Here is a 69,619-nt window from a genome sequence, read left to right on the forward strand (position 1 = left end):
TGGGGCAGTGGGATGGAGTCAATCTGCCAGGCCTCCCCATACTTGTTCTTGGACCCCCGCCCACCATACCATAGGGGCTTCACTCACTTGGCCTGCTTGATGGCAGCACACATCTCACAGTCATGGATAACCTGTGAAATACTGTCCATGGTTAAATTCACCCCTCAGTCTCGTGCCCACTTATTGGTGGCATCTCTGCCCTGATGGCCTGAGGCATCATGGGCCCATCGAGCTAGGAACAACTCCCCCTTCTGTTGCCAATCTAAGTCTATCTTCGACACCTCTACTTTTGCTACCTGATCTACCTGTTTGTTGTTTTGGTGTTCCTCATTAGCCCAACTCTTGGGGACATGAGCATCTACATGGTGGACCTTCACAGGTAGCCTCCCTACCCTGGTAGCAATGTCTTTCCACTCTTCAGCAGCCCAAATTGGTTTTCCTCTATGCTGCCAGTTGGACTCATTCCACCTCTCCAGCCATCCCCACAGAGCATTGGCTACCATCCATGAATCAGTGTAGAGGTAGAGCTTTGGCCATTTCTCTCTTTCTGCAATGTCCAGGGCCAGCTGAATGGCTTTGAGTTCTGCAAGTTGGCTTGATCCACCTTCACCTTCAGTGGCCTCAGCGACCTGTCGTGTGGGGCTCCATACGGCTGCTTTCCACTTCCGGTTCATCCCTACGATGCGACAGGAACCGTCAGTGAAAAGAGCATAGCGCGTTTCCTCTGGGGGCAGTTGGTTATATGGAGGAGCTTCTTCAGCCCGTGTCACTGGTTCTTGTTCTTCATCTGTGACACCAAAATTCTCACCTTCGGGCCAATTTGTAATTACCTCCAAAATCCCAGGGCGATTCAGTTTACCTATATGGGTGCTGTCTCTGTCCCTCTGGGAGCCTCTCAGGAACCCTGGGCCAGTCCCGAGTCGGCAGACACCGGGGCAGCCCCGACACGGCCGACAGCGGGGAGACACTCTCTGTGCCCCGAGGGTACTGAGGGCACCTGGGCTGGTCGCCTGTGCAGCACAAGAGACACCAGAGACATCGGTAGAAGAGAAAGGGCCGGCTCTTAGCAGGGGTTAATCCAAGGTTTTATTCTAGGAGTCCCAAAGGAGCCCCTACACCTCAGGGGCCTCCTGCCAAGAGCCCCGGGAGATGTGCCAAGGTTACATTTTAAGGGAGGTGGAAACCCAAAGTAGATAACATTTGACTAACCAAGAAGTGACCCTAAGGGATGGGTACTGGGGGATGGACATTTAGGACAGCGTATGGGGCAAGGCTTGGGGGGCTGACCCCTGGCCTCTGGCTAATCATTCGACTTCCTGGACTGAAGCTTCTGGATGGAGGGGATGGGATGCTGAGTGATTGACAGAGAGCCAGGGTGGGGGTTTGGGGATGATCTCAGCAAGGGAAAGGGAGTACACAGGTAAAGGGAAGGGGGTACCATCTGGGATGAACCATTTGGGAAAAATACGGGGATTCAAACCCAAAACTCTTACAAAACTATTACAAAGTATAAAAACACACTACAATGCACCACCCAGATCTGGTGTTTGCTGAGCAAGTGCCCAGATACGGAAATTCCCAGGGCTGACACAGCCCAAGTCCAGCAATTTGCTGGCACAGAAAGCCAAAATCCGGCAATTTCCTGATGCCAATACAGGTGCCCAGACCTGGTGTTTGCTGCCACTGCCAGTGCTCAGATCTGGATATTCCCTGTTCTGGCAGAGCCAAGTCCAACAATTTTCTGGCAAAGAAAGCCAAAATCTGGCAATTCCCTGCTATCGTCATTGGCAATGCCAGGAGCCGGTGTTTGCTGGCACCACCAGTGCCCAGATGCGGGAATTGCCCGGTGCCGGCACAGCCCCAGTCGAGTAATTTTCTGGCAAAGAAAGCCAAAACCTTGCAAATACCTGGTGCTGGCCCCATCCAGATCTGGTGTTTGCTGGCACTGCCAGTGGTCAGATCCAGCAGTTTCCCAGTGGCAGCACAGCCCAAGTCCACCAATTTGCTGGCACAGAAAGACAAAACCCAGCAATTTTCTGGTGATAGCACCGGCACCACCCAGATCTGCGGTTAGCCGGCACCGCCAGTGCCCAGATCTGGCAATTTCCCTGTGCCACCACAACCCAAATGCAGCAATTGTCTGGCAAAGAAAGCCAAAACCCAGCACTGCCCAGATCTGGTGTGTTGGGATTGGTTTAAAAGAAGAGGGAGACTGTTGCCTTCTTGTGAAGGCCACGATGACCTGGTTTCAGAGTCCAGCACTTCGATCTCCTTCGTGGGATCCCTTGTGGCCAATAACGGACGCTGACACCAATGTGGTGGACGGTTAAAGGCGTTTATTGGGGGGTCTCAAGGGTATTTATGGACTAAGGGGTCTCTCTACGTCAGACAGGGGTTTGGCTATACTTTCTAGGGTTAGTGTGGAGTGGAAAGTTACTGGCATGCATAGGTTAGGGGGGCTACACGTCTGGCTACATTCCAAGGGTGATCCTTATCTATGGGGAGGGGGGTAGAAGGATTCCTGTAATTTTCCATTACAGCCCGAAATCTTCCGAACGCCTGTCCCTGGCCTACCACAGGAGACCTCAGCTTAAGGCCGTGGGAAAACCCTCTTTAGTCAGGGTCAGCAGGAGCTCCCGCCCATAATTCTCTTGTTCAGTTATGCAGATTGTTACTAGAAAGTTCTGAGTTCTCTTTGCTACCATTGGTTACTTTTTACTGCAAAAATTGTAATATTCTTAATCCTTCCTTCCTCTTGGATCCTTTCCTCAGATCCCACCTTAACCCCTCCCCATAAATAAATGGATAAATATCCCTGCTAGACCCTGGACCCAGGCTTTTTTCTGCTTCACTCTCTGTACGGTGCACGCCGTCCTGTTTGTTGTGTTTGCCTTCATCAAAGTTCTGTTTCCAGAGCACCAGATGAAAGCAGTCTCTGTCAGTAAAGTGGCCAGAGCTGGTTCTCAGGGAAACCACTGGCCAATGGTCCGGACGAGGGCCAGAAGGTTTCACTGGTGTTTGCTGGCACTGCCAGTGCCCAGATCTGGAAATTTCCCTATTCTGACACAGCCCAAGCGCAGCAGCAATTTACTGGCACAGAAATCCAAAACCCAGCAACTTTCTGCTACTGGCTCTGGCACTGCCCACATCTTGTGTTTGCTGTGCCAGTGCCCAGATTTGGAAATTTCCCGGTGCCAGCGGAGCCCAAATCCGGCAGATTTCTGTCACTGGCAACGACACCACCCAGATCTGGTGTTTGCTGGCAGTGCCAGCGCCCAGATCTGAAAACTTCCTGGTGCTGGCAGAGCCCAAGTCCAGTGATTTTCTGGCACAGAAAGCCAAAATTGGGACATTTACCAGGTTCTGGCTCCAGCACCATCCAGATCTGGTGTTTGCTGGGACCGCCAGTGCCCAGATTTGGAAATTTCCCGATGCCTTCACAGCCCAGGTCCAGCAATTTGGTTTTAGCTAGCTTAGGCAGAGAAGTTCCTGGGACTGTGACTTTCCTTTTTCTTGGAACGGTTAAAACTGCTCTGGACTGAAAACCCAGAAAAACACCGGCAGCTCACACCTGTGGCCCACCGAGCTCTGGGACGCTGCATTCCAGCCCCAGAGGGACTTAGAAGAGACCGAGTGAGCCAACTACAACCCACAAAAAGGACTTTCTGAATTTGCCATCTCTTCAGCACTGTCAGAGGTTTTATTTAATATTATTCATTTTTCATGCTTGTGAATACTTTACTTGTTAAATAAACTGGGCTTTTTTCACTTTTCTCGAGGGAAGTCTTTTCCTGAACTAGTAGGGGGAGGGGCTGCTTGAATTTGCTTTCTAGACAGATCCCTTTTGGAGGTTTCCTCCCCAAATTTGCCCTAAGCCAGCACAAACAGTCATCATGAAAATTTCACCAGTGGCATAATTTCCTGCTGGCAAATCTTGTGACAGAAGCTTGACCTTGTTCTCCATGAGACATTCTTGGGAAGAGGGACAGGAGAAGATTCCTGGAAAACTGAAACAGCCTTCCAGAAGTGAAATGAAAATGAAAGAAACAATCCAAGATCTTTTCCTCTATTTATTTCTATGCTCCCCTTTTCCATGTTGCACTACTTCTCCATCCCAGGAATTCCAGATGCACCGCACCTCTAAGATCGGTGACTTAGTGATTTTTAGACACTCGAAAATACCATGAGCCACACACATTTTCCTTCCCCTGGTTTTACTGGAAGGCAAGACTGGAGATGTAAGTGCAGTGCTGGGCTCAGGTAGGAATCCTACAGCAAGGGAAGGTGGCCCGACAGTGTTTGACCCTCAGCCAGGCCAATGCAGAGCAGCAAGCGAGGGGATTGCTGTGCCAGTGTGCAGGAGTCAGGGCTCTGCATCTGGGCTCACCGCTGCAAAGTTCCCGTGTTTGGACAGACTCAGGGGCTGTGCCCGGGGCGCGCGGGGCTCGAACGTGGGGCTCGTGGGGCGAGCGGGGAACGGACACGGGGACGAACGGCCCCGGTGCTTCAGTTGCAGCGGCGGCAGCGGCGGCAGCAGCAGCGGCAGCAAAAGCAGAGACGCTTCAACATTCCTTCTCTTTTTCTTTCTGTTTTTGTTTCTCCTTCTCTCCCTTTCCCTCGGTCGGGCACCCTTCTCTCGGGGTCCCTTGCCCGGCGTCCCTCTCCTCTCCCCGCCTCCCTCTCCCCTGCCGGGCCGGGCCATGCCCCCGGCCCGCCCCCGGCCCCGGGCGGGGCTGCCCCGTGCCCGGCCCCGGCCGTCCCGCCGCGCTCTCGCCTCCGCCCGGCTCTGGCCGTACTGGCGGTGGCGCTGCTGGGCGGGCGTCAGTGCCTGGTGCGGGGGCGGCATCGCCGCCCTTCGGCTCCGCCTGGCCCGAGCCCGGCCCCGGACCCGACGTGAAGTCCCGTCCCGATCCCGGCCTCGGCCCCGGCCCCGGCCCCGTCCCCGTCCCCGGCCCCGGCTCCTCTCGGGGCCCGCGGAGGACACAGGCGGCGCGGCCGCTCCCGCCGCCTCCGCTGCGGCTTCCCCGGTCCGAGCTCCGCCGCTCGGCAGCGCGGCCGCCGGGGCCCGGGGCGGGTGGGGATGCCCGGCCCGGGCCGCTCGGGGGGCGCCCGGGGGCCGTTGCTGGCCACGGGCCGAGCGCTGACAGCCGCGTCTCGCCCGCAGGGAAGGCGCACGAGGCCCTGCAGGAGCGGTACCGCCTGGGTTCGCTGCTGGGGCGCGGCGGCTTCGGCAGCGTCTTCGCGGCCACGCGGCTCTCGGACGGCGCCCCGGTGAGCGGCGGGGCCGGCGGCGGGCGGAGGGGGAGGAGGAGGAGGAGGAGGAGAAGGTGGACAAGGAGGAGAAGGTCGGAGCGCGGCGGGCAGGGCGCCGAGCTCAGCCCGCTGCTCTCCCTCGCTCGCAGGTGGCCATCAAACGCGTGCCGCGGGATCGCATCCGGCACTGGGGCGAGCTGGTGAGTGAGCGGGGCCAGCGGCAGCAGCCGGGCCGGGCCGGGCGGCGAGGAGCCGGGGCCCGGCAGGGTGGGAGCCGCCGGAGCCCTGCGGGGAGAGCGGGCGTGGGCTGAGCGGGGCGTGCAGAGCATCCCGGGCTGGCTGAGGGCTCCCAGAGCCCCGGCACGGCCTCAGCCCCACTGACGGCACCGCGCTCCTCCCGCAGCCCGACGGCAGCAGCGCGTCGCTGGAGATCGTGCTGCTGGCCAAGGTGTCCCGTGGCTGTGCCGCTGTCATTCAGCTCCTGGAGTGGCTCGAGCTCCCCGACAGCTTCCTGCTGGTGCTGGAGCGTCCGGAGCGGTGCCAGGAGCTCTCGAGTTTCCTGGCGGAGCGGGGGTTCCTGCCGGAGGAGGAGGCGCGGGCGCTGTTCCGCCAGGTGCTGGAGGCCGTGCGGCACTGCACCGCCTGCGGGGTCCTGCACAGGGACATCAAGCCCGAGAACATCCTGCTCGACCTGGCCAGCAGGCAGCTGAAACTCATCGACTTTGGCTGTGGCGCCTTCCTCCAAGACACAGCCTACACCCAGTTTGCAGGTGAGCCCTCCAGGGGATGCTCCTGGGCATCTCATGGCCCAGCCTGGGTGCAGCACCGGGGCTTCCCCCTATGGCAGCCGGGATGGGATTGATGCTGGAGCCGAGTTGATTTGGGTGGGGTGTGAGGGGGGCCAGCTGCCGACCCTGCCGACAGCCTTCAGCACCCACTGTGGCCTGGGCTGGGGCTGGAGCTGGGGCAGCCAGCCCGACACAAACCCCCATGGGGGTAGCAGAGAGGGGGGTCTGACCCCGTGCCCTGGATGGTTTGGTGTGCAGGCGAGGAAGGGCTTGGACTGCTCTGCTCCCCTTGTTTGCCTTGGCTTATTAACATTTCTGGGGGCCATGCAGATGGGGAGGAGAGTGGGTTTTCTCCACCACTGGGTGGGTTTCTCCTTTGTGTGTCATGGTTGGGCCTTCCCAGGGTTTCTGCTGCCCTCTTCCAGCACCTGTGGCTTCTTTTCCAGTCCCGAGTTTGTACACAAGTCCCAGGTGCTGGTGAGAGGGCAGCGCTCACCCCGTGTGCCTGTGGGGCAGCCCCCACATGGCCAGGGATGCTGGGGCCGGGCTCTGGGAGCAGCAGCATCCCCCTGCTGAGCTGTGTCTGTGTTCCACAGGAACCCTGTCCTACAGCCCACCAGAGTGGATCCAGCACCAACGCTACCACGGCGAGGCAGCGACGATCTGGTCCCTGGGCCTCCTGCTGTGCCACCTGGTCATGGGCAAGCACCCGTTCAGGAGGGGCCAGGAGATCATCTGGGGGCAGATCTTGTTCCCACGATGGCTCTCTCAAGGTGGATCCTCATCTCTGGGCACAGGGGGAATCCCAGTGCTGGGAGACAGCAGCGGGCTCGTGAGCATCCCGCTCTGGCAGCTGCTGAGGAGGTGGCACAGGTCCTGCTCTCCTGCTCTCCTCCAAACAGAGCATCCATGGGGAAGTTTAGGCCCAGCTCTGGGCACACCCAGCATGGCCTGGGCACGGGAACAGGGGGGCAACTTCTCCAACTGACTGGTGATTTCTGGTTTCTCTCCCCAGAGTGCCAGGATATCATTAAGAGGAGTTTGTCCATGCAACCCTCAGACAGGCCGTCCTTAGAAGAGCTTTTCTCTCATCCTTGGGTGCAGGGTGTTCCTCTGCCCTAGAAGATGGGAGAGATCCACATGCACAGTTGGATCCAGGGGCCTGGCAGGTACCAGCTCCACACATCTCTTGGCACTCAGTGGCAAAGCAAACCAGGCTGGTTTTGTGCTGCGTGTAGCTCTGAGCAGGGGTCAGCAGAAGGGAACACGCAGCTCTTGGGCTGGAGCTGAGCTGGAGACCTGGTGAGGCAAGCACTGGTGGCCACCATCCCCCTGGTTTGGTTTGTCTGGTTCATGGATGGCTGGGGCCCTGGGCAGAGCCCTGATAGCCTGGTCTGGCCCCAGGGAAGGAGCAGGAGCCCCTGGAGAAGTTGTACCAGGTGGGGCTGCTGCTGGAGACACCAAGGACAACCTCAAGGGTGACAATCTCTTCCTCGGCCTGGCCAGCTGAAGATGATGGACTTGGATTCTGGCACCTTCTTCAAAGCCAGGCTCCAGGCCCAATTTGCAGGTGAGTCCACAGGCAGGGGGATGCTCCCAGATCTGGGCCTGGCACGGCCTGGCTGGGCACCAAAGGTTCCCCCTTAGCTGGGGCAGATGCAATGAATTCTTCAGTCGCTGCCCAGCTGCTTTTTGGCTCTGGGCAGCTGCTGAGGGCTGGATGTGCCGTGGCTGGCTGCAGGCTGGGCACATGTCCTGCCCTCCTGCTCTGCTGCCAAAGGCAGCAGGGATGGGCAGCTCTGGGCACAGCTCTGGGCACAGCCAGCGTGGCCTGGGCCCCGCAGGCCTTGGCACAAGGGCACAGGAGCCCTCAGCTGACGGGCGGTTTCTGCTTTCTCTCCTTGCAGCCGGGCTCTGCGGCTGCTGAGGCTGCTCTGGGCTCTGCCAGGGCTCTGCTGGGCTCAGCCCTGGGCCCAGCTGGGCTGGCTCTGCCCTCACATTGCTCTGACAGCTCTGCATCAGACGAGCCCCTTGCGAGCACAGCGCCTGAGCTTTCTGCTTTGACAGGTGAGTGAGACTCTGCTGCAGGCCCAGAGATTGCAGCTGGGGACACACATCCAATTGGCAAGGACCCAAACTCTCCACAGTCCCAGCTGAACGCCTGGATCTGCACAGGGTGTTTGTCTGTCCCATTCTTCCTTCTTGATTGGCTGGAATTGTGCAGTTGCACTTTCTTCCTCCTCTAGCAGTGCCACGAGTGGGCCAAAGCTGGCGAGTGGGCCGTGCTCCTGAGGCAGTGCAGTCTGGAGCTGGTGGATGGAGAATTGCCCTTCTGCCCTGCCAAACCAGAGCAAAAAGCCCTAAGTGGCACTTTGTGTCTTTAAGAAACCCCTGACAGTTTCAAAGGGAATGTGCAGCTCATTCACAGGATGAGAAGGAAGGGCATCTTCTAAAGGATTTGGGCTTTGACAGAGTTTCCATTCCCAGTCCTGCTTGGAGCTGGAAGGGCACAAAGCAATTTCCTCTTGCTTCGACCACAATTTCAAATGGCAATGTTGGAAACAAAGCCCAAAATCTTTTAAAAGGCTGCTGAGGTCAGTAAGATGGATCCATGGCATCAGCACATTTACAATGTAAATAACTGAGTTCTCTTTTTAAAAAGATCATTTACTTCTTAATGCAAAGAATGTAACTTTGCATTTATGATTTGTTTTTTTCACTAACATTATGTTATGTTTTTTCACTAACACTTGGATTTTATTCTTATCTTTTACAATTTACCTATTTTTTCCCTTTTTCCTTTTTTTTCTTTTAAATAGAAAACATGTCCTATCAAAGGAATGTCCTCTGCTCCTGGTTCCCGTGTGGAGCAGCTCCCTTCCTGCTGGCTGAGCTGCTCAGGCAGAGCCCGGCAGCTCCTGGCCCTGCAGGGCTGAGGCTTTTCCCCGTTGCTGGGCACAGACTGATGGAGCAGCACTGCTGAACACGGGCACACAGAGGGACCAGCAGCAGCTGCCTTTGCCCACCTGAGGCTCCAAGGCCCAAACTCTGAGCAGCCAGGGCTGGAAGAGACTGGCAGGATCTGATCCCTGACTCTGGGCCAGGGCTGCCCAAATGACCCCACAGCAGCAGCAGCAGCAGCAGCAGCAGCAGCAGCAGCAGCAGCAGCAGATGGATCTGACTTTCAGCACAGCCCCTGCCCCTGTTCCCTCCCATGTGCAGCGGTGTCACAGCAGCCTGAGGCACCTGGGAGCCCCCAGTGCCAGCAGGGACTTGAGATGGCAGCCCTGGGCTCCTGGAGGCTGTGCAAGGAACGGAGCTGGGCACTCCCTGTCCATGGGGAGCTTGCAGATGGAAAAGGCTGCTGTGCCCAGGCAGCTCCAAGGGCACAGAAAGGAGGGTCTGGAGCACTGGATCTGTGCCACTGCCACAGTCCTGGGCAGCAGCCAGCCAGCCCTGGGGGAACAGAGGGCACAGCACGAGGGTCAGAAGCAGGCAAGGGCAGAGACTGGAGAGAGCCAGAGCCAGGAGCAGGAACAGCTGCTCCATTGCACTCTTGGAGAAAGCTCTTGGCTGGTTCCAAGCGCTGAAAGGCGTGAAGGGCAGAGAGGAGGCCACAGCAAACAATGCTCCTGTTTGCACAGCCTCCCCTCTCCATGTCCCAGAAGGAATTGCATGGACTGTGCTCTTCTCTCCAAGTGGTCTCGTTCAGCATGAGCAGCTCAGCACCAGGAGCTGAAGGAGCTGAAGCCTCAGGCCACAGGAGCTGGGCAAGAGGAGACTTTCTGAGCAAATGAATGCTGCTAACATGGACCCAGCTGAATGCAGTGGATAGAATCATGGAATCACAGAATCCTTTCTGTTGGAAAAGCCCTCTGAGCTCACCCAGTGCAGCCGCTCACCCAGCAGTGCCAAGCCCAGCACTAAAGCACGTCCCTGAAGTGCCAAGGCCTGGACAGCAGCCCTGAGTGAGGCCTGAACAGCAGGCCCTGAGCCAAAGGTGGCCTCTGGATGAACCTTGCAACCAAAGGTTATCTTTGTATCTGCTCCCTGATGAAATGTGCATGGTCATTAGCACTGTGATAGATGTAGCCACTCATTAGTGAAACATGTGTTGACCTTTGTGTATTTAGAAGCCAGACCAGGCCATGAAATCTGACATCTGGCCTTGTTTGGGGCTGAATGGCCAAAGTCACCTCCCTTGGTTCCTCCTGGGGCCCTGGCCAGGCTTTGGGAGGGACCCAAGAGGAGGATGAAACCAGATGTTGGCACACTAGCAGTGCTGTCAGTTTGTCCATTCAGCACTGTCAGAGCTGGGCCCTCTCCCAGCGGGGTTGGAGCCTCGGCTGTGGCTGGAGGCACCTGCAGGAATTGCCAGTGCCCAGGAGTGGCTCTGCAGCCCTTGGCTGTGACAGCTTCCCCAGCTGCTGTGTGGGTCTGGGGGATGGGAAAGGCTGAGGGTAACTGGGGCTGGATCTTTCTCAATCACTGCAGGCAATCTTTGCTGGGGATGGTTGGGTGCATTGCTGAGCTGCTCCTGTTGTGATTCTTTGCTGCTTTGAGCTGCAGGAAATGACACTGATTCCTTCAGTTGGTGTCTGTGTCTTTGGTGCTGACCCTGCCCACTGGCAAAACAAAACTGGCCCAGTCTGGCCAGATCCCAACAAAATGTCACTTGTTCAGTGTAACTGTGAGGAATCAGTGCCATCAGAAATTCCCAGATGGGAAGCCCTTCCCTGGAGTTCCCTGGCTCTGGAGTGGGCTGAGGTCGGAGCCCCGTGGGAGCAGTGGGGCAGTCAGGTAAAAGAGGCTGCACCCCTGGATGGCTTCAAATGCATCCAAAAATTGCACATGGAAAAGGAAAAGAACTTGTGGGTTTGGGAAGATGGAGGTGAACTTTGTTAATGACACTTTGGAAACAGCACCAACAGAAGGAAAAATTGTTGTTGTCACTCCCACATGGAGTGACAGAAGGTTTCATTCTTGAGCTCAGGTTCATTTGCGCTAGTGATATAATTATAATGATAGTATTAATAATAATAATAATAAATTATTCGTAATAGTTATATATAACACAATAATTTATATTTTTATCTATGTAATTAAAAATTGATACTATTAAATAAGGCCGACAGTACTAATATGTCAGCTTTAGCTGCTCACTGTGACACTAAATACTCTACAGAAAAGGACTGCCCAAGACCCAAATGTCAGTGGTAAACTTTGTAAACTCTATACAAGGCATAAAGGAGGAAGGGATGAAATTGGCTATTTCTATAGGATTTGCTGATACTGTGATGCAGAGTGCTTTTTCTATTACTGTGAGAAATGCAGTGATTAAGACTGCTGGGTTTTTCATATCCCAGACAATCCACAAGCTGCAGGATTGGTTGAATGGGTGAAGGGGTTGTTAAAAGAGCAGCTGAAAAAATGAGGAGATGGGAACCTGTCCCCATGGAGAACCCATCTCCCAGATGTGCTCCATGCCCTTAACAATGGCCCACTGGGGAAATGGAAACCCCTGGCTGTGCATGGCTGCACCCAATTTACATTAATGAACTAAATCAATTATTAGAAGAAGTAAGAAGTGATGCTGTTAAAATATCCAACAGCACATCCTGCGAGCTCCAACAAACACAAATGGGGCTCTGCAGAACTGCACGGCCTTGGATTATCTGCTTGCTGGCCAGGGAGGATCCTGGGCTATTCCAGGACAGGAATGTTGCAGGAATGTCTATCAGTGCTGGGTTTGAGGTCCAACAATCAGGAATCACCTCAATAGAAAGATCAGGAGAAGAGAGGCAGAAAGAAGAAAATTCCTCATAGTGGGATTGGCTCCCAAATTGGAGGCTGCTGTGAAATGCATTCGTGGCAGTCACTGCAATCATTGCATTGTGAGCACTTGGTGTGTTATGATTCCATGTGACACCTTGTGCTGGAAATGGAGTACTGGGACTTGTCTAAAAAGAGACACAGTCTCAAGGATAAAAGGGGCATTTGATAAAGAACAGAGAATAGCAGCTAATTAGGCATGTTTTAAAAGGAATTAAAATTATAGCTCTGAGTAATGAACTTGAGCAGCACTTAATTGAAGAACAAGAGGTGATGCCTTTGTGCCTAATACCTAAATCTAAACTGTGTTATTGCAATTGTTCTGAAGGTTGCAGTTCATCTGTAGGTCAAAGCACTGATTGAAGCACTGAGGCCTCACCAGGCCCTGAGTGAGGCCTGAACAACAGGCCCTGAGGCAAAGCTGAGCTCCAGATGAACCTTTCAACCAAAGGTAATATTTGTATCCACTCATCAATGAATCATTACTAGCAATATGATCTCTGTATGTGTTCATTGGTGAAATATGGATTTACATTCCTGTATTTAGAAAGCAGGCCAGATCCCATCTGGCTTTGTTTGAGGCTGTGGGATCAAAGTCACCTCCCTTGGTTCCTCCTTGAGCCCTGGCCAGGCTTTGGGAGGAGCCAATCAGGAGAATGAAACCAGATGTTCCCACACCAGCAGTGGTGTCAGCTTGTTTGTTTAACAGTGTAAAAGCTGGGCCCTCTCACAGTGAGGTTGGAGCCTCATTGTCTGCAAAGGTGGGTGCACCTGCAGGAATTCCCAGTGTCCACGAGTGGCTCTCCAGTCCTTGGCTGTGAAAGGGTTAAAAGCACTGTGCCCAGGCATACCTGGGCAAGAATAAGAGACACTGCACCCAATATGGAAGCTTGCAAAGATTCAGCCACAAGCTCAAGACACAGGATGAAAGTTGGCAAGAAACAGGGAACAAAACTGGCAGAAATGAAGGGCAGAGCTTGCTAAAACCAGTGAGGAAATTGCTGAAACTGCCAACAAGAGACTGTGCATGCCTAGAGGAGAAAGGTGCAAAGGGCACAGCGATGAAGACGTCCAGCCTTCATCAGGAGACCCCCGAGGAAGACGCGGAGCCTTCCTCAGTGCCAGCACCAGTGCGCGCTGCGCCTGCGCCTGGCGCATGCTAATGATGGTAACGAGTGCTGAGAGATCGTTTGCATAACCACACCTTTTCTAAGGAAAACCATGAATGTGCATAGAGTATAACCATCCATTGTAATCTCTGTGTGCTGTGTGCTGTCAGGAGGAGATATCCCCGCACACCCGGCGCTGAATAAAGCAAATCCCCCTCCCTGGGCCTTGTCTGGGAAGTGTCTCTGGGCCCTGTTTGGGGCCATCCACGTCCATGGGGTTCTGTCAAGTCCCAGTGGAACCTTGGTGCCACGTTGTTCCACAGCCTCACAATGCTCTCCTGCTGCCATGAGGTCCCTCCCTCTGTGACACCCTGCAGCCCTGGCTCCATCAGGGTCTCTGGGGTTCCTTGGTGCACGCCTTTCTCACATCTGAGCCTTGCTCCCATGGGTTCCATGGACTGACAGTGGCCCTCTGCATTCCATGGGGCCCAGCTAGATCACAGCAGAGCCTGGCTTTCATCAGGTTCTGATACCTGTTCTGCCAGCTGACAGGGCTGATTTAAAGAACACAGAAACCAATGGGAAGAATGGTCTTATTTTACTGTGAGTGTTAAGGCAACACAAAATTATACATTCAATACAACTGCATGCTTGGCTTTAGCAACAAGCAAAAAGAAGCAAGGTAATGCACCTAATCATTATTACAGGAGAGAAAGGATAGGGACTGAGAAAGACACATCCCCAATTGCCTAAACACTTTACCATCACCCAGAGTCTGCAGTCGCTGGGGAGCCCCATTTCACAGTGAGGACCTGGAGAACTCTTGCAAGCACTTGGGAAAATCCCACGTGGTGCATCCACCCGTAGGTGAGGTCTCCCCATTTGCTCCAAAAGTGGGTCCAGGTTTTTAGGCCCAAATCAGCAAGTCAAAGGAACTGGATTATATTTTTAGCCCATGAACTCCTGGGTCTCCTGGCACTTTTGCTGACCAGGAAGACCCAGGGCTTCGCCAGAGCCGAGTCCCTGGCTTGGAGGGTTTCCCCTAAAATATCCTACAAGCCTCTATTCATGTCAGTTGGGAAAATTTCTTAGAGTGATACATTTCTTGCAGGTAACTACACAAGATTATGTGAAAGTCTCCAAAGCAGCTGGCTTGGTGTTAAACAGCTGCAGAAGCACCTTGGTCATCTATTTTTAGCTAACTAAAACTGATGGTGTTAGTCACATAATGCCCAGGGTTTGTCCTGTAAGCCAGCTCTGGCTGAGGGCTGCCCCTCAGGCCTGAGCACATCAGCAGCTGAAGTGACCATGACTGGGAATGGCAAAAACACCCCCTGGGACTGGCCCAGAGGCCCTGGGACTCCCTGGCATGGATCACCTCAGGAGACAGGATTTCAGGGAGCCCAAAGGACTTTGGGGAGAGCTGCTGTGGACACAGAGGGAATGGCACAGCTGGATCCCTTGCCTGGGCTCCCAGAGGACCCTTCTGCTGTGGGGCTGCTGAGGGTGGAGGAGCAGCAGGTACCCATGGCCACCCCAAAGCAGGGCCCCGTTGGCAACACGGCCCCGACCGGGGCTGCGGGACCCCATCCCTGGGATGAGTCAGGAGCTGCAGAGCTGGGAGTGCTCAGCCAGAGCCGCTGAGCCTTCAGCAGCCCCACACGGCCAGAGCGTGAGCCCAGTGGGGAGTGGGCACTGACAGGGACTGTGGGGCCTGAACCAAGGCCCAGCCCCACTGACAGCGGCTGTGCCGGACACGCTGCAGCTCCAGGAGCAGCTGGAGCCCCAGGCAGCCAAGGGGTGCCACCATGGATGTTCCTTTCTTCCCCCTCAGAAAGGACACTGGGAAGCTGGAGAAGTGTCAGTGAAAGGAGCAGGGATGGTGGGAGCTGTGGAACAGCACTGACACGAGAAACCCAAACTCTCCTGAGAAAGGAGGGCAGAAATCCCTGGTGTCCAGCATCCTGCCAGAGAAACCCATTCCCAGAATTACCAACATAAAGCCATCCTCCAATTCTCTGGATTGTGATGCTCCTGACCCACTAACACCTTCCCCCCAGAGTGAAGCTCTGAAGTGGGATTGATGGAGGAAAGCTGAGCCCTGAGCCAGGCCAGGGGCAGTGCCAGGAGCATCCCCTGGCACTGTTTGACAGCGGCTCTGCAGGAGCTGGGGATGCAAACAGGACAAACCTGAGCATCTCCCACCATCAGATACCTCAGAGCTCACACAGCAACACGGCCGTGGCTCTCCCAAACTGGATTTAGGAATGGCACACCTACTGCAGCCATTGGATCCAGATCAGCCCAGATCCCTTTGGGACTGTTATAAATGAGAAACTTGACTGGGCCATTATTCAAGCACAAACCGGTGCCAGCAGTGAGCGGGGCCCGTTGTTTCAGGACTGGTTCCTATGGGAAACATCCCGCTTCCCATGGCAGACATCCCGCTCCAGTCAGGCCAGCACCCCTGGGTTAGAATTTGAAGGGTCTCAGTCTCAGTCCTCGGGGAGGGCTTCAAGCTCCGTCCTTGACAGCACTTGTGAGGCATGTTATGAATAAGAAGCTTGACTAGGCCAATATTCAAGCAGCAATCAATTTATTAACTAATATGGTAAAGTATGAGCAATACAGCGCTGGGTACAGTGGGGGAAGTTTTCCCTCCAACTGCACCCCGATAATTGAGGGTTACAGGTATTTATAGGGGTACTCATCAGTTTTTTTCAACAGTTTCTATTGCCAATTTTTACTCATCAGCAATTTTTATTTCAAATTATTACATCACAATTCTATACACTATTGTGATTTTAATTTCTCAGGATGTATTTTCAAAGGAGTATCCCCAGATGGTGATGGTCCGGTTTCCAAAAGAAGAAAGACGAATCCCATCTGGTGGAGTCCAGCTCCCCAGATGTGTCCACCTTTTAATTGCAGAGACTATAAATCTCATAACAGTGATGTCCAGCTTCCCTTTGGTCGAAACCATAAATCCTTGAGGTGATGTTCATCTTCCTTTCTCAAACTGTTTTTCTCTGCTTCAATAAGGCATGAGATAAGCATATTTCCTATATATATGTTCCAAAGCTATAGTTTCAAGGATACAAGTAATATTCTAAAATTATACTTCAAAAGGTTATTATTGCAGAGCTCTTTTATGGATTAAATAGAAGCAAAAAGCAACATCCTTAACACCTTCATTCCAGGGTTAATTGCAAACAAAAGATAGGTTCAAAGGCCTTTTTCCATGCTTTATTTTCCTCAGTTATTCGAATTCACAACTATCCCATTGTTGATGTCCACACATTTCGCATTAGCAAGTACACACTTCGCCTGTTTGTACCTGACACGAAACACAGGTTTGCATCTCACAGGCACATAAGGGATCTTTGGACCATCCTTTTAAGACTGACATCCCAAAACGTAAAAATAATTATGCATTTCCTCTTAAAAATAAAATTTACTGAATTAATAACATTAAAATTATTTTTCTTATTTATAAAATTATGCCATATTTGTATTACCAAATTAGAATGTTTATATTAAAAATTCATACCTTTTTAGCAAGCAAAAAATTTATTGGTCATTGGTTCTAAGGAACACAATTCCCTTCATTAATTCATTGACCAGTGTGGCTATTGATTTCTCCTTCTTTATGCTAATTAGTCCCATTTTAAATCCTTTTTGTCATCTTTTTTATCATTTTCACAGACAGGGTAAAAGGGGCCACTTTGGGGTCCAGGGAGAACTTTCTGGGGCACATTTGGGGCAGTTCTGGGTCTAGGGAGGGAATTCAGAGAGAACTTGAGGGACTGGAGGACACTTAGGGGAGCTGGGTGGGCACTTGGAGGGGCACTCAGGGATTCCGAGGGACAGTTCGGGGTCTGGGGAAGCACTTTGGGGGTCCAGGGGGGCCCTTGAAGGTCAGGGAGGGGAATTTGGGGCACTTCGGGGTCCGGGGCAGCACTTGGGGGGCTCTGATGGGGCTCTCTGGGGCGCGGGGTGTGATGGGAGTTGTAGGCACGGGTCTAATACAGTTTAACGGGGCCGGGGAGCATCACGGGAGATCGAGGCGCAACTGCAAAGGCTCTCGGTGGAAGCGCGGGGCATGACGGGAGATGAAGTCCCGGCTGGAAAAGCTCTGGACGTGCGCCGCGGAGCATGATGGGAGCCGTAGTCCCGGAAGTGGCTCGAACGCTTTGTTTAGGGGTCCGGGAAGGCACTTGGGGGACACTTTTGCGTCCGAGCCGCGACTTGAGATCCTCGTGGTAACGTAAACGGTTCAGGAGAACTTGCGGGGATCTCAGGGAGCTCTACTCAGGCTCTTTAGGGCGTGGGGCACAGCAGGAGTTTTCGGCGCTGGACTGTGTTATGAGGGGTCTGGGGCCGCGGAGGATGAGAGGAGATGAATTCCCAGAAGTGGCTGTACCGGGCATCTGTGGGCTTGGGAGCACTGAGGGGTCCGGGGACGCTTCTGGGGGGTGCCGAATGGGCGCTGAAGGGGGACTGAGGGATCCTGGGGGGTCTGAGGGACACTTAAGGCACAGAGGGGTTGCGGATACCGGGGGTTCTTTGGAGCGCGGGGCATGACGGGCGTTGTAGTCCCCGCTCCAATGGGGCTCAATCGGCCCGCGGGGCATGACGGGAGTGTAGGCAAAAAGGAAAGATGGCGCCTAGCTGAGGACCGCCTTCAAGGCCCCTTTCCAGGCGCTGATTGGCTGCGGGTGGTGATGGACGGAAGCCTCGGCAAATGGGATGCGGTGGAGGCGGGAACAGCCCATTCAACCTCTCCCGGTACAGCGCAGTTCATCGCCAGTACTACCCCAGTACAGCCCCAGTGCCCCTCCAATCCCTCCCAGGACAGCCCAGTAAAACCCCAGTTCCTCCCCAGTCCCTCCCAGTACACCTGAGTGTACATTGCCTGTCCCTTCCAGTTCCCACCCAATGTCATCCACAGGATGCCCCAGTGTCTCCCAGTCTTCCCCCAATGTTCCCAGCATCCCCAGTATGTCCCAGTCCTCCCCAGTGTCACTCCCAGTATGTCCCAGTGTCTCCCACAGCGTTCCCAGTGTTCCCCAGTATGTCCCAGTCCCCCCCAGTGTTTCCAAGGACAGTTTAATTTCTCACGGTGGCCGTGGCAGCCAAACCCAGCAGTGGGGTCAGTGCAGTGCCCATGGCCACAGCCCCTTGCAGTGGCCCAGTGCAGCTTGGGCTGATGATCCACCCTCACAGCCGGCCCAGGGCAGCTCTGCAGTGGCTTTGGTGGCACCTGGGGCTGGCACACACCTGAGCAGTGTGTCTGTTTGCACTGGGGAAACTCAGGAGTTTGAGATTGCTGCAAAAAGCACAAAAAGGGAAAACCCCTCTTAGGCTGGGTGCAGCCAGCTCTCCAAGCACAGCAGCTCCCAGGGCAGTGAGGACAGACAGGATGGGGCTGGGCAATGTGGAGCAAGGCTGTCCACGCTGGGTCAGAGCTCCAGGCACAGCTTCTGTGAGCAGGCCAGGGCTGCTGAGGAGAGACCCTGGGTCAATATCAATCACAGAATGCTGCAATCACCTCTGCTCTAAAGAGAAATTTAATAAAAGACACCCTTTAAAATAGGAATGTGTATTTCTTACAAGTTCTTTGAAATCTTTTTCCATAACTGGACTAGGAAAACTTTAATGACCCTCTCAGGGCTTTGGTGTTGTTTACATCAGACTCAGTCCTTTAGAGTGTCTTGAAAAAACTTCTCAAGAACTCAAATTTAAATTTAGACTCCAAATTTTCTTGAAGTTTTAATGGGTCCCAGAGAGGGACACGACTGGGAAAATGTCCCCAGGTTCCACTCTGAGCAGAACACGGGAGGCAGTGATGGCAGCTGGGGACAAGCAAGGCAAAGGTGTCTCTGTTGCTGAGCAAACCTGGATGTGTTTCAGGAATGCAAAGGGCCAAGGCCTGAGCCCCAGCCCCTGGCCAGGCAGATCCTGTCCCTCTCTCATTGCTCAGGGTCGACAGCCTGCAGGGACAGAGGCGCAGGGCAGGGACACCATAGGACAGCCTGGGCTGCACAGGGCACAGGGATGGGCAGCAGCTGCAAGACAGCCCTGACAGAGCCAACTTGGGCAGCACTTTGGCCATGGCTGCTGGCCCTGGGCCTGAGGCCACGAGGGGACAAGTGACCCTTGCAGGCCTGGGGCCTCATTGCCTCCTTGTCCCTGCTCAGCAGCCTGGCAGGGGCTGCCCCATGCTCCTGCCCTTGGCATTGCCCATCCCCACATCCCAGTGCCCATCCTGGGAAGAGCCCTGAGCAAGGAGGGAGGGACAGGATCTGCCTGGCCAGGGGCTGGGGCTCAGGCCTTGGCACTTTGCATTCCTGAAACACATCCAGCTTTGCTCAGCACCAGAGATGTTAGCGTTCACAAACACATAATCACATCAGCGATTATATGTGGTGCTTTTTATTTAAGAGCTCTGGGAATCGGGGTAGTTTCCACCCAAATCTGATTCCGACCATACATTCGAGGTGAACGTGTTTTATACTCTATCATTACATAACTTTCATGTTAATTATTAAACTTATATTTTTCTATTGTATACACAGATTTCACCTAAACATAGCCCCCTTTAAATTTCCAACATAGTTTCTCATGATTCTTCTTATGGTTATATAATAATTATATTTAATTACTAAACAATCACCACATCTAACAATTATATCTTTTATCATACTGCTTACGCAGGTGCAGTGATCTGAGAAAACACAAAGCCCAATATTTTCAAAGACTATTTGTAACATTTTCCAGGGCTCCACCATCAGAGACACCTTTGCCTTGCTTGTCCCCACCGGTCATCACTGCCTCCCGTGTTCTGCTCTACCTGGAACCTGGGGACATTTTCCCAGTCAAGTTCCTCAGTGGGATCCATTAAAACTTCAAGAAAATTTGGAGTTTGAAACCGACTTGGAGTTTTTGACAATTTTTTTTAAGACACTCTCAGGGACTGAGTCTGATGTAAACAACACCAAAGCCCTGAGAGGGTCATTAAAGTTTTCCTAGTCCAGTTATGGAAAAAGATTTCAAAGAACTTGTAAGAAATACACATTCCTATTTTAAAGGGTGTCTTTTATTAAATTTCTCTTTAGAGCAGAGGTGATTGCAGCATTCTGTGATTGATATTGACCCAGGGTCTCTCCTCAGCAGCCCTGGCCTGCTCACAGAAGCTGTGCCTGGAGCTCTGACCCAGCGTGGACAGCCTTGCTCCACATTGCCCAGCCCCATCCTGTCTGTCCTCACTGCCCTGGGAGCTGCTGTGCTTGGAGAGCTGGCTGCACCCAGCCTAAGAGGGGTTTTCCCTTTTTGTGCTTTTTGCAGCAATCTCAAACTCCTGAGTTTCCCCAGTGCAAACAGACACACTGCTCAGGTGTGTGCCAGCCCCAGGTGCCACCAAAGCCACTGCAGAGCTGCCCTGGGCCGGCTGTGAGGGTGGATCATCAGCCCAAGCTGCACTGGGCCACTGCAAGGGGCTGTGGCCATGGGCACTGCACTGACCCCACTGCTGGGTTTGGCTGCCACGGCCACCGTGAGAAATTAAACTGTCCTTGGAAACACTGGGGGGGACTGGGACATACTGGGGAACACTGGGAACGCTGTGGGAGACACTGGGACATACTGGGAGTGACACTGGGGAGGACTGGGACATACTGGGGATGCTGGGAACATTGGGGGAAGACTGGGAGACACTGGGGCATCCTGTGGATGACATTGGGTGGGAACTGGAAGGGACAGGCAATGTACACTCAGGTGTACTGGGAGGGACTGGGGAGGAACTGGGGTTTTACTGGGCTGTCCTGGGAGGGATTGGAGGGGCACTGGGGCTGTACTGGGGTAGTACTGGCGATGAACTGCGCTGTACCGGGAGAGGTTGAATGGGCTGTTCCCGCCTCCACCGCATCCCATTTGCCGAGGCTTCCGTCCATCACCACCCGCAGCCAATCAGCGCCTGGAAAGGGGCCTTGAAGGCGGTCCTCAGCTAGGCGCCATCTTTCCTTTTTGCCTACACTCCCGTCATGCCCCGCGGGCCGATTGAGCCCCATTGGAGCGGGGACTACAACGCCCGTCATGCCCCGCGCTCCAAAGAACCCCCGGTATCCGCAACCCCTCTGTGCCTTAAGTGTCCCTCAGACCCCCCAGGATCCCTCAGTCCCCCTTCAGCGCCCATTCGGCACCCCCCAGAAGCGTCCCCGGACCCCTCAGTGCTCCCAAGCCCACAGATGCCCGGTACAGCCACTTCTGGGAATTCATCTCCTCTCATCCCCCGCGGCCCCAGACCCCTCATAACACAGTCCAGCGCCGAAAACTCCTGCTGTGCCCCACGCCCTAAAGAGCCTGAGTAGAGCTCCCTGAGATCCCCGCAAGTTCTCCTGAACCGTTTACGTTACCACGAGGATCTCAAGTCGCGGCTCGGACGCAAAAGTGTCCCCCAAGTGCCTTCCCGGACCCCTAAACAAAGCGTTCGAGCCACTTCCGGGACTACGGCTCCCATCATGCTCCGCGGCGCACGTCCAGAGCTTTTCCAGCCGGGACTTCATCTCCCGTCATGCCCCGCGCTTCCACCGAGAGCCTTTGCAGTTGCGCCTCGATCTCCCGTGATACTCCCCGGCCCCGTTAAACTGTATTAGACCCGTGCCTACAACTCCCATCACACCCCGCGCCCCAGAGAGCCCCATCAGAGCCCCCCAAGTGCTGCCCCGGACCCCGAACTGTCCCTCGGAATCCCTGAGTGCCCCTCCAAGTGCCCACCCAGCTCCCCCAAGTGTCCTCCAGACCCTCAAGTTCTCTCTGAATTCCCTCCCTAGACCCAGAACTGCCCCAAATGTGCCCCAGAAAGTTCTCCCTGGACCCCAAAGTGGCCCCTTTTACCCTGTCTGTGAAAATGATAAAAAAGATGACAAAAAGGATTTAAAATGGGACTAATTAGCATAAAGAAGGAGAAATCAATAGCCACACTGGTCAATGAATTAATGAAGGGAATTGTGTTCCTTAGAACCAATGACCAATAAATTTTTTGCTTGCTAAAAAGGTATGGAATTTTTAATATAAATATTCAAATTTGGTAATACAAATATGGCATAATTTTATAAATAAGAAAAATAATTTTAATGTTATTAATTCAGTAAATTTTATTTTTAAGAGGAAATGCATAATTATTTTTACGTTTTGGGATGTCAGTCTTAAAAGGATGGTCCAAAGATCCCTTATGTGCCTGTGAGATGCAAAGCTGTGTTTCGTGTCAGGTACAAACAGGCGAAGTGTGTACTTGCGAATGCGAAATGTGTGGACATTGACAATGGGATAGTTGCGAATTCGAATAATAACTGAGGAAAACAAAGCATGGAAAAAGGCCTTTGAACCTATCTTTTGTTTGCAATTCACCCTGGTTGATTTAAGAGCATTGGAATGAAGGTGTTAAGGATGTTGCTTTTTGCTTCTATTTAATCCATAAAAGAGCTCTGCAATAATAACCTTTTGAAGTATAATTTTAGAATATTACTTGTATCCTTGAAACTATAGCTTTGGAACATATATATAGGAAATATGCTTATCTCACGCCTTATTGAAGCAGAGAAAAACAGTTTGAGAAAGGAAGATGAACATCACCTCAAGGATTTATGATTTTGACCAAAGGGAAGCTGGACATCACTGTTATGAGATTTATAGTCTCTGCAATTAAAAGGTGGACACATCTGGGGAGCTGGACTCCACCAGATGGGATTCGTCTTTCTTCTTTTGGAAACTGGACCATCACCATCTGGGGATACTCCTTTGAAAATACATCCTGAGAAATTAAAATCACAATTGTGTATAGAATTGTGATGTAATAATTTGAAATAAAAATTGCTGATGAGTAAAAATTGGAAATAGTAACTGTTGAAAAAAACTGATGAGTACCCCTATAAATACCTGTAACCCTCAATTATCGGGGTGCAGTTGGAGGGAAAACTTCCCCCACTGTACCCAGCGCTGTATTGCTCATACTTTACCATATTAGTTAATAAATTGATTGCTGCTTGAATATTGGCCTAGTCAAGCTTCTTATTCATAACATGCCTCACAAGTGCTGTCAAGGACGGAGCTTGAAGCCCTCCCCGAGGACTGAGACTGAGACCCTTCAAATTCTAACCCAGGGGTGCTGGCCTGACTGGAGCGGGATGTCTGCCATGGGAAGCGGGATGTTTCCCATAGGAACCAGTCCTGAAACAACGGGCCCCGCTCACTGCTGGCACCGGTTTGTGCTTGAATATTGGCCCAGTCAAGTTTCTCATTTATAACAGTCCCAAAGGGATCTGGGCTGATCTGGATCCAATGGCTGCAGTAGGTGTGCCATTCCTAAATCCAGTTTGGGAGAGCCACGGCCGTGTTGCTGTGTGAGCTCTGAGGTATCTGATGGTGGGAGATGCTCAGGTTTGTCCTGTTTGCATCCCCAGCTCCTGCAGAGCCGCTGTCAAACAGTGCCAGGGGATGCTCCTGGCACTGCCCCTGGCCTGGCTCAGAGCTCAGCTTTCCTCCATCAATCCCACTTCAGAGCTTCACTCTGGGGGGAAGGTGTTGGTGGGTCAGGAGCATCACAATCCAGAGAATTGGAGGATGGCTTTATGTTGGTAATTCTGGGAATGGGTTTCTCTGGCAGGATGCTGGACACCAGGGATTTCTGCCCTCCTTTCTCAGGAGAGTTTGGGTTTCTCGTGTCAGTGCTGTTCCACAGCTCCCACCATCCCTACTCCTTTCACTGACACTTCCCCAGCTTCCCAGTGTCCTTTCTGAGGGGGAAGAAAGGAACATCCATGGTGGCACCCCTTGGCTGCCTGGGGCTCCAGCTGCTCCTGGAGCTGCAGCGTGTCCGGCACAGCCGCTGTCAGTGGGGCTGGGCCTTGGTTCAGGCCCCACAGTCCCTGTCAGTGCCCACTCCCCACTGGGCTCACGCTCTGGCCGTGTGGGGCTGCTGAAGGCTCCGCGGCTCTGGCTGAGCACTCCCAGCTCTGCAGCTCCTGACTCATCCCAGGGATGGGGTCCCGCAGCCCCGGTCGGGGCCGTGTTGCCAACGGGGCCCTGCTTTGGGGTGGCCATGGGTACCTGCTGCTCCTCCACCCTCAGCAGCCCCACAGCAGAAGGGTCCTCTGGGAGCCCAGGCAAGGGATCCAGCTGTGCCATTCCCTCTGTGTCCACAGCAGCTCTCCCCAAAGTCCTTTGGGCTCCCTGAAATCCTGTCTCCTGAGGTGATCCATGCCAGGGAGTCCCAGGGCCTCTGGGCCAGTCCCAGGGGGTGTTTTTGCCATTCCCAGTCATGGTCACTTCAGCTGCTGATGTGCTCAGGCCTGAGGGGCAGCCCTCAGCCAGAGCTGGCTTACAGGACAAACCCTGGGCATTATGTGACTAACACCATCAGTTTTAGTTAGCTAAAAATAGATGACCAAGGTGCTTCTGCAGCTGTTTAACACCAAGCCAGCTGCTTTGGAGACTTTCACATAATCTTGTGTAGTTACCTGCAAGAAATGTATCACTCTGAGAAATTTTCCCAACTGACATGAATAGAGGCTTGTAGGATATTTTAGGGGAAACCCTCCAAGCCAGGGACTCGGCTCTGGCGAAGCCCTGGGTCTTCCTGGTCAGCAAAAGTGCCAGGAGACCCAGGAGTTCATGGGCTAAAAATATAATCCAGTTCCTTTGACTTGCTGATTTGGGCCTAAAAACCTGGACCCACTTTTGGAGCAAATGGGGAGACCTCACCTACGGGTGGATGCACCACGTGGGATTTTCCCAAGTGCTTGCAAGAGTTCTCCAGGTCCTCACTGTGAAATGGGGCTCCCCAGCGACTGCAGACTCTGGGTGATGGTAAAGTGTTTAGGCAATTGGGGATGTGTCTTTCTCAGTCCCTATCCTTTCTCTCCTGTAATAATGATTAGGTGCATTACCTTGCTTCTTTTTGCTTGTTGCTAAAGCCAAGCATGCAGTTGTATTGAATGTATAATTTTGTGTTGCCTTAACACTCACAGTAAAATAAGACCATTCTTCCCATTGGTTTCTGTGTTCTTTAAATCAGCCCTGTCAGCTGGCAGAACAGGTATCAGAACCTGATGAAAGCCAGGCTCTGCTGTGATCTAGCTGGGCCCCATGGAATGCAGAGGGCCACTGTCAGTCCATGGAACCCATGGGAGCAAGGCTCAGATGTGAGAAAGGCGTGCACCAAGGAACCCCAGAGACCCTGATGGAGCCAGGGCTGCAGGGTGTCACAGAGGGAGGGACCTCATGGCAGCAGGAGAGCACTGTGAGGCTGGGGAACAACGTGGCACCAAGGTTCCTCTGGGACTTGACAGAACCCCATGGACGTGGATGGCCCCAAACGGGGCCCAGAGACACTTCCCAGACAAAGCCCAGGGAGGGGGATTTGCTTTATTCAGCGCCGGGTGTGCGGGGATATCTCCTCCTGACAGCACACAGCACACAGAGATTACAATGGATGGTTATACTCTATGCACATCCATGGTTTTCCTTAGAAAAGGTGTGGTTATGCAAACGATCTCTCAGCACTCGTTACCATCATTAGCATGCGCCAGGCGCAGGCGCAGCGCGCACTGGTGCTGGCACTGAGGAAGGCTCCGCGTCTTCCTCGGGGGTCTCCTGATGAAGGCTGGACGTCTTCATCGCCGTGCCCTTTGCACCTTTCTCCTCTAGGCATGCACAGTCTCTTGTTGGCTGTTTCAGCAATTTCCTCACTGGTTTTAGCAAGCTCTGCCTTTCATTTCTGCCAATTTTGTTCCCTGTTTCTTGCCAACATTCATCCTGTGTCTTGAGCTTGTGGCTGAATCTTTGCAAGCTTCCATATTGGGTGCAGTGTCTCTTATTCTTGCCCAGGTATGCCTGGGCACAGTGCTTTTAACCCTTTCACAGCCAAGGACTGGAGAGCCACTCCTGGACCCTGGGAATTCCTGCAGGTGCACCCACCTTTGCAGACAATGAGGCTCCAACCTCACTGTGAGAGGGCCCAGCTTTTACACTGTTAAACAAACAAGCTGACACCACTGCTGGTGTGGGAACATCTGGTTTCATTCTCCTGATTGGCTTCTCCCAAAGCCTGGCCAGGGCTCAAGGAGGAACCAAGGGAGGTGACTTTGATCCCACAGCCTCAAACAAAGCCAGATGGGATCTGGCCTGCTTTCTAAATACAGGAACGTAAATCCATATTTCACCAATGAACACATACAGAGATCATATTGCTAATAATGATTCATTGATGAGTGGATACAAATATTACCTTTGGTTGAGAGGTTCATCTGGAGCTCAGTTTGCCTCAGGGCCTGTTGTTCAGGCCTCAGTCAGGGCCTGGTGAGGCCTCAGTGCTTCACTCAGTGCTTTGACCTACAGATGAACTGCAACCTTCAGAACAATTGCAATAACACAGTTTAAATTTAGGTATTAGGCACAAAGGCATCAGCTCTTGTTCTTCAATTAAGTGCTGCTCAAGTTCATTACTCAGAGCTATAATTTTAATTCCTTTTAAAACATGCCTAATTAGTTGCTATTCTCTGTTCTTTATCAAATGCCCGTTCTTTCCTTGAGACTGTGTCTCTTTTTAGACATGTCCCAGTGCTCCATTTCCAGCACAAGGTGTCATAATAACTCCAACATGGAATCATAACACACCAAGTGCTCACAATGCAATGATTGCAGTGACTGCCACGAATGCATTTCACAGCAGCCTCCAATTTGGGAGCCAATCCCACTATGAGGAATTTTCTTCTTTCTGCCTCTCTTCTACTGATCTTTCTCTTGAGGTGATTCCTGATTGTTGGACCTCAAACGCAGCACTGATAGACATTCCTGCAACATTCCTGTCCTGGAATAGCCCAGGATCCTCCCTGGCCAGCAAGCAGATAATCCAAGGCCGTGCAGTTCTGCAGAGCCCCATTTGTGATTGTTGGAGCTCGCAGGATGTGCTGTTGGATATTTTAACAGCATCACTTCTTACTTCTTCTAATAATTGATTTAGTTCATTAATGTAAATTGGGTGCAGCCATGCACAGCCAGGGGTTTCCATTTCCCCACTGGGCCATTGTTAAGGGCATGGAGCACATCTGGGAGATGGGTTCTCCATGGGCAAAGGTTCCCATCTCCTCATTTTTTCAGCTGCTCTTTTAACAACCCCTTCACCCATTCAACCAATCCTGCAGCTTGTGGATTGTCTGGGATATGAAAAACCCAGCAGTCTTAATCACTGAATTTCTCACAGTAATAGAAAAAGCACTCTGCATCACAGTATCAGCAAATCCTGTAAAAACAGCCAATTTCATCCCTTCCTCATTTATTCCTTGTATACAATTCACAAAGTTTACCACTGACATTTGGGTCCTGGCCAGTCCTTTTCTGTAGAGTATTTAGTGTCAGAGTGAGCAGACAAAGCTGACAAATTAGTATTGTCAGCATTATTTCACATTATCAATTTTTAAATACATAGATAAAAATATAAATTATTGTGTTATATTACATATAAGTATTACAACAACAACAACAACAACAACAACAACAACAACAACAACAACAACAATAATAATAATAATAATAATAATAATAATAATAATAATTCACTTGTCCAAATGAACCTGAGCTCAAGATTAAAACCTTCTGTCACTCCATGTGGGAGTGTTACAACAACAGTTTTTCCTTCTGTTGGTGCTGTTTCCAATGTGTTGTTAACAAAATTCACCCTCGTCTTCCCACACCCAGAAGTTCTTTCCTTTTCCATGTGCAATTTTTGGATGCATTTTAAGCCATCCAGGGGTTCAGCCTCTTTTACCCGACTGCCCCACTGCTCCCACGGGGCTGCGACCTCAGCCCACTCCAGAGCCAGGGAACTCCAGGGAAGGGCTTCCCATCTGGGAATTTCTGATGGCACTGATTCCTCACAGTTACACTGAACAAGTGACATTTTGTTGGGATCTGGCCAGACTGGGCCAGTTTTGTTTTACCAGTGGGCAGGGTCAGCACCAAAGACACAGACACCAACTGAAGGAATCAGTGTCATTTCCTGCAGCTCAAAGCAGCAAAGAATCACAACAGGAGCAGCTCAGCAATGCACCCAACCATCCCCACCAAAGATTGCCTGCAGTGATTGAGAAAGATCCAGCCCCAGTTACCCTCAGCCTTTACCATCCCCCAGGTCCACACAGCAGCTGGGGAAGCTGTCACAGCCAAGGGCTGCAGAGCCACTCCTGGGCACTGGCAATTCCTGCAGGTGCCTCCAGCCACAGGTGAGGCTCCAACCCCGCTGGGAGAGGGCCCAGCTCTGACAGTGCTGAATGGACAAACTGACAGCACTGCTAGTGTGCCAACATCTGGTTTCATCCTCCTCTTGGGTCCCTCCCAAAGCCTGGCCAGGGCCCCAGGAGGGACTAAGGGAGGTGACTTTGACCATTCAGCCCCAAACAAGGCCAGATGTCAGATTTCATGGCCTTGTCTGGCTTCTAAATACACAAAGGTCAATACATGTTTCACTAATGAGTGGCTACATCTATCACAGTGCTAATGACCATGCACATTTCATCAGGGAGCAGATACAAAGATAACCTTTGCTTGGAAGGTGCATCCAGAGGCCACCTTGGGCTCAGGGCCTGCTGTTCAGGCCTCACTCAGGGCTGCTGTCCAGGCCTTGGCACTTCAGGGACGTGGTTTAGTGCTGGGCTTGGCACTGCTGGCTGAGCGGCTGAACTGGGTGAGCTCAGAGGGCTTTTCCAAGAGAAAGGATTCTGTGATTCCATGATTCTATCCACTGCGTTCAGCTGGGTCCATGTTAGCAGCATTCATTTGCTCAGAAAGTCTCCTCTTGCCCAGCTCCTGTGGCCTGAGGCTTCAGCTCCTTCAGCTCCTGGTGCTGAGCTGCTCATGCTGAACGAGACGACTCGGGGAGAAGAGCACAGTCCATGCAATTCCTTCTGGGACATGGAGAGGGGAGGCTGTGCAAACAGGAGCATTGTTTGCTGTGGCCTCCTCTCTGCCCTTCACGCCTTTCAGTGCTTGGAACCAGCCAAGAGCTTTCTCCAAGAGTGCAATGGAGCAGCTGTTCCTGCTCCTGGCTCTGGCTCTCTCCAGTCTCTGCCCTTGCCTGCTTCTGTCCCTCGTGCTGTGCCCTCTGTTCCCCCAGGGCTGGCTGGCTGCTGCCCAGGACTGTGGCACTGGCACAGATCCAGTGCTCCAGAGCCTCCTTTCTGTGCCCTTGGAGCTGCCTGGGCACAGCAGCCTTTTCCATCTGCAAGCTCCCCATGGACAGGGAGTGCCCAGCTCCGTTCCTTGCACAGCCTCCAGGAGCCCAGGGCTGCCATCTCAAGTCCCTGCTGGCACTGGGGGCTCCCAGGTGCCTCAGGCTGCTGTGACACCGCTGCACACGGGAGGGAACAGGGCAGGGGCTGTGCTGAAAGTCAGCTCCATCTGCTGCTGCTGCTGCTGCTGCTGCTGCTGCTGCTGTGGGGTCATTTGTGCAGCCCTGGCCCAGAGTCAGGGATCACATCCTGCCAGTCTCTTCCAGCCCTGGCTGCTCAGAGTTTGGGCCCTGGAGCCTCAGGTGGGCAAAGGCAGCTGCTCCTGGTCCCTCTGTGTGCCCGTGTTCAGCAGTGCTGCTCCATCAGTCTGTGCCCAGCAACAGGGAAAAGCCTCAGCCCTGCAGGGCCAGGAGCTGCCGGGCTCTGCCTGAGCAGCTCAGCCAGCAGGAAGGGAGCTGCTCCACACGGGAACCAGGAGCAAAGGACATTCCTTCGATAGGACATGTTTTCTATTTAAAAGAAAAAAAAAAAGAAAAAGGGAAAAAAATAGGTAAATTGTAAAAGATAAGAATAAAATCCAAGTGTTAGTGAAAAAACATAACATAATGTTAGTGAAAAAAACAAAACATAAATGCAAAGTTACATTCTTTGCATTAAGAGGTAAATGATCTTTTTAAAAAGAGAACTCAGTTATTTACATTGTAAATGTGCTGATGGCATGGATCCATCTTACTGACCTCAGCACCCTTTTTTGAAAAGTTTTTGAGGTTGTTTCCAACATTGTTAATTTGTGGGTGAAGCAATGGGAAATTGCTTTGTGCCCTGCCACCTCCAAGCAGAACTGGGAATGGAAACTCTGTCAAGCCCCAAATCCTTTAGAAGATGCCCTTCCTTCTCACCCTCAGTTAATGAGCTGCACATTCCTGTTGAAACTGTCAGGGGTTTCTTAAAGACACAAAGTCCCACTTAGGGCTTTTTGCTCTGGTTTGGCAGTGCAGAAGGGCAATTCTCCATCCACCAGCTCCAGACTGCACTGCCTCAGGAGCACGGCCCACTCGCCAGCTTTGGCCCACTCGTGGCACTGCTAGAGGAGGAAGAAAGTGCAACTGCACAATTCCAGCCAATCAAGAAGGAAGAATGGGACAGACAAAACAGCCTGTACAGATGCAGGCGTTCAGCTGGGACTGTGGAGAGTTTGGGTCCTTGCCAATTGGATGTGTGTCCCCAGCTGCAATCTCTGGGCCTGCAGCAGAGTCTCACTCACCTGCCAAAGCAGAAAGCTCAGGCGCTGTGCTCGCAAGGGGCTCGTCTGATGCAGAGCTGTCAGAGCAATGTGAGGGCAGAGCCAGCCCAGCTGGGCCCAGGGCTGAGCCCAGCAGAGCCCTGGCAGAGCCCAGAGCAGCCTCAGCAGCCGCAGAGCCCGGCTGCAAGGAGAGAAAGCAGAAACCGCCCGTCAGCTGAGGGCTCCTGGGCCCTTGTGCCAAGGCCTGTGGGGCCCAGGCCATGCTGGCTGTGCCCAGAGCTGTGCCCAGAGCTGCCTATCCCTGCTGCCTTTGGCAGCAGAGCAGGAGGGCAGGACATGTGCCCAGCCTGCAGCCAGCCACAGCACATCCAGCCCTCAGCAGCTGCCCAGAGCCAAAAAGCAGCTGGGCAGCGACTGAAGAATTCATTGCATCTGCCCCAGCAAAGGGGGAACCTTTGGTGCCCGGCCAGGCCGTGCCAGGACCAGATCTGGGAGCATCCCCCTGCCTGTGGACTCACCTGCAAATTGGGCCTGGAGCCTGGCTTTGAAGAAGGTGCCAGAATCCAAGTCCATCATCTTCAGCTGGCCAGGCCGAGGAAGAGATTGTCACCCTTGAGGTTGTCCTTGGTGTCTCCAGCAGCAGCCCTACCTGGTACAGCTTCTCCAGGGGCTCCTTCTCCTTCCCTGGGGCCAGACCAGGCTGTCAGGGCTCTGCCCAGGGCCCCAGCCATCCATGAACCAGACAAACCAAACCAGGGGGGATGGTGGCCACCAGTGCTTGCCACACCAGGTCTCCAGCTCAGCTCCAGCCCAAGAGCTGCGTGTTCCCTTCTGCTGACCCCTGCTCAGAGCTACAGGCAGCACAAAACCAGCCTGGTTTGCTTTGCCACTGAGTGCCAAGAGATGTGTGCAGCTGGTACCTGCCAGGCCCTGGATCCAACTGTGCACATGGATCTCTCCCATCTTCTAGGGCAGAGGAACACCCTGCACCCAAGGATGACAGAAAAGCTCTTCTAAGGACGGCCTGTCTGAGGGTTGCATGGACAAACACCTCTTAATGATATCCTGGCACTCTGGGGAGAGAAACCAGAAATCACCAGTCAGCTGGAGAAGTTGCCCCCCTGTTCCCGTGCCCAGGCCATGCTGGGTGTGCCCAGAGCTGGGCCTAAACTTCCCCATGGATGCTCTGTTTGGAGGAGAGCAGGAGAGCAGGACCTGTGCCGCCTCCTCAGCAGCTGCCAGAGCAGGATGCCCACGAGCCTGCTGCTGTCTCCCAGCACTGGGATCCCCCCCGTGCCCAGAGATGAGGATCCACCTTGAGAGAGCCATCGTGGGAACAAGATCCGCCCCCGGATGATCTCCTGGCCCCTCCTGAACGGGTGCTTGCCCATGACCAGGTGGCACAGCAGGAGGCCCAGGGACCAGATCGTCGCTGCCTCGCCGTGGTAGCGTTGGTGCTGGATCCACTCTGGTGGGCTGTAGGACAGGGTTCCTGTGGAACACAGACACAGCTCAGCAGGGGGATGCTGCTGCTCCCAGAGCCCGGCCCCAGCATCCCTGGCCATGTGGGGGCTGCCCCAGAGCCACACGGGGTGAGCGCTGCCCTCTCACCAGCACCTGGGACTCGTGTACAAACTCGGGGCTGGAAAAGAAGCCACTGGTGCTGGAAGAGGGCAGCAGAAACCCTGGGAAGGCCCAACCATGACACACAAAGGAAAACCCCACCCACTGGTGGAGAAAACCCACTCTCCTCCCCATCTGCACGGCCCCCAGAAATGTTAATAAGCCAAGGCAAACAAGGGGAGCAGAGCAGTCCAAGCCCTTCCTCGCCTGCACACCAAACCATCCGGGGCACGGGGTCAGACCTCCCTCTCTGCTACCCCCATGGGGGTTTGTGTCGGGCTGGCTGCCCCAGCTCCAGCCCCAGCCCAGGCCACAGTGGGTGCTGAAGGCTGTCGGCAGGGCTGGCAGCTGGCCCCCCTCACACCCCACCCAAATCAACTCGGATCCAGCATCAATCCCATCCCGGCTGCAATAGGGGGAAGCCCCGGTGCTGCACCCAGGCTGGGCCATGAGATGCCCAGGAGCATCCCCTGGAGGGCTCACCTGCAAACTGGGTGTAGGCTGTGTCTTGGAGGAAGGTGCCACATCCAAAGTCAATGAGTTTCAGCTGCCCGCTGGCCAGGTCGAGCAGGATGTTCTCGGGCTTGATGTCCCTGTGCAGGACCCCGCAGGCGGTGCAGTGCCGCACGGCCTCCAGCACCTGGCGGAACAGCGCCCGCGCCTCCTCCTCCGGCAGGAACCCCCGCTCCGCCAGGAAAGCCGAGAGCTCCTGGCACCGCTCCGGACGCTCCAGCACCAGCACGAAGCTGTCGGGGAGCTCGAGCCACTCCAGGAGCTGAATGACAGCGGCACAGCCACGGGACACCTTGGCCAGCAGCACGATCTCCAGCGGCGCGCTGCTGCCGTCGGGCTGCGGGAGGAGCGCGGTGCCGTCAGTGGGGCTGAGGCCGTGCCGGGGCTCTGGGAGCCCTCAGCCAGCCCGGAATGCTCTGCACGCCCCGCTCAGCCCACGCCCGCTCTCCCCGCAGGGCTCCCGGCGGCTCCCACCCTGCCGGGCCCCGGCTCCTCGCCGCCCGGCCCGGCCCGGCTGCCGCCGCTGGCCCCGCTCACTCACCAGCTCGCCCCAGTGCCGGATGCGATCCCGCGGCACGCGTTTGATGGCCACCTGCGAGCGAGGGAGAGCCATGGGCTGAGCTCGCCGCCCGTCCTGCCCAGCCCCATCCTCCGCCCTTCTCCTCCTCCTCCTCCTCCCACTCCGCCCGCCGCCGGCCCCGCCGCTCACCGGGGCGCCATCCGAGAGCCGCGTCCCCGAGCAGACGCTGCCGAAACCGCCGCGCCCCAGCAGCGAACCCACTCGGTACCGCTCCTGCAGGGCCTCGTGCGCCTTCCCTGCGGGCGAGACGCGGCTGTCAGCGCTCGGCCCGGGGCCAGCAACGGCCCCCGAGCGCGCCCCGAGCGGCCCAGGCCGGGCATCCCCACCCGCCCACGGCCCCGACGGCTCGGGGCCGGCGGCCGCGCTGCCGAGCGGCGGAGCTCGGGCCGGGGAAGCCGCAGCGGAGGCGGCGGGAGCGGCAGCGTCGCCTGTGTCCTCCACGGGCCCCGGGAGGAGCCGGAGCCGGGGCCGGGGCCGGGGCCGGGGTCGGGGCCGGGACTGGACCCTGCGTCGGGTCCGGGGCCGGGCTCGGGCCAGGCGGAGCCGAAGGGCGGCGATGCCGCCCCCGCACCAGGCACTGATGCCGGCCCAGCAGCACCACCGCCAGTACGGCCAGAGCCGGGCGGAGGCGAGAGCGCGGCGGGACAGCCGGGGCCGGGCACGGGGCAGCCCCGCCCGGGGCCGGGGGCGGGCCGGGGGCATGGCCCGGCCCGGCAGGGGAGAGGGAGGCGGGGAGAGGAGAGGGACGCCGGGCAAGGGACCCCGAGAGAAGGGTGCCCGACAGCGGGAACGGGAGAGAAAGAGAAAGAAAGAGAGAAAGAGAAAGGGTTCTCTCGAATATCTGCTTTTGCTGCTGCTGCTGCCGCCGCTGCTGCTGCCGCTGCCGCCGCCGCTGCAACTGAAGCACCGGGGCCGTTCGTCCCCGTGTCCGTTCCCCGCTCGCCCCACGAGCCCCACGTTCGAGCCCCGCGCGCCCCGGGCACAGCCCCTGAGTCTGTCCAAACACGGGAACTTTGCAGCGGTGAGCCCAGATGCAGAGCCCTGACTCCTGCACACCGGCACAGCAATCCCCTCGCTTGCTGCTCTGCATTGTCCTGGCTGAGGGTCAAACACTGTCGGGCCACCTTCCCTTGCTGTAGGATTCCTACCTGACCCCAGCACTGCACTTACATCTCCAGTGTTGCCTTCCAGTAAAACCAGGGGAAGGAAAACTGTGTGTGGCTCATGGTATTTTCAAGTGTCTAAAAATCACTGAGTCACCGATCTTAGAGGTGCGGTGCATCTGGGATTCCTGGGATGGAGAAGTAGTGCAACATGGAAAAGGGGACCATAGAAATGAAGGAAAAGATCTTGGATTATTTCATTCATTTTCATTTCCCTTCTGGAAAGCTGTTTCAGTTTTCCAGGAATCCTCTCCTGTCTCTCTTCCCAAGAATGTCTCATGGAGAACAAGGTCAAGCTTCTGTCACAAGATTTGCCAGCAGGAAATTATGCCACTGGTGAAATCTTCATGATGACTGTTTGTGCTGGCTTAGGGCAAATTTGGCGAGGAAACCTCCAAAAGGGGTCTGTTTTGCAGAGATAGCCAAAAACTCCACAACTTTGTGTAAGTTGTAAAGCCGGTATGTTTATTATTACAGCGCCGGATGCATGCAGAGATTACTCTCCTTAAAAGACATGCGTACCTCTGGGAACTTCAGGTCCCTTTTTATCCTCCTCTCAAATACATATCCATACAATTTCACAATAGGTTCATACATATTCATTTTTAGAAATTTTGCGTGACATTTGCCACTAGTTCTTCTTTATCAGAAAGAATTCTTAGGTGAGGTTGACCTGCTTTCACAGCAGTCTCTCTGTGTCTCTTTATCACCCTCTGTCCCGTCCCCCCCTTAACTCTGTCCTTCACTGAATCAGATTCCCTGAGCCTAGGCTTTGCAGTCAGGTGTCACCCTGAGTTTTTAAGATTTTCTAAGCCTTCTGATGTTGACATTCTTGTAGTGAATTTTCTCACACACTTTCTGTAAATAACTTATTGTTTTGCATTCCTTTATGGAGGAGGAGAGAGTTGATGGACTGTTGGTTTAACCAGTGGCATTGGAGAGGTGCCACTGTCACCCTCCAATCCACTGTCACTTTTGGAAAACTATAAATGTTGGAGTCAGAAAATAAACGGCCCTTTTTTCCTCTTTCACCTTGAGAACGGTGTGAGCGTGTGTTCCTTTGTGTCCTATAGCGACATTTGGTGACCCTGACGTGTGTATTGCAGCAGGTTGCGGTGAGGTTTTCCCCCCCCCCCTCTCTTTGGTGCTTTGCCTGCAGTTCTTGGGGTAATGGCGAGCGCTGTGGGTTTTGAGGAGGATCTCCTCCTTTTGGATCTTTGGAGGGGGGTCCTGGAGTGGAAACAGATTTCTGTTTCCTGGGATGACTTTGAGAGGTTGTTTCTGTGGGCCCGGGAGCGAGGGTTTCTTTTGGGTCCTGAGAGGGTGTTCTCCAGGGAGGAGTGGTCTCGTGTGGGGACCTGCCTCATGGAGGCCCTTTTTGACGATTGCACGCTAGATGCGGGACCGCTGCTGGTGCAGTGGAAGAGATGTGTGGAGCTTTGGGAGGGGTCTGGCTCTTGTACCCCTCGGAGTTCCCAGGGAAGCTCTTCTGCCTCGGACGTGGAGGAGGGGGAGTTTGAGTTTTTGTCCGATGTGGAGTCCCCCTCCCCATCTCCGGACGGTGTGCTGGGGGGCGGAGCCCCGTGGGTTTCTGCGGGCTCTGTGAATTCGGCGGGCCGTCCTTGTCCTGCTTCGCCCGGCGTGGGCGGTGGGGTGGGGGACGGGTCACCTTTTCTTTGTGCCTTTCCGGTTCTTGAGGGCCAGCCTCCGCCTCGGCTTGAATCTGGTTCGGTGACGACCTGGTGTCCGAATTGCGGGGTTTCCACGAAGTTCCCCCTGGCCACGGCGGGGGCGGGGTCGCCCACCTCCGGGCCGGGCTCATCGGCGGGGGGGGTGACTTCGCCCGTCCCTGGTCCTGCACAGCCTGCTGGGCATGCGCAGTCGGTGGAAGCACCCGGGGGCGGGATGTCACCTGCCCCTGGGCCAGCGCAGCCCGCTGAGCGTGTGCAGTCGGTGGACGCAGCCGGGGGCGGGGCGTCAGTCAGCGTTCTGTCCGGTCCCGCTCCTGTGGGCGGGCAGCCCACCCCTCTCTGCTCGGTGGGGGCGGTACCCGCTGGGCGGTCTTGTGATTTGGGACGGACCCTCATAGGGGGCTTGCCGGGCTCCCTAGTGCCATCCCGCAGCGACGCAGCTGCGCGGACTGCGTCTCTCTCGGCGTCCCGTCCCTCCCCTGTGTCGGGGGCCGGGGGCCCCGCGCCGGTCTCGTCCCGGCCCGCGCCGGATTTGCGGGCCAGGACGGTACCTGCGTCCGCCGGGGCGCCCCCTGCTGGAGCTGTAACACGACAGGGCGCTGGGGTGTTTACCTTTAGCGCACCTGTTGACATGGCCAGCGGGAGGCCGGTGGGTGCCTGGGGCCACGGCACTTCCTCGTCGAATTTGTGGATGCTTCCTGCCTGTCAGGTGACCGTGCGTCCCAGGCATCCCGAACGTTTTTGGCGAGAGGCGAAAACCAAGACTGACGAGATGAATGAGCCTGTTTCCTCGCGGCACCTGCAGGGTCGCGGGGCGGGCTCCTTTGGCTCTGCCGGTGCTGCGGGGGGCCCAGGGCCGAGTGGTGTTGGCCTGGCTCCCAGGCGACTTTCGTCTTTTGCCCCTGTTGGGCCTGAGGACCAGGGAGCGTCAGGTGCGGTGGCTTTGCCAGGGGATCCTCAGGTTTTCCCTGTGCTCAGGGGTGTTGCTCATAACACCTATGAACCCCTTTCATATAAGCTGGAGAAGGAGCTCCGTGAGGCAGTTGCTCAGCATGGTTTGGGGTCTGCTGAGGTTATGCGGACTCTCCGGAGGGTTGATTCAGACAGGCTGACGCCTTACGATATCCGTCATGTGGCACGTTCTCTTTTTGACCCTGTGCAGTATGGTGTCTTTGAAACCAAGTGGGCTCGGTTGGCGGCCCACGCGGTGTTGCGGAATGCTGCACTGGGTCCGCAGGACCCCAGGCGTGGGGTTGTTGCTGACATGCTGCTGGGAACAGGGCTTTATGAGAATGTTCAAGGGCAGGTTGGATTTGATCCCCTTGTGCTTGAACAGTGCCACTCGCTGGGCATGGCTGCGATTGTTCAGACCCTGGAAATGGCTGCTCCGAGGCCGCCGTTCCCGACCATTGTCCAGGGGGATGACGAGCCTTTCATGACGTTTGCGGAAAGGCTGATTGCATCCGTGGAGAGGCAGGTGCCTGATCCTGTGGCAAGGAGCGTTACGATTACGAACCTTGTCAAGTGCAATTGCAATGCTGCTTGTAGGAAAGTCATAGTGGCTCTGCCTGGTGATCCTACTGTCTCTGAGATGGCGGAGGCCTGTGCAGACATCGTCCCCCAGGATTGGAAGTTGGCTGCCATGGCTGCCGCTGTGCAGCCGGTTTGGACGGCGCCGCAGGGCAAGCGGCCGCAGCGGGGGATTGCACAGGCTGGCAAGAAGCAGGGGAAGAAAGCGCAGAAGGTGAAGTTCCCCATGTTCTTGTGTGGTCGGTGTGGTAGGCCAAATCATATGTCTGATGTGTGCAAGGCGACTGTTCATGCTAATGGCCAAGCTTTGCCAGGCTCGGGAAACGGCAAGCGGAGCGTGCAGGGGGGACGCGTGCGGACACAAGCTTCTCTCCAGACCCCGGTGCCGATGGAGGTCTCCTTTGCCGTCTTGCAGCCAGCACCCGTGGATCAGCAGGAGTGGATGTCTGCACCGCAGCAACAGTTGTGTTAGAGTCTTCTCAGATATGCAAGGTTCCCCTGGATGTCTTTGGTCCCTTGGGTGGGGGCATGAGTGCTCTCCTTATGGGGAGGTCTAGTGCCACCCTTCAGGGCATCATTGTGCACCTGGGGCTCATCGATGCGGATTTCACGGGGCAGATTTGTGCCATGGTCTCCACACCCACCCCCCCCCAACACGATCCTGAAAGGGACGCGGCTTGCTCAACTTGTGCCTTTCAAGTCCTCTGTTTGCAGGTCAGCTGATCAGTCGCGTGGAGCTGGCGGTTTTGGCTCCACTGGGCCACCTCAAGTTCTGGAGGTGGACTGGACTGCTGTCCTGACCAAGGACCGTCCCGAGATGCTATGCACCCTGTCTGTTCCTGGTGCGATGCCGCAAGAAGTCCACGTTCGTGGGCTTCTCGACAGCGGTGCTGACGTCACGGTTCTCTCCCTTGTGACCTGGCCCTCAGAGTGGCCCTTGGATCCGGTGGGGACATCTGTCGCTGGCCTGGGAGGGACGGCGCAATGTTATGTGAGCCAACGGCCTGTGTTGGTCACGAACCCAGAGGGACAGGTGGCCTGGGTTAGGCCTCATGTTACTTCTACTCCTGCCAACCTTTGGGGGAGGGATGTTCTGTCTGCTTGGGGGGTGCGCATTGGGATGGATTTTTGATGGGGGCCACTGCAGTGAAGGGCGCAGAGTGTCCAACGCCTCCTATACGGTGGCTGGTTGACAAACCTGTATGGGAAAAGCAGTGGCCCCTCCCTCAAGAGAAGTTGAATGCCCTTCGGAATCTGGTGCAGGAGCAGTTGGACCAGGGTCATCTGGAGCCTTCCACCAGCCCCTGGAACACCCCTGTCTTCTGCATCAAAAAGAAGTCTGGGAAATGGAGGTTGTTGCAAGACCTCCGAAAGGTTAATGCCGTGATGGAAAGCATGGGAACATTGCAGGCGGGCATGCCATCGCCTACCATGCTTCCTGCAGACTGGCCGGTCCTCATTGTGGATCTGAAGGATTGTTTCTTTACAATTCCTTTGCATCCCGATGACAGACCGAAGTTTGCCTTCTCAGTGCCAGCAATTAACGAGGCTGAGCCTGCACAGAGGTATCAATGGAGGACATTGCCTCAGGGCATGCGCAATTCTCCGGCCATATGCCAGTGGTATGTGGCCCGTGCCTTGTCTGGAGTTCGCAGGCAGTTTCCTGATGCACGTCTGTATCATTATATGGACGACATTTTGGTGGCTGCGTCCACCCAGGACGAGCTGCTGAGGATTCAGCCTCGGTTGCTTGATGCTTTGCATGCTCAGGGACTGCAGGTGGCTCCGGAGAAGGTCCAACAGCAACCACCTTGGAAGTATTTGGGGGTCAAAATTCTGGAACGGACGATCCGTCACCAGGAGGTGCAATTTGTGCATCCTGTGAGGACACTGAATGATGTTCAGAAATTGGTGGGTGTCATCACTTGGTTGCGTCCGTATTTGGGAGTAACCGATGCGCAGCTGTCTCCTCTGTATGATTTGTTGAAAGGAGACGGTGATCTAAAATCACCTCGCACACTGACCCCTGAGGCGCATAAGGCGTTGGAGGTGGTTCAGCGAGCTGTTTCGGCTTGCCAAGTTTATCGCATTGATCCCTCCGTTGATGTCACTGTGTTCGTCACCACTCCGGATTCGTATCCCACAGGTATCATTGGCCAGTGGAGTGACAATTGGTCTGATTCCTTGCACATTTTGGAATGGGTTTTCCTGCCCCATCAGCCGCAGAAGACGGCAACTGCGTTGTTTGAATTGATCGCTCGCTTGATAATCAAATGCCGGCAACGGTGTTTGCAATTGATGTGTGCGGATCCCGCAAAGATCATACTCCCGGTGCAACGGGAGGATTTTGACTGGAGCTTTGCAAACAGTGTGTCCCTGCAGAGTGCTCTGGAAAATTTCTCCGGGCAGATCACTTATCATCTGCCCAGCCATAGGCTACTGCATATGGCAAAATCCACAAAAATCTCTTTGCGGCCCAAAAATAGCCAGGAACCCCTGCAAGGACCCACTGTCTTCACTGATGGTTCAGGGAGGACTGGGAAGGCCATTGTTACCTGGAGGGACGGATCTGAGTGGCAGGTTCTGGAAGGCCATGAGGATGGGTCAGCCCAGTTGGTTAAACTGAGGGCTGCTGTCATGGCATTTGAAAGATTCTCCCAGGAGCCTTTCAACTTGGTCACGGATTCCGCCTATGTGGCTGATATCGCACAGCGGTTGGGTCACTCGGTCTTGAAGGAGGTCAGTAATCCTGCCTTGTTTCACTTACTGAAGACCTTGTGGTGTGCCATTCAGGCCCGGGTTCATCCATTCTATGTTCTGCATGTGAGGAGTCACACCAATTTGCTGGGCTTTATAGTGGAAGGTAACGCGAGGGCTGACAAGCTGGCTAACCCAGCGTGGGTAGCGCCTCAGCCTGATACACTCGCGCAGGCCAAGGCATCGCATAGGTTTTTCCACCAAAACGCACATACCCTGCAGAAGCAGTTTCAGCTGACACCAACTGAGGCTCGTGACATTGTTGAGTCATGTGATGACTGCCATGCACTTGCTCCGCCTTTGCCGGCAGGGGTGAACCCCAGAGGCCTTAGGGCCTTGGAGCTTTGGCAGACCGATGTCACCCTGGTTGCCGAGTTTGGCCGGCTCAAGTATGTGCATGTCACTGTGGACACGTTCTCCTCTGCGATGTGGGCTTCGGCTCACACTGGGGAGAAGGCCCGCGATGTCCTTGCCCACTGGAGGCAGGCCTTTGCCGTTTTGGGCATACCTTCTGCGGTGAAAACCGACAATGGTCCTGCTTACGCATCGCAAAAGGTGCGGCAGTTCCTGCGGTTGTGGGGTGTTTCGCACAAGTTCGGGATCCCTCATTCCCCGACTGGTCAAGCTATTGTAGAACGCGCTCATGGTACTCTGAAGCGGGTTCTTCAAAAACAAAAACGGGGAATGCAGGGTGAAACCCCGCACAGTCGGTTGGCAAAAGCTTTGTACACAATCAATCATCTCACTGTGCCACAGAACTCAAATAACCCTGTCATTTTGAATCACCATCTCTCGTTGCAGGCTGCGGACGAGGCACATCAGCCTCGAGCGAAGGTTCGGGTGCGGAATTTAGTCACCAAACAGTGGGAAGGTCCCTACGACCTTATCGCTTCGGGGCGCGGGTATGCTTGTGTATCCACAGATACTGGGGTACGCTGGGTACCTTCGAAATGTGTTCGCCCTGACCTGCGACCGCAGAGGCAGAATCCAGCCGATGAGCAAGACGGAGACCGTGACCAACCTGAAAGGGATCAAGCGGGCAGATCATTGAGTGATGACTCAGATGCAGATGACAGGAGTGATCGCTCTGATGATTCGTCCGCAAGTGGACACTGAGCATTGTTCATGTTTTCCTTTTTACATTGTTCATTTTCTTTTCTTTTTCTTTTTAAATGGAAAAAGGGTGAGATGTCACCCTGAGTTTTTAAGATTTTCTAAGCCTTCTGATGTTGACATTCTTGTAGTGAATTTTCTCACACACTTTCTGTAAATAACTTATTGTTTTGCATTCCTTTATGGAGGAGGAGAGAGTTGATGGACTGTTGGTTTAACCAGTGGCATTGGAGAGGTGCCACTGTCACCCTCCAATCCACTGTCACTTTTGGAAAACTATAAATGTTGGAGTCAGAAAATAAACGGCCCTTTTTTCCTCTTTCACCTTGAGAACGGTGTGAGCGTGTGTTCCTTTGTGTCCTATAGCGACAGTCAGGCTACATAGCTATGTTTTCTAACCACAGACTCAAAGATGTACATTTCACCTAAATCAAAATGGATTTCTACTCTGGAAAATTTCTACTCTGTCTCAGAAGCACTCCTCCCTCTGCCCCTCACACCCTGGCCCTGTCTGGCGTTCCTCATCCCTTTCCCCACCGCTCTCCTGCCCTTCCCCTCTGCTAGAAGGCGGACAAAGCTGCCTTGGACAGCAAAGTGGATTGCAGCCAGTGTGAAGAGAACATGGAGGAGCTGGATGAGAGGATGCAGGAGTTGCAGAGCCAGATTTCAGGCCAGGAGCAACACTGGAACAGTACCCAGCAGCAGTTCAGCGATGCAATTGAAGCCAAGGTGAGGGGTACCTCGTCCCCACCACGAGGAACTGGCACCTTTGGGACTTGAGAGCCTGAGGCAGCATCCCTCTGAGGATCCCCCTCCAGGCTTTTCCCTGGAGAGCTCCATGTCACATCCTGGAGCAGCTGGCTGAGGCTGTGCACCTGTTCACAGCTGGATCACCTGGAGCTGAAGACTTTCCGTAAACACCGGGAGGATTCCTGGAACAGGAACATGGAGGAATTGAGGATAGGCTGTTGCGTGAAAATGCCGCTGGGATTAAGAAGTGAGTGCAATGGAGATTCTGATGGCTTTGGGGACAGCGATAGCAACTGCTCCTGCCAGGCAGGGCTGTCACACACCATGCCCTGAGCTGGGTCGTGCCCTGCCCTCCTGGCCGTGCACACGGGGGAGCTTTGGTGCCAGAGAGGGGCTGAAAGCGCTGCAGGGGCTGCTTGGGATGGTGGCACGGGTGCCTGTGCCCTTCACCTGGCATCAGCCAGCACCTTGGGGATGGGGAGAAACAGGCTCAAGAGCCCACGGTTCACCCTGCAATGGCTGTGCCCCTGTGCAGTGAGCTGCCCAGCAGCTGGCTGCTGCAGGGAGGTGCTGCCTGTGTGCTGCAGGGCTGTGGGCCCAGGAGCTCAGCCAGGCCTCTTCCCTCCCCCTCCTTAGGCAGCTGCCAGTCCCTTTCTCGTGCCTGTCCTGTGAGCGCATGCTCAGCGTGCAGGTTCCTGGCCAGTGAGTAGCACCAGTGCCTCGGGGGCAGCGGGGCTGGCATGGGGGGAGATGGGTGCCAGCAGTGACCCGCTGTGCTGGCACAGGGGGACAGTGTCTGCTTGGGAGGGGCTGATGTGGGGAGCCCCCTCTGCAGCCCTGCCCATCAGCAGGGGCTGTGGGGGCTCATCCCAAGGGCTACATGGGCGGGATGCCATGGGCACAATCCCATGGCTTTGGGGGGGCTGCCTCCAACAGGAACAGGTTCTTTGTCTCCTGTCACACACCTGTGACTCCTGCCCTCCCCAGGTACCCCGAGACACTCCCGTATTTGCAGCCGATGCCCCCCAGCAAGGAGCCACCGCCCAGCCAAAGGTGAGGGCCCTGAGGACCCATCCCCAGCGCCTGGGGTGCAGAGCAGCCCTGACACAGCAAGGAGGATTCTGCACCTGGGCTGGGGCAGAGCAGCCTGGGGGGACGGGGCAGGGCAGGGGAGCAGAGGGCAGCTGTGGAGGGCCAGTGCTTGCCCCAGGGCTGGGGGCTTTTGCATTCCTTGCCTTGCACTGCCCTGTCTGGCCGATCTCTCTGTCCCAAGGCTGCTGAAAGCACATCTGATGAGCTGCGTCTGTTTGCAGTCTGAGCTCAGGCTTGGAGGGCTGTTGGGGAAGATGAAACAGGAAAGCCTTATAAATATGATTGCCTGGCAAAAGATTTTGAGAATATGGAAACTATAAGCGAGATTGAAATGAAAGCAAGCTTCGAGATCCCTTAGTTACTGAACAACGGGAAAACAATGGTGTGGCCGGCTGAAGGTGAAACAAGACCCTCTGCTTGCAGGCAGGTCCAAGGGTCCGAGCAGACCCTGTCAGCTTGGCAGAAGGGGTCCAAAGAGGAGTTTTTAGGGTTTAAAATGTAGCACAGTATGGTAATGTAGTGATTCTTATAGGCTGTATGGAAATGCTATAGGATTTGTATGTTGTACAAGATTGGTTAAGTGAGAATCAGAATATTCAACACAGAAGATGATTTATTGTATTGTAACGGGAACTTAGCTCTTACTTTTCTATGCTCTTAGCTCTTACCTCTTACTCTTACCTCTTGTCTCTTAGCTCTTGCCTTTTATCCTCATACCCCTTTTACTCTCTTATGCTTTTACTCTCTTACCCTCTCATCCTCTCTACCCCTCTCTTCTCTCAGGCCTGCTCTGAGCTGTGGCTGGCAGCTCCAAGCAGGGCCCTGCACCCACGCCCTTTGCAATAAACTGTCCATGACCTGGCTTCAGAGATCTCTCGTCTCCGTTCATCCCGACCGTGCTATCCCCGTCAATCCTACAGATGGGGATTGGGTGCCTCCTGTGAAAGGAGTTCCCAAAACCAATCCCTGCAGCTGGGACAGCCCAGCTCCTGCCAGTTGGTGTCCTGTGCACAGGGACCTGCCTGGTGCCATGGCCAGCACACGTGGCCATGGGGACAGAGCCAGCAGATGCAGCCTGGTGGGATGGGCTTGGGGCTCCTGCAGCAGGTGGACAGGAGCTGGCAGGGACATGCCCCTGCAGGCAGCACTGCCAGTGCCCTCCCTGGCACAGCAGGGTGATGCCCTGCATGCCACAGGCCTGGGCACTGAGTGTCCTCTGCCCCATCCCACAGGAGGCCGCTGGTCTGTGCCAGTGTCCCCAAGTGCTGCAGAGCTCTGGGGACCATCAGAGCAGCAGCTCCACCATGCAGAACATCAAGGCTTCCCCACATACAAGTGCACAGCTGCAGCGTCTCCTGGTACACAACAAGGTAGGTGTGATGTAGGTGGGGACACAGAATGGTGACTGAGGCTTGATGGCATTGCTGACTATCCAGGGGGAATCTGTGCCTTCAGTCCCCAGGGAGACCTGAGTTGGATTATTGGGGTGTGCTGGATTGGGCCCTGCATTGCAGCCAGCTGCCCTCTCCTCCTCAGCCCAGTGTGACCCTGCTGCACGGTGATGGACACATCTCGAGGGGCCGTAATGACCAGCATCGTACGGCGATCAGGACACAGGATGCGTCAGGTATGGCCCTGTCAGGGCAAGGGGGTCAGTGACGACAGGGGCTGATTATCTGCAGGGTGCCAGCTGGGGGATGAGCAGGGCTCTGCGTACAGAGCTGGGTAATGTGGCATGGGTATTTTGTGTCTGGGGTAAGAAGGAAGGGGCAGAATGGAGCAGGAGGACTGGCACATGGGGCAACTGAGCTTGGAGCTGGAGTAACGTGGGAGAATGGCCATGCCCAGCGTGGGACAAGAGCTTGAGTCCTGGTGCGCTGGGGCCAGCACCTGTGGCGGCTCACCCTTGCCCTTCACGCCCAGGCCCTGCCGCCTCAGGAGAGCACGGCCAGGCACAGCTCCTCGACAGGTCTCATGGGCCCCAGGGCTCGAGCAGCCTCTGCAGCCCCACCAGACATCAACAGCCCCCGGCCAGCTGGAAAGGACTCAGCACCCAATGCTCGACCTGGGACATCTTGTCCAAAGCGAGAAATGCCTGTGACAATTGTCATAAGAAACTTGACTTTTTACTTGTATATAGTAATTAAGTTAATTGTATATTGTTATTAGGTTAATAAAAACTGTTAAAATTCTAGGCAGAGCCTTGTCTCACAGCCTGTCTCTCCCCGGGCTCCCTGGTGCTCCTTCAGCTCCTTCCCCCCTGCTGTGGCTCTGCCCCCGGGCTGAGCAGATCGAGCCCCGGCCCGGGTCCTGAGGCCGCTGCTGCTGCCGCGGCGCCTGCGGGGCAGCCCTGAGGCTCCGGGCCGGCTGTGGGAGCAGGAGCGGCGCTGCAGAGCCCGCGGCCCTCACGGGCTGCGAAGGCACGGGCAGATGGCCGTGGGGCCCGGCCGGCACTGCCGGCGCTGCTGCTCTCGGCTGCCGCCTGCAATCCTTACAGGCAGCCCTTAGGCCGGCTCAGGAGCCGCTCGGAGCCGTGCCCGAGGGCTGACCCCCGGCCCCCAAGGGCACTTGTCCCTTCATCTCTGCACTGCCACATTCCAAGCTCATTTGTCAGCTTCCTCCTGCCCTTCCTTTCTGCGGGGCAGCGTTAGGGGCTGGCCCAGCGGCTTTCCTCCCGCACGGCTGCAGCCCCTTGCCCACAGCTCCCTGGCGGGAGCCAGAGCTGCTTTGCAGCCGGGCACCCCCGCCGTGTCCCGCAGCCCGGGCCGGCTCCTGCCCGCTGCCGGCGAGGCCCCGCGGCTGGGCCCGGCCATCCCGGGCCAGAGCAGCTCCCTGCCCGGGGGAACACAGGGGGACACGGGGGATGTGAAATACAAAGCTGTGTGTCGTGTCAGGTACACACAGGCAACGTGTGTATTTGTGATTGCGATATGTGTGGAGACCGACAATGGGACAGTTGTGAATTCGATAATAACTGAGGAAAGTAAAGCATGGAAGAAGTCTTTTGAACCCATCTTTTGTTTGCAATTAACCTTGGCTGATTTAGGAGCATTGGCATTAAAGCATTAAGGATGTTGCTTTTTGCTTGTAGTTAATTCTTAAGAGTTCTGCAATAATAACCTTTTGAAGTATAATTTTAGAACATTGCTTGTATCCTTGAAACTATAGCTTTGGAATATATATAATGGAAACATGCTTATCTCATGCTTTAATAAAGCAGAGAAAAACAGCTTGAGAAAGGAAGATGAACACCACCTCAAGGATTTATAGTTTCAACCAAGGGAAGCTTCACATCACTGTTGTTAGATTTATAGTCTCTGCAATTAAAAGGAGGACCCACATCTGGAGAGCTGGACCTTACCAGATGGGATTCGTCTTTCTTCTTTTGCTAACCAGACCACCACCATCTGGGGATACTCCTTTTGGGATACATCCTGAGAAAAACTAAATCACAATAGTGTGTAGAATTGTGACGTAAAAATTGGGAATAGAAACTGCTGATGAGTAAGAATTGGAATAGAAACTGCTGAGAAAGCTGATGAGTACCCCTATAAATACCTGTAAGCCTCAACTATAGGTGTGCAGTTGGAGGGAAAACTTCCCCCACTATACCCAGTGCTGTATTGCTCATACTTTACCATATTAATTAATAAATTGATTGCTGCTTAAATATTGGGCTAGTCAAGTTTCTTATTTATACAATCCATAACTGTAAAAGGAAAACTTCCTGCTGAACTGAAAAAGACTCGATGGAAATCAAGGCAGAGCCATGGTTTGTCAGGACTTGCTGCATCCTGATGAGCCCTGTGGTGCATTTGGAGCTGAGCCTTTGAACCTCAGGGCCTGAGAGGAGATTGCACAAACCTTTCCAGGAGTCAAAGTCAGAAGAAAACCCCAAAGTGTCTCAAAGCATGAATGGGTCCCACTGAGGACCATCCCAACACAGGCTGCTCATGGACTCCTTGGAGGAGACAATTGGAGGCCAGGATGGCACAACAACTTCTCAGACACTCAGTGTGGAAAGGAGAATCCAAAACACCTTAAAAAACCTTGAGTATCTCAAAGAATTAATGAGCCACACTGAGTGTCAGTGCAAAGCTCTCAAGGGACTCGTTAAAGCAGATAATTGGAGGCCATGATTGCACAAAGCTCTCAGAGACTCCAAGGCAAAAGCCAAAGCCAAAGTCCTTTGAAAAACCTGCAGTCCCTGCAGGGAGCATTCAGGAGCCCCCAGGGCCATTGCTGAGCAAGGCTCCCCAGGGACTCCTTGCAGCAGATCCTTGAGGCCACTGGGATGTGGGCTAGGGGGGGATGCTGAGGGCAGCAAAAGGGGCTGACAGTGCCCAGCCTGGCTGGGGCTGTGCCAGGAGGCCCCAGGGCCTCAGGACAAGGTGTCTCCTCCCAGCCCTTGCTGGCACAGACCCTGCTGTGCCCCAGGGCACCAAGACTTGGCTTCTCTTTGTCCCCACCTGTCATCACTGCCTGCAGTTCTCTGCTCTGCCTGGGGCCTGGGGACACTTGCTCAGTCGTGTCCCTCTCTGGGACCCATTAAAAGTCCAAGAAACTTTGGAGTTGGATTCTGCCTTGGAGTTCTGGAGAGGTTTCTTCAGCTCCCTCTCAGGGACTGATGTTCAGGGCCTGAGCACAAAGGCCCAGAGGCTCATTAAAGTCCTTGTGCTGTGTCTGTGCTGCTGAGCTGGGCTGGGCTTCTGGCACAGAGGCAGCTCCTGGTCACCAAGAAGAGCTTCAAAAGCACATTTCTCTGGATGAGCAGCTCTTCTGCCAGCCCAGCAGGGCTGGGGCACTGCCTGCAGCCAGCCCGGGCACAGCCCAGAGGCACAGAGAGCTTCAATCAGTCAGGGCTGGGAAGGGGCTGAGAAGTGCCTGGGGCACAATCACTGCCAGCCCTTGGCACAGGAACCTCTGGCTGCAGGACAATGCAGCTGCAGCTCCTGGAGCCATCTCCTCAAGCTGGAACATGCCAATGCCTGCAGAGCCTGTGAGTACATTCTCTGCTTGTCTCTTGTGCAGAGCAGCCAGGGGTGCCCAGGGCTGTCCTGCAGAGCAGGGTCCTGCAGCCCAGGGCGCTGTGCTGGGGCAGGGACTCTGCTGCCTGCCAGGGACAGCTCTCAGCCAGCCCTGGCAGCTGCTCCCAGCCCTGGGGCACAAGATCTGGGTGGGAGGAGACAGCTGGTGAGGCTTGGAAGTGTTCTCCTTGTGTGGGGAGGATGCTGCATTGTTCAGGGCTGCTCCCAGCATGGCATTGAACTGCAGAACATTTCCAAGTAGATTATACAGGGAGCACAGCAATGCAGGGGTTGCATAAAAGGGAAAATCCTCCTGTTTTAATCTACTGCTCTGGGTTTCCTGGATGGGAAACTCCACATAGATATTGATCTGTCAGTTCAGGTGGAAAAAAACCAAATTTCTCTCCGATCTGAATAAAGCAGGCATAGACAGAAATCAGCACAGGGCCCCTCACAGGCAGCATCAGTGTAAAGTTTGCAGCCTCCTCAGGGTTGCTCTGATGTTGCCATCAGAGCCTGCAGAGCCAGAGCTGCCCCTGGGCAGTGCCTGAGCTGGGAGGGCTCTGCAGGGCAGAGCTGAGCCCCCAGGGCTGGGCTGGGCTCTGGCAGCACTGGCAGGGCCCAGCCCTGGGCACAGGGAAGCAGCTGCTGGCAGGGACAGCTCCAGGCAGCAGAGCCCTGGGCAGGCAGTGGGGGGAAAGTGCCCCCAGGCTGTGCTGGGATATTTCAAGTCCTCTCCAAACCCAACTATTCCATGATTACTTTTCTTACAGATCCCCATGCCAAGGTGCAGCAAATGTCCAACAGCAGCTCCATCAGGCACTTCCTGCTGCTGGCATTGGCAGACACGCGGCAGCTGCAGCTCCTGCACTTCTGCCTCTTGCTGGGCATCTCCCTGGCTGCCCTCCTGGGCAACGGCCTCATCATCAGCGCCGTAGCCTGCGGCCACCACCTGCACACGCCCATGTTCTTCTTCCTGCTCAACCTGGCCCTCACTGACCTGGGCTCCATCTGCACCACTGTCCCCAAAGCCATGCACAATTCCCTCTGGGACACCAGCAACATCTCCTACACTGGATGTGCCACACAACTCTTTCTGATTTACTTCTTCCTTGGATCAGAGTTTTTCCTCCTGACCATCATGTGCTACGACCGCTACGTGTCCATCTGCAAACCCCTGCACTACGGGACCCTCCTGGGCAGCAGAGCTTGTGCCCACATGGCAGCAGCTGCCTGGGCCAGTGCCTTTCTCTATTCCCTGCTGCACACAGCCAATACATTTTCCCTGCCCCTGTGCCATGGCAATGCCCTGGGCCAGTTCTTCTGTGAAATCCCCCCAATCCTCAAGCTCTCCTGCTCCAAATCCTACCTCAGGGAACTTGGGCTCATTGCTGTAAGTTCCTGTGTGGTATTGGGTTGTTTCATGTTCATTGTTTTCTCCTATGTGCAGATCTTCAGGGCTGTGCTGAGGATCCCCTCTGAGCAGGGACGGCACAAAGCCTTTTCCACCTGCCTCCCTCACCTGGCCGTGGTCTCTCTGTTCCTCAGCACTGGTATCTTTTCTCACCTGAAGCCCCCTTCCCTGTCTTCCCCATCCCTGGATCTGGCCCTGTCAGTTCTGTACTCGGTGGTGCCTCCAGCCCTGAACCCCCTCATCTACAGCCTGAGGAACCAGGAGCTCAAGGTTGCAGTGTGCACACTGATGACTGGATGCTTTCAGGAACATTGAACTGCTGGCCAATTTCTGCAAAGCACTTGTAAAAAAATAGTCTTGACACTTCTTGTTAGTTTAATTTGAGTGGTTCTTTTTCTTTGTTTTACTTTTTCAATATTGTCCACAAATAAATGTCATTGTTTGTACCATTTCTCATTTTATTTCTCTCCATCTTCCCTGTAGCCACAGACTGTGTCAATGAGGGGCTGCACTCTCGGTGGCTTTAAATGAACTAAAGGATCTCCCAGCAGAGTTTTCTGTACAGATGCCCTTTTGTTGCCTTCTCTGGAGCTGCAGCAGCAATGTCTGTGTGCAGAGCTGGGGCAGATCAGTGCTGGCCCAGCAGCTGTGCCCAGCAGCAGCAGCAGCAGCAGCACTTGGTGTTGCCAGTGCTGCTGCCGTGGCCCTGCCCCGCTGCCCTGGTGGCCCTGGTGTTGCTGCAGGGCCTGAGTGCTCTCGGGGCCGGGCACAGCCCTGGGGGTGGCAGTGCCGGGGCTGCAGCAGGGACAGGCCATGGGCACTGCTGGGGCAGCGCTGACGCCTCAGGCCAGGCCCTGGGGGCTCCAGGCTCCTTGCCCAGGCTCTCTCAAGAACACGGCCAGGCCAATGCTCAGCACAGAAACCCCCGTCAGCAGCCCCAGGCTGGCCGTGGGCAGGCTGGGGGCAAACAGCATGGCTGGGGCTCTGCAAGGGCCCTGGGCCAGACGGGAAGGAGCAGCAGAGCAGGGGCTGATCCATGCCCAGTGCGCTGCACAGCCCAGGGCAGCGTCCCAGAGCGTCCTCATGCAGCTGCCAACAACATCCCCCCTCTGCAGCCCTGGCCTCTCCCCCAGCTCACACAGGTGCCCCATCCTTGCAGGCACAGACACGGCAGCACTGCCTCAGCAGCCCCTGTTTGCATTGCACACAGCAGGGCCAGCACCCCCATGCTGTTGCTGTGGGGACATGAACCTGAGGGAGCACAAATGCCATCAGCCCCTGGGGCCAGCAAGGCCTGGGGGACACCAGGGAAACCACTCAGCTTTGTCCTGGCCTCTGCACTCAGCCAGAAAGTTTGTTCCCATCAGCTGGGAGTTTCCTGTGCCACTGCAGACGGTGTTGCTCAGAGCCAGGGCTGCCTGGCAGCCACCCCCAAACTGCCCTGAGTATTTCCTTACCTTCACCTTTGCTTTCTTTCCTCTTTCCTAATCCAGATTTCTTCATGTTGCCCAGCCCTGTTCCCTGCCCTGCAAACAGCCCATCCCTGTTTGCCCTTTCCTCTCTGGCCCCACCCCCCATTGCAGTTCCTGACTTGGCCCCATGGGAACGTCCCTTGGGCAGCAGGATCATCCTACAAGTGCTGCAGGAATTGTCTGCAGGCTCCTGCAGTGCCTGCTGCTGCTCCCTTGCCAGAGGCACCCCAGGCCAGGGGGGGCACATCTGGGCTGCTGTTTCTGCCTCTGGGGCTCCCTGTTCTGGGCAGTGAGGAGGAGCTGCAGAGGCTCTGCAGGACTGACAGGATGGGCTTTGGGGCTGCCAGGAGAAGCTGAGGGACCTGGGCTGCTGGAGCTGCTGAAGAGGAGGCCCAGGGCTCATCCTGCAGCTGCTCCATGGGTAGTTTCAGGGAATCCCAGAATTAGGAAGTTTGGAAAAGGCCTTGGAGATCATCTAGTCCAGCCTGTGCCCTGACATGGCCTGGTTTCTCCTGAGCCTCCTCTTCTCCAGGACAAACAACCCCAGCTCCCTCAGCCACTCCTCACAGGACTTGTGCTCCACACCCTTCCCCAGCCTTGTTGCCCTTCTCTGGACATGCTCCAGCCCCTCCATGGCCTTCCTAATTTATGGGGCCCAGAACTGGACACAGCACTCGAGGTGCTGCCCAACCAGTGCTGAGCACAGGACAAAAATCACTGCCCTGCTCCTTCTGGCCATACAATTCCTGATCCAGGCCAGGAGCCATTGGCCTTCTTGGCCACCTGGGCACACTGCTGCCTCATGTCCAGCCTGCTGTCCATCAGTCCCTGCAGGTCCCTTTCTGCCTGGCTGCTCTCCAGCCACTCTTTCCCCAGCCTGTAGTGCTGCAGTGGTTGTTGTGGCCAAAGTGCAGGACCCGGCACTGGGACTTATTAAACCTCACCTTGTTGGATTTGGGCCCTGTGCAGAGCCCTCCTACCCTCCAGCAGATCCACACTCACACCCAGCTTGGTGTCATCTGCAAATTTGCTCACGCTGAACTCAATCCCCTTATCCAGACCATCAATGCAGATATTGAAATCCACGCTGGCTGGCTCTGATCCCTGGGCCATCCTGTGGGTGCCCTGTGATGGCACTCAAGGTGATCTGTTCCATAACCTTACCGGGCACCCAGGTCAGGCTGACAGGCCTGGAGTTCCCCAGCTCCTCCTTCCAGCCCTTCCTGGGGATGGGCTCACACTGGCACCTCCAGTGCTCTGGGCCCTCCCTGCTGAGCCAGGACTGAGGGTAAATGATGGAGAGCAGCTTGGGGAGCTCATCCACAGCTCCCTCATCCCCCTAGGATGGATCCCATCTGCTCCCAGAGACACCTGTGAGCATCTGAGTGGCTCAGCAGGTCCCCAGCTGCTTCCTCCTGGATTCCAGGGGGCTGTTCTGCTCCCTGTGCCCATCTACCAGCTCAGGAGAACACTTGTCCTGAGGACAGCCTGTCCTAATATTGAAAATTGACAAACAAGATATTAAGTAGCTTTGTCTTTTACTTATTTTCAGTTGCTCTATTTTTAACTGCATCCAATAAAGAGTAGAGGTTCTCCTTCTCCCTCCTTTTGCTATAATTGTTTTTATAAAAACATTTTTTATTCTTTTTACAAGCCGCCAGTTTAAATTCTAATTGAGCTTTCATTTCTTCACATCACTTTCTTCATAACCTAATGACATCCTTAAACACTTTCTGCATTGCTGGTCCTTTTTTCCCCTGAGTTCCCAGAAAAGCTCCATCGGCAGCCAGGACAGTCCTTTTCCTCTCTAGATCATGTTTTGGCACACTGGGACAGGTTGCTCCTTCCCCCTTAAGACTACTTTCTTGAAATTTGTCCATCCTTCCTGGATCCCTTTGCTTTAAAGGGCTCTTTCCTTTCAAAAAATCAGTACCAGATTTGGTACTCCCCAAAGTCTGGGGAGGGCCAAAGTCTGCCCTTCCTAATGCCAGTGTAGAAGGTTTGTTGCTGCCCCTCCTTCTTTCATAGAACATTGAAAACTTGATTATTTCATGGTCACTGGGCCCCAGGCAGCCTCCGTGTGAACAGCAGCAGACAGAGCTTTCCTTGGGAGTGTCACCAAAAATTCGGCAAAACAGAAAACTCCTTAACCCCAGAGTAGCATTAAGAAGCAGCATTCTTTATTCAGCTGGATGCACGGGGGAGAGCTCCTCCCAAAGCTGTGCATGCTGAGTACAGGAAAGTTTCTGTTTATTTTCTGTATTTTGCTCACATATTCATTGATTGTCTTGGACTAAACACACATATGATAATCATTTCCCCAAAATAATTAGCATATTTCCTCGCCCCTTTACCCATGTGTTCTTCTTTCCTGGGGGGTCTCTCTGGTGGTCCCTCGTGGTCGTGGACCCCAATGTTCCAGTGGGCCTGGCTGAGCTGGCAGGACACTGAGGCTGCTGAACTTCCAGTTCCCCTTCTCACACAATGGGCCTTGTGTGGTTTCCATAGGCCTGGGGATGTGGAGAACAAGCTCCAGGTGTCAGCTCACCTGGTGTAGGCAATTGATCCTCTGGTAACATGAGGTCACAGAGTGGGATATGACATCACAGATTGGGCTATGTGAGGTGATTGATCAGCTATGGCATCATAGGCTGCCTCTGTGACATCATTAGCCAGAGGTCTGACATCACAGAGCAGACTATGACATCACAGAGCCGTGACATCAGAGACCAGCTGTGTGACATTAGAGAAGGGGCTGTGCCATCCCAGAGGGGCTGTGTGACATCCCAGAGGGGCTGTGTGCCATCCCAGCAGGGCTGTGTCAGGTCACTGGGTTGGTCACTCGGCCCCAGCTCCCCCTCACAGTTTCTCCCAACAAGTCCAATGCTGTCCATGCCCAGCGGGGTCCCTGTCCCCCGGGATCCCCCCGGCCCACCTGGAGCCACAGCCTCCACCAAAGGATGTTCCACAGGATCCACCCCAGAGCCTGACATGGGGACAAGGGGCCTGGGCTGTGTGACCAGGACGTCAAGGACGGGGATTCTCCAGGTCACTGTGGCCTGGGTTGGGTTGCCCAGGGCAGGAAAGATGTCTGGCAGCGGGAGCAGGGTCTGGGAAGGGCCTCCAAGGTGGGGCTGGAGCCCCTGGGCTGTGAACATCTCTCTGTGTCTCGGGCAGCTCCTTCTCCAAGGAAAGCAGGTGGGAGTTGGAGCCAAGGAGCTGAAAGCTGCAGGTGCAGCCTGGGCTGGAGGGAGCTCAGATTTGCACAAGGCTGCTCTGAGTGCCAGGGCTTGGATGGGGGAAATGGTGGGGTGGGGGTAGGGACAGAGTCTGATTGATTGTCAGCCATGAAGGGTCTTGATTTTCATATCTATTCAAACTGCATGAGGAGGTACTTGGATTCAGTGTCAATTGGAGATTGCTCATGTCAATGAATTAAAAGGAAAAAAAACCTAAAAAAATCATTTTTCACTGTCTTTGTAAATATAATACCTTCACTTAGAATACACTTATGAAATGTGTTGAATTAACCACAAAGGATTTGAAAATTAAAATCAAATGATTCCCAGACGCTTGGCTTGTTCAGGTGTTCTGAATATTCATGAGCCCTGGGACACTGAATTCCTGCACTGAAGAGCTGAAGGCTGAACAAGCCTCTGGAGCAGTGAAATTCAGCAGCAGCCTCCAAGTTGCTGAGGATGTCAGCAGCCCCCAGTGAGGCCATCCCTGCCCAGAGACTGTGGGGGAATGGGCAGACAAGGAGAGCGTCCCTGGGGCTGGGGCAGCACAACTCAGAGGCACCAGCGGCTCCAGCTGGGCAATGGAGTGTGGAATGTGGCTGGGAAAGCCCTGCCTGGGCTGGGCCAAGCAGCACAAACAAGCCCTGACCCAAATCCACTAAAAAACTCTCAACAAGAAATTTAAAAGGAATTACAATTGTTTGTGTACACTTAGTGTGATACAGTGGAGAAATATCAGCAAGAGATTCTCAGGAGCTCTAAACAACAAAACAGGGACTTTACTGGGTACTTTAGAATATCACAGAAACTTTGGCAAAAGGGTTATTACAACATTCAATCAACAAGAAACACTTCTCATAACATTAACTTTGCTCATTCAACTTCACAAACTCTAAGTCTGTTCCATTTTAGGTTACTCAAATTTTGGAAGAAGAGGGAATAAGGAAAAGACAAATAAGATTTAGAGAAGCACACACAGAGCTTCCAACTCCTGGATTCCAGTGCAGTTCTGATGGAAATTCCAAGAGGAGGTAGGGTCAAGATGTGTGCTTGCCTTGTGGTCAGCCTTCAATACCCCTTGGTCTCCCTGGGCCCTTCCCCCAGGTGGGGCTTGGGCTCATTTGGTCCCTCAGGACCTGGGCTGGGGCTGCAGAGGTGGCTGTGGAGCATTGCCTGTGCTGTGCCAGGGACTGGCAGCCACTGCTGGGCTGGGATAGAGGCTCTGGGGGGATTGGGGTTCCAGGGAAGGGCAGGGCTGGGGTTCCAGGGCAGGGCAAGGCTGCACCTTCCTCCCCCAAACACAAACTTCTTTGAGCCACAGTCTCCTTCAGTCTGTCACAACAGGCAATGTTGGAGGCGAAATCCCAATTCTGGCCATGGGTGCCTGGCCAAGAAGGACAGTTCTTTTCCATAGGAAGGAAAGCACAGAGCTCCAGTGTTTGGAAGGAAGGTGAGAGCCTCACTAGGCCAAGGCCATTCAGACTTGTCAGAAATGACATATTTTGTCTGGGAGCTATCTTTGGATGTAGGGAATTTTGGAGGTGGAAGTCCAATCTCGGCCATGGGCACCTGGAGAAGCAGGACAGTTCTTTCCCATGGGAAGCAAAGCACAGAGCCTTTGCCAGTGTTTTGGGGACAGATGGGAGGTGACCCTTGTAAAACCAATGCAAGACAGACTTGTCCTGGCAATATTCCTATGGGAACAGTCCCTGGATATAAGGAAATTTGGAAGTGAAATCCCAGTTCTGGCCATGGGTGCCTGGCAGAGAAGGACAGTTCTTTTCCATTAGGAAGAAAAGCACGGAGCCCCAGTGTTTCAATAGCAGATGAGAAGAGACCCTCAACATTCCAGGGTCATTTGGACCAGTCAGGCAGTCGACGGGAGGCCCGACCAGCCAGACCTGTTCGGTGTTCCCTTGCTTTTATGAGGTCCTGCAGTATCACCATGGTCCCCTGGGTTCCATGGGGCCCCACAGTGTCCCAGTGGTGCTTTGATTCCATGACGCCTTGCAGTGTCACAATGGTCGCCGTGGCTCCCCAGGCCCCAAAATGACACGGGACTCCTCTGTTCATGAGCCCTGCAATGTCACAATGGACCTTGGACCCTGGGGGTTTGCAGTGTCACAATGGTCTCCTTTGGCTCCACAGTGTCACAATGGACCATTGATGACACAAGATCCCAAAATGTCACAACGGACCTTTGGTTCCATGCAGCCCTGCAGTGTCACAAAGGCCTCTTGTTTTCACGAAGGCCCACAGTATCACAACGGTCCTCTTGGTTCTGTGGGGACTCCCAGGGTCACAGTGGTCTCACTGGTTCCATGAGGCCTCGCAGTGTCACAATGATCCCTTGGTCTCACAGGGCCCCACAGTGTCACAATGGTCCCTTGGTCTCACACGGCCCCACAGTGTCACAATGGTCCCTTGGTCTCACAGGGCCCCACAGTGTCACAATGCTCCCTTGGTTCCATGGCCCTGTGCTGCTGCATTCCCCCCTCCCCTTCTCAGGCCACCCTGCCAGCTGAGAAATGCTCCTTGGGGCTCGGCCTTGGCCAACAGCCCCTGGGCTCAGCTCCTCTGCAGCTCATCCCAAACACTGTCTGCTCCAGGCACTGCTGCTGCCCAACCAGCTCCTGCTTTCTGGAGGAGCAGCCCTGGGAACTGGTTTTGTTCCCTCAGTGGCACAACATCCCTGTTCTCACTCTGCCAAAGAAAGCTGTTGATGCCAAGTGCAGCCAGAATGAACCATTGCTGGGACTGAAGCCCCTCTCTTGGGGCCCTGCAAACAGCGCTCCAAAAGGAGCCCTTGGAGCTCTCCTGGGCCAGCGACTCCCTCTGAGTGGGGCCTCTCCCAGCCAGGAACTCTCCCGTTTGCGGCACTCAGGGATCCCCAACAACGATGGAGCCTGGGCCGATCCCCCCACTCCTCCAGGCTCAACCCTTTGCCCACTGGGGAGATGCCAAAGGATCCACAGGGAGCATTTCCTGCCCTCAGGGGAATTTCTCCCAGGTGCCTTGCACTGACTCTTTGTGTCTGTGTGCACACAGGAGTGCCTGTGCTGGGGAAATGTGGCAGAAATGCTGCTCTCTGAGGGGTTTGAGAGCCTTGGATAGCTGAGTTAGTCAAATATCCAGATATCAGTAAGTAATGTTAAGTCACAAGGCCTAAGCTAAGTTAAATGCTGCTAAGAGTTGTTCTTTTGCTAAGTTGTGCTGTTTAATTTATTTCTTAGCTAAGTTGAATAATAAATGGTATTACTCTGTTAAATTGCTAAGTCATATGTTTTAAGTTTGGTTAAGTAGTGTTAAATGCATTTCTTTTGCTAAATTATGAAATTGAAGGTATCAGTTAAGGTTAAAGTATAAGTTAAGTCCTGTTAAGTTTGAGCTCTGTTAATTGTTTAGGCCATATTCCTTTTATTCTTGCCTTCACTGTCCTTGTGTCACACATACACAGGGACAGTCCTCTGTTCATTTCTGGTTTGATTGCCTGGATTTTATTTGGTCTTGTTGTTGCTTTGTTTCCTTGGTGTGCCTGAAGTGTCCAGTCAGGAAAACAGTGACTCTTGCCAAGGAACTTTGTGCTGCTGTCTCTTAATATTAAATCTGTTTTTTGCTGATCCCTTGCTGGGGATGTTTTCAGTGCTCTCAAGGCCTCGTTGGTACCAGGGTGAAGGAGCCCTGGCCCAGCCTCTGGCCCTGGGGGACACGGGGATGCTGCTGGGGGGTCCCTGTCCCCCTGTGCCACCCCCAGGGCCCCGGCCCCCTGTCCCCGTGTCAGGCTCTGGGGTCGATCTCGTGGAACATCCTCTGGGGGAGGCTGCGGCGCAGGGGGCGTGGGGACCCGGGGGGACAGGGGACCCCGCTGTGCACGAGCAGGGTTGGACTGCTCTGGGGGGAACTGTGAGGGGGGCCGGGGCAGAGTGACCTCCTCACACAGCCACCTGTGATGTCACACAGCCCCTGTGACGTCACAGAGCCAATTCAAATATGTAACTTTGTTATGTCATACTGCAGTGCTGTGATGTCACAGAAGACTGTAATGTTACAAAATTACCCTGTGATATCACAATCTGTTCTGTGATGTCACAGCCAGCTCTGTGATGTTACACAGCCACCTGGTGATGTCACAACCCACTCTCTGATGCCACAGATCCATACTCTATGGTGGCAGAGTCTGCTCTATGGCCTCTCATCCTACTCTGTGATGTCACAACCTGCTCTGTGATGTCACAACCCTCTCAGTGATGTCACAAAACCCTCAAGAACTCATTTACATTGGAACACTGAAGTTTCTTGTTTTTTGAAGATATCCCTGTCAGGGACACAACTGAGAAAATGTGTCCAGGTTCCAGGTAGAGCAGAACACTGGTGGCAGTGATGACAGGTGGGGACAAGCAAGGCAAAGGTGTCTCTGGTGCTGAGCAAACCTGCGCCTCTGTCCCTGCAGGCTGTGGGCATCCCCCGGCTGCCCCACCTGGCTGGGCCCTTCCTTTGCTGACAGCTCTGCCTCCTGCCTGCCCACACAAAGCCTTGGGCTGCTTCAGGCTCCTTCTGGGGGATGTGCAGCACCACAGCCCTGCCCTGGCTGGAAAATTCTTTTGTTTGGTGTCCAGCCTGGGCCTCCCCACTTGGTATTAATTCTTCCTTTCTCCAGCTGTTCTCTACTATGTGAAAAGGATCCACCATCTCTGAAATCACTCTTTAATCCCTCCCAGGGCTCTCCTCTGCTGTCCTCAGTCTCCACCCCACTGAGCACAGATCTCCTGTGTCCCTATAGAGTGGTCAAGTGCTTGAGGCCAAGAGCACCTGGACAAGAGGCACAGTTCTTTTCTATAGGAAGGAAACCACAGAACCCCAGGGTTTGAAGGCAGATGAGAAGCAGTCACCAGAGGCCAAGGCCAGCGAGACCTGTCTGTCCTTGCAGCCTTTGTCTGAAAGCAGCCTTTGGATATATGGGGAGTTTTGGGTGTGGAATTCCATTTCAGCCACGGGTTCCTGGATTGGAATGACAGCTCTCCATAAAAAGGAAAGGACAGAGCCCCAGTGTTCCAAAGGCTGATTAGAGGCAGCCCCAAGGAGGCCAAGGCAGCCAGATCTCTTGTCAGGGAAGAATCCTTGGACAGACACAATTTGGGAAGCCAAACCCCACTTTTGTCTATTTGGCTCTAGATGAGAAGGACAGTTCTTTTCCATAGGAAGGAACGTGCAGAACCCCAGTGCTTCAAAGGATGATGAGAGCTGGCCCTTAACAAGCTGAGGGAACCTAGATAGTCCTGAAAGCTTTTGTCTGGAGCTGTCCTTGGATTTAAGGAATTCTGGAGGCGAATTCTCAGTTTTGGCCATGGATGCCTGGACATAAAAGATGTTTTTTCCCATGAGAAGAAAAGCACAGGCCCCTGGTGTTTTGAAGGCAGATGAGAGGTGGCCCCCAGGAGGCCAAGGCCAGCCAGAGCTGTCTGTCCCTCCAGGTGACCAATGGGAATAATCCTTGGATGTAGAGAGCTTTTTGGATAATTGGTTAGGTGAGAAAGGACATTCCGATGTGATACCGATGGATAAGGGTAAGAGAAACAAGCTGGGAACTGAGCAACCGGTGCCCAATTACTGACGAAGGTCACAGTGACCTTCTCTAAATCGGGAAGACGGGGGAGAAAATTGCTTGCCAGAAAATGTAGCTATCCCAAGGTAGAGAAATTAGAAGAATGTACACATAGAAGCAAAATAATTGTTAAGAGATAGAAGTAGGTGTGTTTGATCTAAGTGTGCTTTAACCAATAATGAGCTCGGCTTTTGCAATATGTATAAGCTTCATTAACACTAATATAAATATGTGTGGAGTTTCAATAAACTTCGGGATTTGCTTTTCATCGCATATGGTGTGTCGCATCTCTCCCGCCGCTACGACACTTGGATATAATCACATTTGGAGGAGGAATCCCAATTTCAGCCATGAACCCCCGGAGGAGAAGGACAGTTCTTTCCCACAGGAAGGAAAGCACACAACTCCTGGGTTTCAGGGGCTGATGAGAAGCAACCCTCAATATGCCAAGGTCAGCTGGACCAGTCAGGCAGCCCCCAGGAGGCCCAGACCTGTTCTGTGTTCTTGGATCCTTGGGGCCCTGCAGCATCACAATTGCCCCTTAGTTCCATGAGATCCCGTAGGATCACAATAGATCTTTGTTTCCATGAGGCCCAGTGATATAACAATGGTCTCCTTGGCTCCACAGTGGCACAATGGCCCCTTGCTTCCATGAGGCCTTGCAGTGTCAAAATGGTTTCCTTGTTTCCATGGGACTGAGAATGCCACAATGGCCCCTTGGTTCCATGAGGATGCAGAGCCCCAAATGGCCCCTTGGTTCTATTGGGTTCCTCAGGGTCACAATGGCCCCTTGGTTCCACCAGGCCTGGATGTGTCACAATAGTCCCTTGCTTCCATGAGGCCTTGTAGTATCACAATGGCCCCCTGGTTCATGAGGTCTTTGGTATCACCATGGTCTCCATGATTCCATAAGGCCTTGCAGTGTCACAATAGACCATTGGTTTCACTGAGCCCCACAGTATCACTGTGGTCCCCTTGGCTCCAAGAGGCTCTGAAGTGCCACAAAGGCCCTTTGGTTTCACAAGGCCTCCAAGTGTAAAAATGGCCTTATGGTTCCATCATGCCCCAGACTGTCACAATGGTATCCTTGGCTCCATTGGACCCTTCATCCCATTGAGACCCACAGGGATCTATGGAGTCCCCTTGGTTCCATGAGGCCCTGCCATGCTATAATGGCCCCTTGGTTCCAATGGGTCCCAAAGTGTCAGAACAGTCTCCATTGTTCCATAAGGCCCCACAAAGTCACTGTCATCCCCTTGGTTCCACAAGGGTCTCACAGTAGAACAGTGGACTGCTGGTTCCTTGAGGTTCCCCAGTCACAATGGTCTCCTTGGATCCACAGTGTCACAGTGGCCCCTTGGCTCCATGTGGCCACGCTCTGTCACAATGGCTCGTGGTTCCATGAGGCCACACAGTTTAAGAAGGGACCCTTGGTTCCACAAGGCCTTGCTGTGTCACAATGGACTTCTGGTTCCATGAGCTTTCACACTGCCCACAGCAGTCTCCTTGGTTCTGCAGGGTCACCATGGACCATTTGTTCCATGAGGTTCCACAGTAGAACATGGTCACCTTGGTTCTGTGAGGTTCTGCAGTGTCACAATGGGCCCATGGTTCCACCAGGCCTTGCTGTGTCAGAATGGCCCTGTGTTTTCCAGAGGTTTTTCAGTGTCACAATGGTTTCCTTGGATCTGCAGTTTCACAATGGACCATTCGATCAATGTGGCCCCAATGTGCCAAAGTGGATTTTGGTTCCATGGGGTTCCATGGTGCCACAATGGACCCTTTGTTCCATGGGTTTGCTCAGTGTCACAGTTGACTCCTTGGTTCTGTGAGGCCTCGCCACAATCAAATAGCTGAAATATCAGAATAAGACTCATTAACACTAAATTGCTGCTTAAGAGGGTATCATTTATTCAGGTCTGAGATCTAGTTGGGGATAACTCCTAACCCTGTGTGGACGTGTAATACTACCAGCGTCACTAAATGTGTATTACAATTTCCCCATTACCATAAAATCCACTGTAAGTTCCCAGTTTCAGTCCTTCTTATTTCTGCCACTAAATTCTTGAGCCAGATGTCTTCTTGTTTTCCAACCATCCTTGCTCGGAAAGCAGCCCCTGCCTGCCTTGTTCCTGTGCTGAAAGTTCACAGGCACAGTAAAAATTGAATGAACCCTTTTGGTCTGCCCTGCTTTGTGTGGGCAGGCAGAGGCAGGCAGGAGGAAGAGCTGTCAGCAACGGAAGGGCCCAGCCAGGTGGGGCAGCCGGGGGATGCCGACAGCCTGCAGGGACAGAGGCGCAGGGCAGGGACACCGTAGGACAGCCTGGGCTGCACAGGCCACAGGGATGGGCAGCAGCTGCAAGACAGCCCTGACAGAGCCAACTTGGGCAGCACTTTGGCCATGGCAGACACAAAGAGCACCAAAGCCCCAGAGGGTCATTAAAGCCCTTGTGCTGTGCCTGTGCTGCTGAGCTGGGCCGGGCTCCTGGCCCAGAGGCAGCTCCTGGCAAGGGCAGCAGCGCTGCAGAGAGACAGCTCTGGCCAGGAGCAGCTCCTGTGCACAGCCCAGCAGGGCTGGGGCACTGCCAGGGCCCCTCAGGGACACCAGCAGGGCACAGACAGAGCTCCCAGGGGCTCAGCACTGGCAGGGGCTGTGGCATGTCCCAGAGGGGGCTGTGTAACAGCAGCACCTCTGTGGCTGTGTCATGGAGGCACAGAGCAGCTGTGATGTCAGCAAGGGGCTGTGTGACAGCTTAGCACGGTCACAGATTGGGCGATGACATCACAGAGTTTGTGGGGAGAGGTCATTGAGCAGCTACAGGAACATAGCGGGGATTCTGTGACATCACAGAGCAGACTGAGACATCACAGCATGACTGTGTGACATCATAGAGCAGGAAGCGATGTCAAAGTGTGTGCTGTGACATTCCAGAGTGGCAGTATGACATCACAGAGAGGATTTTGTGACATCACACAGCTGTCTGTGACATCACAGAGTAGGGTGTGAGACCATAGAGCAGATCCTGCCATCATAGAGGGTGGCTCTGTGACATCATAGAGCAGGCTGTGACATCACAGAACAGACAGTGGCATCACATGGCGGCTGACATCACAGCATCTTCTGTGACATCACAGTGCAGCTGCATGTCATTCTGGGGTGATATCTCAGAGTTGGCTCTGTGACATCACAAGGGTGCTATGTGACATCACAGGAGGCTGTGTGACATCACGGGGGCTGTGTGAGGTCACTGGGGAGGTCACTCTGCCCTGGCCCCCTCACAGTTCCCCCCAGAGCAGTCCAACCCTGCTCGTGCACAGCGGGGTCCCCTGTCCCCCCGGGTCCCCCCAACCCCGGTGCCACAGCCTCCCCCAGAGGATGTTCCACGAGATCGACCCCAGAGCCTGACATAGGGACAGGGGGCCGGGGCCCTGGGGGTGGCACAGGGGGACAGGGACCCCCCTTGGCAGTGTGCCCATGTCCCCCAGGGCCAGAGGCTGGGCCAGGGCTCCTTCACCCTGGTACCAACGAGGCCTTGAGAGCACTGAAAACATCCCCAGCAAGGGATCAGCAAAAAACAGATTTAATATTAAGAGACAGCAGCACAAAGTTCCTTGGCAAGAGTCACTCTGCTCCTGACTGGACACTTCAGGCACACCAAGGAAACAAAGCAACAACAAAACCAAACAAAATCCAGGCAATCAAACCAGAAATGAACTGAAAACTGTCCCTGTGTGTGTCTGTGACACAAGGACAGTGAGAGCAAGGATGAAAGGAATACGGCCCGAAAACTGACCTTGGCATGTTGAGGGTCTCTTCTCTTCTGCTGCTGAAACACTCGGGCTCCATGCTTTCCTTTCCAATGGAAAAGATCTGTCCTCCTCCAAGCACCCATGCCCAGAACTTCAGGGATTTCAGCTCCAAATTTCCTTATACACAGGGATTGTTCCAAAGGAATATTGCCAGGACAAGTCTTTCTCTCAGTGGTTTCACAAGGGACATTTTCCATCTGTCCCCAAAACATTGGGGAAGGCTCTGTACTTTCCTTCCTATGGGAAAGAAATGTCCTGCTTCTCCAGGCGCAGAGGGCTGAGATTGTGGTTCCACGTCCAAAATTCCGTAAATTCAAAGTCTGGTCCTAGACAAAATTTGCCATTCCTGACAAGTCTGGCTGGCCTTGGCCTAGTGATGATCTCGCCTGCCTTCCAAACACTGGGGCTCTGTACTTCACTTCTTAGGAATAAGAACTGTCCTTCTAGTCCAGGTGCCCATGGCCAGAATTGGAATATCACCTCCAGCATTCCCTATTGTGACAGTCCCAAGGAGACTGTTGGCTCAAAACCTTTCATGTGTGGGGGAGGAAGGGGCAGGTCCAGCCCTGCCCTGCCCTGGAACCCCAATCCCCCCAGAGCCTCTATCCCAGCCCAGCAGTGGCTGCCAGTCCCTGGCACAGCACAGGCAATGCTCCACAGCCACCTCTGCAGCCCCAGCCCAGCTCCTGAGGGACCAAATGAGCCCAAGCCCCTCCTGGGGGAAGGGCCCAGGGAGACCAAGGGGTATTGAAGGCTGACCACAAGGCAAGCACACATCTTGACCCTCCCTCCTCTTGGAATTTCCATCTGAACACTGCTGGAACCCAGGAGTTGGTAGCTGTGTGTGTGTGCTTCTCTGTATCTTTTTTGTCTTCCTTTCTCTGTCTACTTCCTCTAATCTGTTGTCTTGAATATTTTGATTAACTTTAAATTGAATAGGCTTAGAGTTCTGAAGTGGAATGGGCCAAATTAATGATTTGAAAAGTGTTTTCTGCTGATTGAGTATAATTTTAACCTATGGCCAAAGTTTCTCTCATTTTCTAAAGTACCCAGTAAAAGCTGTTTAGTTCTTTTGAGCTCCTCAGAATCCCTTGTTGGTATTTCTCCAGCACATCCAACTCAGAGGGCACAAACAATTGTAATTCCTTTTAAATGTCTCTTTGAGAGAGTTTTTTGGGGGATGGGGGTCAGGGCTTGTGTGTCCTGCTTGGCCCAACCCAGGCAGGGCTTTCCCAGCCACATTCCACACTCCATTGCCCAGCTGGAGCTGCTGCTGCCTCTGAGTTGTGCTGCCCCAGCCCCAGGGACGCTCTCCTTGTCTGCCCATTCCCCCACGGTCTCTGGGCAGGGATGGCCTCACTGGGGGCTGCTGACATCCTCAGCAACTTGGAGGCTGCTGCTGAATTTCACTGCTCCAGAGGCTTGTTCAGCCTTCAGCTCTTCAGTGCAGGAATTCAGTGTCCCAGGGCTCATTAACATTCAGAACACCTTCACAAGCCAAGCGTCTGGGAATCATTTGATTTTAATTTTCAAATCATCTGTGGTTAAGTAGATCTCAGTAGTGTATTCAAACTAAATACCTGTTATTTAAAAAGACAGTGAGAAAAGATTTTTAAAGTCCTTTTAGTTTTGCTTTCCTGTTAATTCATTGATTTGTGCAATCTCCAATTGACACTGAATCCAAGTACCTCCTCATGCAGTTTGAATGGATATGAAAATCAATACCCTTCATGGTTGACAATCAATCAGACTCTGTCCCTACCCCCAGCCCACCATTTCCCCCATCCAAGCCCTGGCACTCAGAGCAGCCTTGTGCAAATCTGAGCTCCCTCCAGCCCAGGCTGCACCTGCAGCTTTCAGCTCCTTGGCTCCAACTCCCACCTGCTTCCCTTGGAGAAGGAGCTGCCCGAGACACAGAGGGATGTTCATTTCTTGTCAGCCAACAAAGCCAAGGGAAGGCACAGCTCCATCAAATGCCAAAGTCATTCCTCTGCTGGGTGTTAAATCCACTTTCCACAGCAGACAGTCTCAGAGCAATGGAAAACACCTTCTGTGCCCAGCACAGATCCCAAGGTCCCCCCAAACCCTCCCTGCCCTGATTCTTCCCAGATTTGCTCTTTGCACACACGAGTCACAGGCTGAAGTCAGGAGCTCCCTCCATGCCCAGAGGGAGGAAAAGAGAGAAAGGGGATGAAGAGCTCTCCTGTGCAGAGCCAAGGTCCAAGTGCAGCCCCTGCAGTGGGAACCACAACTCATCAGGTTTGTGTCCTTTGGGCTCAGGGCCTGGTGACACTCAGAGGCACAGAAAGGTTTCTTGCCAACAAACACAAGTTGAACATTTGAACAGTTTAATAACCATCACAGCTCTTCCCTCAGCTCCCTGGGATGTCCCAGCAGCATCTGACATGTCCACCATCCCCAAGGGATTTCTGTACAGGAACAGTTACAGACAAAGACATAAGAAAACACAATACTGTGATAAATATAAACACAATTGAGATGATGTTTAATTACTTATTTATTTCAACTTCAAAATATTGGGCAACTTCTTGCAGCTCAAAGCATGAAACCACTCGATTGAGAGGCACTTGAATGACCAGAGAGGACCTAGAGGAGCAAATCTGGGAGCAGCAGGAAGTACATAGATCCACCTGCTCTAAGAGAAGAGATGTCCTTAGACATGGACATTTAAACAGGAGAGCTGGAAACACCTGATGGAAAAGAAAGATTAAATAATAGACTGAATATTGATGAAGGAAGGGCAAGATCAGTATTTCTTCTCCTTCTGCCATCAGTACACTTCCAGGAAATGCCTGTTTCTGATGGGAAAACATTCCTTAAAAGTACTCAGATGACCCAGATAATAAAGATTTGCTTCTATATTATGAAACTAAGAGTTATTAAAACCTTTGCCCCTTTCCAGGCAGACATCAGTTGTGTGGACATGAACAGGCAGTGCCACTTGTGCCCTGAGGTGCCCTGAGCTGGGATTGGATCTCTCCCAGAGCACCTGAGGGAGAGCAGAGCACCTTGCAAGCTGCAGGTCCCTGACAGCCCCACAGGGCTCCTGTCCCATCAACATCTGCTCTGCTCCAGTCTGAAACAGGGCCCAGCATGGTGCAGGGATCATCAGAGAGCTGAGGTGTGTGCTGGAATTCAATGGCCTCCCCATCCCGCAGCAGCCCTGCATTTCCCTGCTGCAGCCTTGGTCTCCAGCCCAGCCATGGAGGCTCTTTGGGCTCTGGAGTGTTGCTGCAGCCCCCAAGGGCAGCTGAGCTCTGCCTTTGGCACAGTCAGGCCTGGCCAGCGCAGGCCATGCTCAGCAATTGCTTGTGTGTGCCTGGCCTTGCTGTCAGCCCCGGCAGCGGCTGCGTGGCCCCTTTGTGGCCCTGTGCTGGCCCAGCCATGGTGGCCCAGCCCCTGTGCAGGCCCAGCCCAGGCCAGGAGCATTGCGGCTGGGAACGGCCCCTGTGCCGTGGTGCCCACAGCAGCCTTGGGGCTCTGTGCCCCATGGCCTCCCTGCTGGGCAGCCTCTGCCAGCTCCTGCAGAGCCCGTGGCACCTGTGGGGCTGCACAGACAGCCCTGCCCCGGGCTCTGCCGGCCTCTGGGCCAGCAGAGAGGCAGCCAGGGCTGGCCATGGCTGGGAACAGGCCCTGAGCCCCGCAGGAGGATGGAGCTGGGCCACAGCCAAACTCAGCCCAGGCCAAAGCTGGGCTCAGCAGCCAGGGCTGACAAGGGCTGGGCACAGAGGCGGGCGCTGACAAATGTCCTGGGCCCCCTCCCTGCTCTGGCCATGCCACCAAGGGCACAGAGCAGCCTCCTCTCTGGGCCACTTGCCTGTTTGCAATGCCTTGCACAGGCGCTGGCCCTGCCCCACAAGGCCTGGCCTGAGTCCTGCCCCTGCACGCTCAGCCAGGCTGAGATGGACACTGATGGTTTCTGGGCCATGCTCTCGGAGCCCAGCCCAGCTCCCTTCAAGCTCTGCCAGCTGCCCTGAGCTCTGGGCAGCACCAAGGGCCTCTCTGAGCCCAGCCCAGCCCAGCCGGCTCTGGCCCCACAGCTCTGCTCAGCCCAGGCTGCTCTGGGCACTGGCCCCACGGCCTCAGCCCCTGTCAAGGCCACAGCAGCAGCTGCAGCTGCCACAGGACTCAGCCCCAGCCATGGGGGAAGGTGCTTGGCCAAGGCCAAAGGAGGCTCCCTGGCTGCCCTGCTCCCCTTGGCCTGAGGTGCTGCGAGCTCTGCAGCCCCTGCTGCCATCCCATCTGCCCAGGGCAGCACCAGAGCCCCGGCCTTGGGGCCCTCAAGAGCTGCTCCTGCTCCAGGCCCAGGGCCCATGCCAAAGCTGGGGGAGCCACAAAGCTGTGCCCATTTCTGTTCATTGCTGCTCTGTATGGGATGGATCCTCAGCCATTTGAGTTTGCTAATGAATTTTATTTCTCCAGAGGACTCTTTCTTGAACTCTTCAGTTGAGGAATTCAGTGAAAAAGGTTCATAAACATTTGTTTAAAACACCTGAAGAAGACAGCCCCGAGGAATAATCGAAGTTTTCAATTCTCCTCTGGTTAATTAGACAAATTTCACAAGTGTTTTCAATGTGAATCTGCTGTATTAAAAAAAAAAAAAAGGAAGAGAACTGTTTTATCCATATCCTTTTCCTTCTTTCTAGTTTGATATATTCAATGTCCAATTGTTATTGACCCTCAGCAGCTCCTAATGCTGTGTGAAGAGATATAAAAATCAAGACCTCTCATGGCTGACAATCAATAACACTTTGTCCCCACCCACTCTCCACCATTTCTCTCATCCAACCCCTGGCACTCCTATGGATCAGGAATGGTGTGGCCAGCAGAACCAGGGCAGTGAATCTTTCCCTGTTCTCAGAACTGGTTGGGCAGTACCACAAGTGCTGTGTCCAGTTCTGGGCCCCCAATTTAAGAAGGACGTGGAGGGGCTGGATTCTTTCCAGAGAAGGGCAACAAGGCTGGGGAGGGGTCTGAAACACAAGTCCTGTGAGGAGCAGCTGAGGGAGCTGGGGTTGTTTATCCTGGAGAAGAGGAGGCTCAGGGGAGACCTCATCACTCTCTACAACTCCCTGACAGGAGGGAGCAGCCAGGTGGGGGTCGGGCTCTTCTCCCAGGGAACAGTGACAGGACAAGAGGACACAGCCTTCAGCAGCACCAGGGGACATTTAGGCTGGACATTAGGAAATATTCTTCACACAAAGCGTGATTGGGCATCAGAATGGGCTGCCCAGGGAGGTGGGTGAGTCACCATCCCTGGCAGTGTTTAACGAAAGACTGGATGTGGCACTCAGTGCCCTGGTCTGGGTGACAAGGTGGTGTTGGGTGCCAGGCTGGCCTTGATGCTCTCCAAATCTTTTCCAGCCCAGTTGATTCTCTGATGATTGTGACACTGCAGGGCCTGGTGGCACTAAGAGGACCATGGTGACACTGTGTACGACATGGCAGCACAGAGCCAAGGGGCCATGGTGACACTGTGGGGCTGGATGGAAGCAAGGAGTCCATGATGACAGTCTGGGTCCTGGTGGCATCACAGAGGCCACTGTGACCCTGCAGGGCCTTGTGGAACCATGCAGAGCATTGTGACAGAGCAGGACCTGGTGTCACGATGGGGCCATTGTGACCCTGCAGGGCCCCATGGAACCAAGGGGCCAGGGCTGCTCCTCAGGGACTCCTGGAATGAAGGAAACATGTTTGACACCGTGGTGGCCCTT

The 69,619-nt window shown here is 54.2% G+C and overlaps 2 protein-coding genes across 2 annotated transcripts; one reads left to right on the plus strand and one right to left on the minus strand.

The window, feature by feature from the left end:
- Positions 1-31,474: 31,474 nt before the first annotated feature.
- LOC143692482 (uncharacterized) lies at positions 31,475-36,711 on the minus strand. The gene is made up of 6 exons (XM_077172714.1): positions 35,851-36,711; positions 33,354-33,944; positions 33,186-33,236; positions 32,615-32,981; positions 31,824-32,000; positions 31,475-31,581 (listed from the first exon to the last, which is right to left on the minus strand). Exons 1-6 carry the CDS (start codon positions 36,709-36,711, stop codon positions 31,475-31,477), a joined length of 2,154 nt encoding a protein of 717 aa, XP_077028829.1.
- Positions 36,712-49,143: 12,432 nt separating this feature from the next.
- On the plus strand, positions 49,144-50,076 carry LOC143692539 (olfactory receptor 14C36-like). The gene has a single exon (XM_077172785.1). It carries the CDS (start codon positions 49,144-49,146, stop codon positions 50,074-50,076), a length of 933 nt encoding a protein of 310 aa, XP_077028900.1.
- The last annotated feature ends 19,543 nt before the right edge of the window (positions 50,077-69,619 follow it).

Source organism: Agelaius phoeniceus (genome assembly GCF_051311805.1).
Source record: "Agelaius phoeniceus isolate bAgePho1 chromosome W unlocalized genomic scaffold, bAgePho1.hap1 SUPER_W_unloc_1, whole genome shotgun sequence".
Lineage (NCBI taxonomy): Eukaryota > Metazoa > Chordata > Aves > Passeriformes > Icteridae > Agelaius > Agelaius phoeniceus.

What these genes read in the sequence shown, in the direction of transcription:
- LOC143692539 (XM_077172785.1), top strand. Translation starts at nt 49,144, where the DNA reads ATGTCCAACAGCAGCTCCATCAGGCACTTCCTGCTGCTGGCATTGGCA.
- LOC143692482 (XM_077172714.1), bottom strand. Translation starts at nt 36,711, where the DNA reads ATGTCAACAGGTGCGCTAAAGGTAAACACCCCAGCGCCCTGTCGTGTT. An exon ending in TTCCCTGGGAACTCCGAGGG is followed by an intron (nt 33,945 to 35,850) that starts GTACAAGAGCCA and finishes CCGCCTCCCTCT; the next exon opens with CCCCTGCCGGGCCGGGCCAT. An exon ending in CCCACGATGGCTCTCTCAAG is followed by an intron (nt 31,582 to 31,823) that starts GTGGATCCTCAT and finishes TTCTCTCCCCAG; the next exon opens with AGTGCCAGGATATCATTAAG.